The sequence below is a fragment of the Protopterus annectens genome, chromosome 10.part0, assembly GCF_019279795.1.
Source record: "Protopterus annectens isolate FY-2018-M chromosome 10.part0, PAN1.0, whole genome shotgun sequence".
Taxonomy (NCBI): domain Eukaryota; kingdom Metazoa; phylum Chordata; order Ceratodontiformes; family Protopteridae; genus Protopterus; species Protopterus annectens.
Genome location: NC_056744.1, coordinates 84,715,207 through 84,787,295, shown reverse-complemented (window position 1 = coordinate 84,787,295; position 72,089 = coordinate 84,715,207). Strand labels below are relative to the sequence as shown.

The 72,089-nt window shown below is 39.3% G+C and overlaps 1 long non-coding RNA gene across 1 annotated transcript; it reads left to right on the top strand.

Moving 5' to 3' along the window:
- Positions 1-30,430: 30,430 nt before the first annotated feature.
- Positions 30,431-63,679, top strand: LOC122812777. Its single transcript, XR_006366555.1, has 3 exons — positions 30,431-30,783; positions 38,189-38,427; positions 63,611-63,679. It is a non-coding gene; the product is annotated as an uncharacterized LOC122812777 (long non-coding RNA).
- The last annotated feature ends 8,410 nt before the right edge of the window (positions 63,680-72,089 follow it).

Here is a 72,089-nt window from a genome sequence, read left to right as displayed (position 1 = left end):
GAATAAAAAGATGAATGAACAGGATGAGGTATATAAGTATATATAAATATAAATATATATGAATAAATATATATGAATAAATGTTGTTTATATGGACTAACTGTCCTACACCATCCTCATATGTGCCACTCACAGAATGACCCTACATATACTGGGCTGCTACACAGTCTGGTCTAATGGCTGTCTGTGGTATGGGACATGTGTGTGTGTGTGTGTGTGTGGCCCTACAAACATGTAAGGTAAAATGGTACCATACAGTGGGGCAGCATCTAACATCAGATAGAAGGGGAGCTAGAACAATGACATCTACCGCAGTCTGTACACAAGCCATAGTACATATTAACAATACACACACTGCCGACATTCACCATCACTACATAGACCTCAGTATTGTATAATCATCCACAGAATGTCCAGGTTATGGCATGAAATGTAAGCCCTACTGTACATGATGTGTAGCAATCTGATATATCACTGGCTTGTTATCAGATATGACCACTTCATGCATGACATATGTACAAAGGTTGACCGAGGTGTGGCTGACAGCACATACACTGGGCCAGTATAGACATGCTGCTGTGATACCCTCATAAATCTACCATTATAATGGGGTTTGTTGCAACATATGTCCAATGAGGGATATGTAGTCAGTAACTGTCACGGCTTTCACCATCAACAGACTGTTGATGTGTATTGTTAATCCTCACACTACCTTCTGCATTCCACAGATAGATGCATTGTGGCTAACACATGAAACCAAAGGCACAACACTGCCCAGTCTGCAGATGACCCTCCAGATGGGGATTCCTCATATACATGGAACTGACATGGCAGGTATTGCGACATGTACTACAGGCATATCCAGACAAACACTGTTAAACCAACATTACTCCATATACAGTATAGCAGCACTTACAGTCTGTAGTCAGGTCAGGCACACCCCCTCCTGTTTGTTGCCCTGTTTCCACAGTGTATGTTGTTAGAAGTAAATCCCCAACCCATTTGACATGCTGTTTGGCAAACGACAGTTCTAGCACCTGCTCACAGTGACAGACAAGGGCCAACACCACCAGGATGTTCCCAGGTACTGGAGTGCATTTCCATGCAATTGGCTATGGGAATGTTACCACAGCTTTTCCACATGCAATCAGCTAAAGGAGGGCTGCAATTCATGCAGAGGCCATCAGATGATCATGAGCATCACTTAAACTACACATGCTGCTGCTGAAGCAAAGCAGGTGTGGGCCTCCACATCTGCCAGAGAGGGAGTGGGGGAGGCAGACAGAGGTGAATACATGTCAGGGAGGAGTGGGAGGGTAAAACTGACACATGTGTGTCACACACCTACCAGCACAGGGTATCAAACCCCCGACAGCTATGTAGTGCTATCACAGTTTGATGCTGTTATTGGATGTGCCACATGGGTTATCTGGTAGGGAGCACTCAGAACATATATGTGATGGTGAGTGACATCTGCAACAGGGATACGGTAGATATACAGTAGGTGACGTACATGTGCCTGTCTGCATGAACAGGTGCCAGCGTCAACACAAGCACACTCACACAGGGACACACACACATTAACACACTTGTCAGGGCCAGGAGTGCAACCCACCACTAGTGGGATTGCCACAACACATCAATGTGCAGGGAACACATGCACCACATGGGTCATACGGAGGTCATATGGGCAGTGAGTATGAGGGGGTGTCAGATATCAGGCAGCATGCTTCACTGTGCCCTGGGGAGAGTAGTGCATGTGGATGTGGACATACACACCATACAACACACACACGAACACACAGGGTGCCAATTCGGACATGCATGGGTGCATGTCTGCACGGCTGTGTGGTGGCCAACAGTGCCAGCAGGCTATACAAGGGTAGGTGATGGGTATACCTTGGCATCAGGCCATGTGACAATGGTCTGCATTGTGGCACAGGCCTGTAGCTTCTGCATTGGCTCACACAGGTGGGTATTGCATCCCTCATCCAGTCACCTGGGTGACTATTGTGTGTGGCTAATGCTGTGCATCACTTGCCATGTATGTGTTCCCTATTCCATGACTTGGATGGTGTCTAGGATGTGCACACCTCCCACATGCATGTACAGTGACATGTGGAACTGTACCTGGGGTGTCTGGCTCATGCTGTGTACACAGATTATCATCAGATGTGACAGTCTTGCCCACCTGTGGCAGGGACTGGTAATGGTCAGCAGGTTTACCCTGCAGCTACATTGATAGCATGCTAACAGCATTCCCTGATGTCAGTGTCATTTGTCCATACAGGGAATGTTGTCACGCATGGTGTGTCCGTTGTGAGTCACATGTGAAGGCACAGTGGGGTTGCTAACTGTGATTGGCTGGCCGTGATGTCACATGTACGGGTATGACTTTGCACCCCAGCCTTTCAGCTATTTACATCTGTTATCCCTGTATTGGTGGGATTGTGATATATAGTAGGGCCACCATAAATGAAATTAGCAAAACCCCTCCACATTGCCCACAGGTGTCACACACTCACAACCAACTCTACACAGGATAAGAGTTACACACACACACACACACACACACACACACACACACACACACACACACACACACACACACACACACACACACACACGCACACACACACACACACACGCACACACACCTGTCATGTCTGGGAGTAGAACCCCTACCTAACTAGTTTACTACACTACAGCACTACGCAGTTACAGTACGCGCCACAGACATTACTGAAGTACATCTTCACTAAAGGTGTATTTCACAATTAATGACATCAGCAGGATTACTAATGTAGGGCATTTGTAATGTACTGCGACTGGGTAGCCTATAATGCATTGCTCAATACACAGACACTGAAACGCACACAAAACAACTGGAACTGCCATGGATGGAGGTGGAACACTACCACCATTCTAAATCACACAACAGCAGTACGCTGTTACAGAACGAGTTACGGTGATTACTGGGCTATCACTGCCCCAGAGGTGTATGTCTAGGTGAGTGACATCAGCAGCCTTGCCAAAGTAGAGTATTTGTATTGTACGGAGTGTGAGTAGCCTAAAAAACATCGCTCTCTACTCAGTCAGACAAACACAAATTCACACACAAACCCACACAGTTGCCAGGTCTGGGGTTCGAACACCTACCTAATTAGTTTAACACACTACAGCAGTACGCAGTTACAGAACATGCTATGGTGATTACTGGGCTATCACTTTCCCAGAGGTGTACTTCTAGTTGAGTGAGTAGCCTAATAAGCATGTCACTCTACACATTCAGAGATAGACAGGCATGCACACAAATACACAGTCACACAATTGACAGGTCCGGGGTTAGTACTACTACCTAACTACTCTGACACAAAAGCAGTATGCATCCCATAACTGCATATTGCTGTCACTACAGCAGTATGCAGCTATGGGATGCACCATGCATATTACTGAGCTATAGCTCTCCCAAAGGTGTAATTCACATTGGATGACCTCAGCAGGCTTGTCATACTACTGCTATGGGGAGGGCAATGTGTGCATGGGCCATACCCCATTTATGTAGGGGTTGACATGCCACATGTGGGCACACACAGGGTCATATGTCACAGGTGCATGTATACAGCTACTAGATGGCTACTTCCTTGTACAGTCTTGTTGCACAGCTGGCACGTGCACCACATAGTCTGACATGCTGACAGGTACTGGTGGCTAGTATCCGCAGTGGGTTACATCTGCACCTCATGTGTTGGGGGCCATTGGGCTGTGTGCTCGTTGGGACAGGCCCACATGGCTCCTTGTCACAGTCACCCTCTTCCACACATCTATGCCCGTGTACCTGTGGCTTATTATAGTGTGTTGCCCTTACATATTTGTCTGTATTCCTAGCCACTATGTGTGCAAGACAGGAGTGGTGCATACTGACATGTGTCTGCACTGAGGACTGCAACTTCCAGATATGTCTGGTCCACTGGTGTTTGCAGACATGGCCTTCATGTTTTTAAGTGTGTGAGCATGCCCAGTATGATCTCTCAGTATGTTGTTGACTGACATTGCCTTCATTCCTCTGTGTGTGTGCATGCCTAGTATGACCTCTCAGTATGTTGTTGACTGACATTGCCTTCATTCCTCTAAGTGTGTGTGCATGCCCAGTATGACCTCTCAGTATGTTGTTGACTAACATTGCCTTCATTCCTCTAAGTGTGTGAGCATGCCCAGTATGGCCATCTCTGTTGCATGTGTGGATCACGTCCAGGTAGTTTGTACTGCAGTGCTGACTTTTGTGTTGTACACCGACAAGTAGCATGCTGTGTCAGCAGGGTATCCATCAGTCATTTGCCATTGACTGTTGCTACATTTCTGCATAGCGGGGGGGGGGGGACACCTAACTGTTTCTACTGTTCTTCACAGGAGTGGGGGGGGCACACCCGACTGTTACTCTACTTGTACGTTGGATGGGGGGTGCACATGACACTTGTACACATTTGCTAGGACTGTACTGGTATGTCAGGTACTCCATTCCATTCTGTATCCTGCTGGCTAGAGGCTTACCAGTGTACTACAGAGCCTAGCTTTGTTTACCTACATATTAGTTTCTGACTTCCTAGCCTTCACAACTTACATCCGACTGCCTGGCCTGCTGTGGTCTGTCTTTGAAGGCCTGGGGGAGGGGTTACCCATAGTGCACATTCAGAGGCCATAGTACAGCATTTGTTTGTGTTAGTCTTCACCTGTCCTGCTGGCTGAGACTGTTATTGGGTATGTGAACCTTCCTGACTGGCTTGTGTGGCTCTTATGGACACCCATGTCGCTCAGGCCATTTCCTGCAGTGGGTTTTGTCACCCTGTGTAGTACTGGCTACTATGGTGACTCCAGTATGTGTTACAGATCTCATGATGCCACTATGGGTGTCTACTCTCTGCTGCCTTGACATCTGACCACCCAATTCCATTGCATGTTTACATCCATACCATAACTACAGGTAAAAACACATTCTACTCCATTTGGCAATTGGTAGGTTGAGTGACTTACCTTGAGGGTGTGCCGGACTTGAGGATGGTGCTGGAGGGCTGCCTATGTCAGATGCACATAGTACACTCTCTATACATGGTTGGGCACAGGTAGTGTCATTTTTGGCATCCCTTTTACTGTCTGTGTGAGTCAGAGAGAGGTGTCATTCCCTGGGCCCCTACTGTGTCAGTGCATATGCTATGTGTTGCCTCTTTGCCAAGGCCAGGGCATACTGGGCATGCCCCCTTCTGCCTACTGGGGCAGGCTCAGGTTGTTCCTCCTCTGAGTCACTCTGTGCCTGTATGGGCCTTGGCATTGGTGGAGGGCTGTGTGGCCCTGCCCCATGCTGTTCCTGCTGCAGCTGTTTCCGCAGGATCATATTGTGTAGCATAGCATATACCATAACAATTTGGGTACATGTAGCTGGTGATTACTGCAGGACTTCACCGGATGTGTCCAGACACCGGAACCGTGACCTGAGCATCCCAAACACACACTATTATATGCCTGGCCTGTGCATGTACCTCATTATGGCATTGTTGTTCAGGTGTGTGTGCATTTCTGATGGGTGTCATCAGCCATGGCTCCAGTGGGTACCCAGCATCCCCCACTAGGTGACCGTAGGGGATGTCCACATCGGCAAATCTGTGGTACAGCTGCATCAGTTGCCATATGTGTGAATCGTCATAGCTTCCAGGGCAGCCAGCACACACATTCTGTATAATGCCCTGGGCATCACATACGACCTGGCAGTTGATGGAGCGGATGCCCCTGTGGTTGATGTAGGTCCTACCCTGCTCACCGGGTGGTGCTTTGATGCATAAGTTAGTGCAGTCTATAGCACCCATTACCCCAGGGTAGTTTGCTAGTTGGTGGAAGAGACGCATATTGTTGGTCAACACCTCACATGTGTTGAGGAAATATACGTGCTCAATAGCATGTGCTGACATGGCATCCAGGAATTGGTGGAATACTCTGGATGCTGATGCCTGTGAGATGCCCATGTTATCCCCAGTTGTAGTTTGGGAGGTACCTGTGGCTAGTATACCTAGGCCTACACATACCTTGGTATCCACTGGGATGGGATCCCCTTGGCCAGTGTGGTGTGTCAGGTGTGGCCTGCACAGCTCAATGATTTGCTGTAGGAGGTCTCTGTCCACCCTATAGTGCTCCACTATCTCCAGCTCATGTAGCCCCTGGTAGGTTACCTTGGGTCTGTACACTCTTCTCTGTCTCCTCACTGTGTGTTGTTCGGCAGCATTGACATCCTCACCACCTTCAGCCTCTTACACATGTTGTTCTATGTTGTCTGCTGCTGCTCTTCTTATTTTGTAGGTTTGTTTTTTAAAATTTCCCCGCTTGTATACACACATGGTATAACGTGTGGAAAAAACAGGGGGGAAGGTGTTTCCTTGGTTTATAGTGGTGTTCTGGGCTGGGCTGGTCTGCTGCCTGTGTGATTAGCTGATTCTGATACATTTCATCTGGCAGCTCAGCTAGTTCTCCTTGATTACCTTCCTACTGCTGTTTTCCCTTCCCATTGCCTCCCTGTTTAAGCCTGTGTGTGCACCGCGCAAACAGAGTGCTCAAATGTGCCCAGAGCTGCTATTTCCTGGTTTAACTTCCTATTTCTTCCTGTGAAACCTGGTGTGTGGCGCGCACATACTTTGTAAGGAGTGCTAGGCAGTTTGGGCACACCTCTAGCTTAGCTGTGCTAAGCTAGGAGCAATCCCGAGCCACAGGGCTCCAATCCACTTACAGTATGCCTGACACACACCCCCATGATGTCACCTATATCCTAGTCTTGCACCCAGCTATTTATACTCTTACACTCTTGGGACCTGCCTTACAGTCTGGGGAAATCTGGGATTCACTATCCTTCCCCTCATTTGCATAGGATTGCCTGCTAATGCATAGTTACATGTCCCACAATGGGCCTCCCCCCTTAGCAACCATTACTCACTGGCCAGGTTGTCTTATGCCTGCCATTGACTTGCATGGCTGAATACTGCTTTTAGTTAGAATGCTTATTTTAGGTTTATTTTATTATTTTCCCCCCAATCCCATTTGCACGACACTGCCCTATGCTTAAACAGGCAAGATCGGTGAAAGGAATTTAAAAGTTGTTTTTTTTTTTTATTTTTTGCTCATTTTACAATGACAGTGGCCTTCTACTTGACCATTGCCATGCTTCATCAATGATATGCAGCCTTTATTTGGAGCTGTCATAGCTCCGTTTTGTAGTTGCTGCCTCCTTCCTGGATTGCAAATTACCCTCATTTGCATGTTTTTCATCTGCAAATGAGGGTAATTTGCATACAGGTGCTCGGTCCGTGCAGGATTAGCCTAAGAGCTCATGTGCATGTCCCATGAGCTCATTTCTGGATCGCACATTGGCCATATTGCCGAAAATAACTCTTAAACTATTCCTGCACGCTATAACAGGCTTCATAAATCCGGGGGTATGTTTTTACTTCTTCCACATCTTATATATATATATATATATAAATCTATAAAATGATTTACTATTATACTCAATATCTTTATATAAAATTTCTTAAAATTTTTCTTGATCTTGTCTCACACAATGCTTAATTTGTTTGTCCAGCTTGTTTATTTCAGTTTTCAAAGTTGTAATTCGACCTCTTGTCCATTTCTTATATTTTTTGTCTCTCAACTTTATCAGTTATCTTTTTCTTATGGAAATATACCCCCCTGATGTTGTATGCTTAGATCCTGATGATAAACATTTTTTTTTTATTTTTTGCATTCAAACAAATTCTCATTCAAAATTTTTCATGTTCCTTCTGCAATATTTGCACTGAGGGCATCACTCTAATTAGTTTTACAAAGTGACTGTTTTGCTTCCATATAATCTGTAATTAATCTTTTGGGCATTGGTTTAGATTTCAGTTTGGTAGAGTTATCTAGCAACAAATTAACCTTTATAACCCCATGGTCACTGCACATCAATGGTGGTAAAACTTGACATGAAGTAACAGTAATTTCTTTAGGAACTCAAACAATGTCTAGTATGTTTCTTTCCCTGTTATTTATTTATTTTTTTTTACAATCTGAATCAAATCAAATGCTGCTCATGAACATACGTAGTGAATAATTTCCTTACTAATGCTGTTGAATCAATGTTATTCCATTCTGTTTCTGGTAAATTTAAGTCCCCAGCTAATATTATTCTTCCCTCCTGTGTTTCATGCAAGAAATGCATTAATTCCTCTAGGTCACCTGCCCTTGACTTTGGTTGTCTATGCACTCCAACAATTGTTATATGTTCTGGGGTTATATTGTCACGGTTACACAGTCTATAGTGTTATCATTGAACTTGTAATAATTATAGGTCGCATAACTAACTTTAATTCCTATCATAACGCCTCCACTTAATTTTTTGTTAGAACATTTGGTACAGTAAAAACATTTATACCCTGACAGAACTGGTTTCCAGTCATTTGTTTTTTTAATGATGTTTCACAAACAATAACAACATACTGTCTAAGAGGACTGTAAATTCCCTACTAACAGTCAGAGAGTCCTTGCAGATGAGATCATTTGTACAGACATGAATAAAAAAACAGTCCATACTTCTTTGCATTAAGGTGCTCCAAGGCTTGTCTCACATCCTCTATTTTTGCTCCTGGCAAACATAACACAATTTGATGTTCATTTATCTTCTCTGCAAATGTAAGTATCAGTTCCTCTTACTAATTGAATTTCCAATTACAAGAATATCTTTGCTGACCAGCTCTGAAGAATATTCATCTTCTATTTGAGTAATATCTGCTCTGTCAACAGATACAAAGGAATGATCTTCATCACCATTAGTCTTATTAACCCCACTGTTTTCATTGTGTATTACATTTGCAAGCATATAATTCTCATCCAGCTGGCTTTATACATCCACAGTTTGAGCCATGTTGTCAATGTCTGTCTTTCTCCTCTTTTTTTTCTTTTCTTACAGTAATGTTTTTCAATCCATCCACATTCACTTTTAATTTCTTCTTTTTCACCTGCCCCCTGCCTCTTTTTTCTACCTTCTCGTTTTGAAAAATGATGCCTTTTTCTGTAAACTGAAGGTTTTCTGATAGAAAAATGTTATCATTCCCTGTAATCTGTGTGTTACATAACAAACCAGTGTCCTTTTTGTAAGTATTCTCTTTACTTTACAGACATTTATCAGTTTCTATTTCTTCCTTGTTATTTGTTGTAAACTTCTTCCTTTCTTTCTTTTTTTATTTCCTTCTAAACACTGAACCCTCAGATTGCTGAATACTTGTATGCAGAATTCCAGAAGTTGCCAGGTGCATTGTCTTGTTTCATAGGGCTGGAGTTATCTTTACAGACAATAGACACCTCCTTTCCTAAATGTGTTCTATTTGCTCTTTGTCTAACATTATTTATCTCGCTAGCCCAGTTAATAATATTTGTAACAACAGTTCTCCAAGCCATGCCAATTGCACAAGTTAATTCTCATCAGTAAGTCTAGATTTACTACTAATAATGGTAAGAAATCTTTCAACTTTATCAGGTGTTACCTTTAAATATACATAGCGTTTTTTACACTGTACAAGATATTTCAGCTTTAGCAAATCATTAATGGCATATTCATTTAAGGAATCCATGTTCAGTTTCAAATGAATAAAAAATGATAAAAGAAAAGAATAAACAAAATCAGTTACCGCAGAATTCAAAGAGAACTTAAATGAACCTCTGTGAGGAAAAATCACACAGGAAGTATAAAACTAAATATTAAAGTAAATACAATAAAGTTGTTGCTCTGACTGTTCAAGTTCTGAAAGTCAGACAAAAGCTGGAATTTGTGTCACACGAGAATGTGCCCAGTAGCTTCTGCTAATCTGCTTGCTGTAACTCGCAGTCTCTCCTCTTTTTAAGAGTAAAGATCAATTACAAACCAAACAGGACTGTTTAGATAAGCTCTGGATAGTCCTTTCTGCAGTCTGTGTAACTTTATAGCTGACTAGGTCCCTTAGCTTGTCTTAAGTTTGTCTGTCTGGAACCTATACCTTTCTAACAGCAAACAGTGAAAATTAAAGTAAACCAACAAAATATAAATCAAAGTAAATCTTCATGTCTACAAGCTGTTCCTTCCTTCCTTCACAAACCAAGACAGGCTCATTTTGATAAGCTCTGCCCCTTGTGTGACTTGGGATGAGAAGGTGGCTGTGTTAATAGATTGTTTACCTTTTTACGCAAAAAATGTTCTGTCAGTCTGCACTTTCAAAGGCCCCACAGATGTTAGCAAAGCTAGCCCCAATCAACCACCCTTTTTACATAGATGTCAATATTCCATCGGTTATAGTGTATATTGCAGTAAATGTGCTGGGCCTACTATGAAAAACATGTTATGAGTCAGTTAGGAGACAGTATATTTGCTAAGATGTTCATAGATCTGCTCCTAAATGATTTTTTTCTAAATGTTTTTGTGATTGGGCAGAGGATGGAAACAGGTCATCATTCTCAAGGGGAGCTGAAATTATAAGGGAATAGTTGAACTGGGAAGATATGTGTCCTATAATGACAGAAAGGTTAATGATGTATGCTACAGGTTTGGAAAGCTATTAGTACAAATTTTCAAGAATGCAGGAGGAATACTATTGGGGCTAGGGCTGTATTTTTGTCCAGTTTTAAGTGTTTTGTGACTGATTGTGCAGAAATCTCCCTGAAGTAGAATGGAGGGGACAAACTATTTGTGCTGGATGAGCTAGTAGTGATGGTAGTGTGTGGGGATGAGAAGTGCGATACTGAGAATTTTATATTTTTCTGATATCATGCAGTAATAACAGGTGGCATGACAAAAGAACAGATTATTATGACAATCGATTAGTGCATGAGCCTTTATGCAGATATGTCAGATTCACATCTCAAACACTCTCGCACACAATATGGAATCACTCCCCTGTCAATTCAGCATGGCCCATCATTTTGTGCCTTCAAGAAAGATCTGGATAATTAAATGCATATGCATAAATTCTAACACAGGATGAGGCATCAAGATCTTCAATGACGAACAATAGACCTGTGGATCTATAAAAAAGAAATAAATCAAAATACACAGATCTCCTACACTGCACACCACTGCATAATTAAATTAATTTAATTTACTTACTGATTAACTAGGGAAGTTAATCACTGCTTTCCAGACCCTTTTCAGCCAAATCCCAGTTCACAAGAGCATGGACAAATGCAATGTATATAAAGAGTTTTACATTTGCCAGTCAACCAACATATTTTGAAGGTTCAAAAAAATAAGCAAAGTACTCAGAGAAACCCATGGAAACAGAAAAAACATTAAAAAAATCCACACAGACAAGGAATGGAGGTCTGGACTGAATTCACAATTCTGGAGCTGTAAAGAAAAAACTTAAGCCCTGACCTTTACTGGTTAACTTCACTATGCAAGGAATTCAAAGAAGGCTGCCGACTAGACTGCTTCCCATTCATTGAGCTCCTCACTGCTATGTAATTACCGGCTACTTTTAACTACTTTTAAGTGAAATTTTTCCACGTTTTTTTTTACAGAAATTATCTCTGATACAAGTCCTTCACTTTGAGATTGTTTATTTTTGGAAAAAGGTAAACGTTTGGATTATTTTACCTCAGAATACTTTTGGCTTCAACAGTCTTTGGACAAGTGCACTCCAGATGCTTATCTCTGTGTCAGTTTCTCTGTTTTCACACCTCTAACCTGGGCATGGCTGGCAACTCAGATTCCATGGATGCACAGACAACTAAGGCCAAATTCTCTTCTATGCTTTCTCCAGAGAAGGACACTGGCTCCAAGAGACTTAAAACCTCTAAATCATCTACTGAAATCATAAAAGTAAGTGCAAAAGAAAAAAATTATTCTAATTTTCATTTAGAAGACTTAAAAATGGCATTACAACCCATTCAGAGTGCTATACAGAATTTTTCTGACCAATTTACTGATTTTGGTAAAACTTTAAAACAGATTAATGAAAGAATGGACATTCTTGAAAATAAGTATTTAGCCATAGAAATAAGAGCAGAATCTATTGAAAATGACTTAAAATCTAAAGATAATCTAATTGCTGATTTATAAGCTAAAGTTCTGGATTTGGAGGCAAGGAGCCGGAGAAATAACATAATAATTAGAGGATTGCCTGAATCTTATGAAAATCAAAACTTAATTTCAGTGACTAAACAAATATTTGAGGCTTTACTTAATTGTGACACAAATACAAAAACTTTAACTGTAGAAAGTGCACACAGAGCCCTGCGTGTTAGACAAGACTCTACTTCACCTCGGATTATATACACAAGGTTATTAAACTTTCAGGATACCCAGCAATCTTAGAAGCAGCCAAAAGTAAAAAATATCTCATCTGGAATAAACATAAATTGACTTTTTCACAGGATTTACCAGCTCAAATAAAATTAAACAGACAAAAACTGTTTCCATTCTGTGCAGACCTGATTAAAAGGGGAATAAAATTTAGGATGTGTTATCCTAATACTCTTTCTTTCAACTATAATGGCAGGACTTGTGTGTTCACAGACCCACAAGAAGCAAAAGACATATTCTTAAAAGTATTCAAGGCTCTTCCTGCTAATGACACACAAAAATAAAACTCATAATTATTGTAAGTGCATTTGATGTTTTAAGTTTGTGAGATAACCTTTAATACTATGTCTTTTTTTCATAATATTGATTATATGACATAGCTCTGACAGGTGAAAAAATAATTCAGCTTTTTTGTATATCAAACGTGTTTTAATGTTTCTTGGAGTTGTCGCAAACTCACATATTAATATTCCAGTATGTTACGCCTTTACAATATACCAACATCAACTTGGCATTGTTTACATGAAAAAGTAATGTTTCTTCATCTAAGAATACATCAGCAGAATGGAGGGAATAATATCTGGTCTCTTGTGCTACGTAGAGTCACTAATCTTCACTGAATGCCTTGGTTTTGTCTCTGGAATTGTTCACAAGCCTTTTACCTTGGTGTATACTCTCTGGATGTCACTAGTGACGCTAGGGTAATGCAATTATTTTTATCTGATCAGAATTGTGTTGCTCGTGCTGCATACTCTGTGGTCTGATGACAAGTCTTCGGAAAGAAAGCTGAAAAGAATGTAAACATTTGTTTGCGATTGTCTGCTTGCACAGAATATGGTTTTCTTGTTCCACTAATATCCCGCATTTGAAGAACTGCTGATTTCATCCTTGAAACTGTGTTTTGACTTCAGTAGCACTGTTTCTCGCAAGTAAGTGTCTTTCTTTCTTGTAGGTTGTGACAGTGCGCTTTACGTGATTCAGGAAGTCTTTTTCTTGTACTGGACTGGTTCTACATATGTGCGGAAGCATTTAAGCCTTTATAACTAACTTTTAAGATAAAACACTGTGTAATATAGATTGAAAACTTGTTTTTAGCTATAACTTTTACATGTAGTTGGCGCATAACAAATATAATATTCAGGAGATAATTTATTTTACACATCTACTATCTACTAAGCGCTGACAACTTTAAATGCCATCTACAAGAACACTTATTGTGATTAATATGCTGCTGTTGGTATATTGGGCCAATTGCAAAAAATGTGGAATATTTTATTTTTATAATTTAGGTATATATTTTCTGTTAAAAATATATTTTCACTTGTATACTTTTAATGACAATACTGGAAGTGTTAGGGTGTAATATTACCCTATAGGGTTAGTTGAAGCCCTTGGTAATTATCACAGTACACATTAATGCATTTTCTCATATTATACTTACATTTATGATAATTATTAAAATATCATCCTACATATTATATTTATGTTATGTTAAAGAATATGAGACTCAGGTGATTTCAACGATATTGATTGACCTTTTACTAGACTTACTGATGTTCTCATTACTAATTGGATTTTCATATACCTGTGTCATACAATTTGTTTTTAAAGATAGTAAAGATGATTAATCAGAGATACTCTGTCTAAAGGATTTAGTAATACAAAGCAATATAGTGTATATTTGAATGTGAAGATTTTAAATTCTTAAATTACATTAAACCTTTTTGATTATAGACATATTCGTATATTGCTACACATACATGTATGATCTTTACATGTATAAATATATTAATGTTGCACCAATTAAATCTTTATCCTACTAACATTTTACATCATAGATATATACTGTAGTACAAGATTAACTACATATATATTCTGGTCACAATTATATTTAAATTTACAGGAGTTTTTTGAGTACATTTTTGAATGGGAAATGTATATGTCGGGCATCTTGTTTTTGGATAGCTGTGTAAATATGTTTAGTTTTGTTAACCTGGTTATAGTCCTTTTTAGGACTTTACTTAAATTTTCTTCACATATGTATGTGATTTTGGTAACCAAGTTTTTAAATTGTATATGTAGTTATTTTCATCTTCCCTTGGTAGATAGATTTAGGTGGGTAGGCACTGGGGTAGGGAAGAGCAAAACTTATGAGGTTAGAGTTAACTTTGCATTGAAACATACACCTATAGGTATTATTTGTTATAATGAGACTAAATTTGGTTTAATTTCCACATTTATACTTTACTTAATCACAAACAATCTATATTTTAATATCTTCTTTAACAGACCTTTAATAATTATATGACTAATTTATTAATAATTGATTCCTGGAACGTAAGGGGGATCCAAAATAAAGATAAGAAATCCTTATTATATCATTTAATGTATAAATCACAAGCAAATATATGTTTTTTGCAAGAAACACATATTCCTAGGGACGACTGGGACAAAGTAAGAAATAAAAAATGGATTAAGAAAATAATAGCTTCAGGGGACACTTCTAATTCTAGGGGGGTGGGTATTATAGTTAAGCAAAAATTCCAAGGAACTATTATTGAAGAAAAATATGATGATAAAGGTAGATGGTGCTATTTTACAGCTTTCATACATAATTTGGACAAACCACTACTGATACTAAATCTTTATGGCCATTGTAGTGATCAACATACTTTTATATTTCAGATTTACAACATACTTTCATCATACAAAGATCACTTTGTTATTTTGGGAGGGGATTGGAATGCTGTAATTAACCCAGTCATAGATCGTACAAGTTATTCCTCTTCATATAATCAGCAAGCATCCTTTGCTTTGGAGGACTTAATATTAGAATATAATCTTATAGACCCTCTACAACTCACTAAATACTCAAATAAAATTGATACTTATACATGTTATTCTAAATGTTATCATTCATGGTCTAGATTGGATTTTTTTCTTATTTCAAATTCCCTTTCACAATTATTAATAGATTTCACTACTGAACCTAGATTTCTATCTGATCACTCTAGAATCTTAGTAAAATTAAATCTAAATTTTAACCTGAGTCATAAATTCAAAAGAAATAACTGGACATTAAACAATAACTTGCTCTCTAACGAAGAAATTAGTAAAATGTGTATAGAAATAATTCAGGAAATGGAAAATGAGTTAGATTCAACAGATATTCCCTATGATGTGCAGTGGGAGGCATGCAAAGCTAGGTTAAGGGGAATGTTTATTGGTAAGGCTGCATATCTTAAAAAACAACTTAATAATAAAGAAAGATGTTTAAAACTGAATATTCAATCTCTTGAAAATCAATATTGGCTAAATCCGGACCCCTCATATGAAAAGCAGATTATAGACTTACAAAAGGAACTTATTTTACTACATCAAAACAATCTTTCAATATTGGAGCAAAGATTATTAGCCACTTACTCAGAATGGGCCCAAATTCCTTCCAAAACCTTGGCAAGAATAATTAAGAAAAATTTTGAGAGATCTAAAATATCGCCCATACAATATAAAGATCAAATATATAGTACGGACAAGGAAGTTTTGCATCTTTTCTCATCACTTTATACAGAATTATATTCTAAATCTTCTAATACTATAAATAATAGTCATATAAATAGTTTTTTAAGTTCCATAATATTTCCCACGTTAAATGAAAAACAGCAAAATACTCTTTCATCTCCTCTTACTCTTTTAGAAATTACAGAGTCAATTGATAGGCTAAAGATTGGCAAATCCCCGGGCCCTGATGGTTTTACACCTAACTTTTTTAAATCCTTTAAAACAGTAATTGCTCCCTTTCTCCTTAAAGTATATAACTATATAATTATAAATGACATATCTGATCTCCACTGGAACACTTCAAAAACTATACTAATTCTGAAAAATAGTAAAGATAAGACTGACCCCCGCAACTATAGACCGATTTCATTAATCAATGTAGATATTAAGATTCTGTCTTCGATTCTTGCTAAGAGATTGGAAAATGTCCTTTCATCAATAATTTCGCCAGACCAGACAGGTTTTATGTCCCATAGACGCATTTAGGAAAACACCTTGACCTTGGAATCTATTATACATCTTACAAAACATGATAATAACCCATTGTATGCACTGATCTTGGATGCATCAAATGTATTTGATAGAGTGTGTTGGATTTTTTTCTTTCAGACTATGTCATGTTTTAATTTCCCCATTACATTTATAAATTTTATCAAAACTCTGTACAAAAATCCTTTACTAGACTATATATTAACGGAATCACTTCAAGTCCTATAAAGCTGACTAATGGTACGAGACAGGGTTGTCCTTTATCTCCTTTTCTTTTAACATATATTTCGAACCTTTACTTTTGTACATATCACAAAATACATTTCACAAAGTTCCTAGGATTCTTAACAATAATTTATTTTTCTCTGCCTTTGCGGATGACTTAGTTATATTCTTTCAAACTCCTCTCTCAGATTTTAAAAAGATTATGAATTCTATTGAGAAATTTTCTCTTGCATCGGACTATCACATTAATCCTCAAAAGACTCATATTTTTCCTTTGAATCATTTAGCTCATAAATCTTACTTATTCCCTGATTCTCATTTCCATATTACATACGGGGTTAAATATCTGGGTATTCATATGGAGCATAATAGCCTATCTTCATTTCAAAATAACGTATATAAATTATGGTCAACAATAATGCTAGATATGCGTAGATGGGAACTTTTGAATCTTTCACTTCTATCAAAAGCTGCCATAATCAAAATGAATATCCTTCCTAAATTTTTGTACCAATTTAGTTCTTCAGATCAAATAATCCCGAAATCTTTTTTTGACAAAGTTAATAAAGAATTGGCTAAATGTTTGTGGTTCCCTAAGGCAGTTAGAATATCTTATTCTAAATTATCATCTTCCAAAGATAGGGGGGGTTTGGGTTTGCCAAATTTTTATCTTTATTACTTAATTGTTTTGGCAAATAAATTTTGTCCATTTCTAAAATGAATAACATTCACAATAATAATACATCTAATTGGGTTAGGATTTGGAATCAATATATTATATCCAAGAACATAAACCCTGATGCCTTTCCTTTCATATCTACTGATATCTTGAACACCCTCAAAGTCTCGATTTTCCTAAAACATAAGATCAATGCATTCCAGGAATTATTAAAACTAATCAAAATGGATAAGATTTCATATATACTTCAAGCAATTCACCTGAACCCAAATTTTAAGCTGGATAATACATCATTTAACCTTTCAAATTATCCCCTTATAAAAAATATTAAGGTTTGGACATTTCTGAAATATAAAGACATGTCCCTGGCTGAACTATGTAAGATTCTGAATGTCAACTGTACTTATACTACAATACTACGCCAAATAAGGGATGTGGTTATAAATAATCGCAATCTTATGATGCCAAGAGAACAAGATCTCAATAATTTGGAATTGATAATTAAAACATTATTACTACCTGAGAAAATGTTGTCAAAATCTTATAATTTATTAACTAAATTAATACAAGATTTGTCATGTCTTTTCTCGAACTTTTGGGTTATTCATAACCCTCATTTAACAGACAACCAAAAACCTTTGGCCATTAGAAATACTCTGGAATACTCTCCTTTCAAGAATTTGGTTTATACCCAACTGATGATTAATGACAATGCTTATTATACTCCTTCCAAACTTAACAAATTTGACGTGAACAAGTCTCCATCATGCCCTTGTTGCTCTTTTCCCAAAGCCGACCTTTTACACATGTTTTGGTATTGCCACTTTTCACATAAACTTTGGACTTCCTTGAAAGTAAGGTTACAGAAAATGGGGTACCATAAATCCACTTTATCATGGGAAATTGCAATCTTACACATTCCCATGATTCATCTCTAAATTGGATACTCATGTGCTGGTATTCATTTGTTCTCTTATTAAACTGTACATTACCAAAAACTGGCTTGATTGCACTAAATTAAATTGGAATGCCTTTAGAACAATGGCATATTTGTATATTTATGCACACAAAACTATTTGGAAGAGTCCTAAGAAAAGGGTTTTAAATAATAAAGTTTTAGAGAAGGTCCTCTTCATTATTAATAGTGATTAATAGTTATCATATTCATTGTCACAATACATTATGTGGATTTATTTACTCTCATACTTCACTTTCTCATTTTGGCTATAGTCTCATTTCATATTTTGATTCTTGGTTATCAATTGTATATATTGTATATATTGTTAGATATTGTTTTGCTCTCACCTTCATGAGCTGAAATGCATTATTACAAGGTGTATAAATTCAATCAACTCATATATAAGATTTATAATGTTTTGATGTTTTGTTTTGTTATGTCATACTTTATAAATCAATAAAAAGATTTTTGAGAGAAAAAAACTTCACTATGCAACATACTGCAACGTAAATACTGCCTGATTCCAAAATCTACAGCAAATTGTTACAAAGAACTTTATAATTTTCTGCTGTTATACAGTAATAATGTGTGGCATGACAAAAGAACTGATCACTGTTAGAACCTATTAATGCCTCACACAATCATGCAGATGTGTCATGTCTGTTCACACTTAGCCTGGGTCTCAACAGTTATCAAGTCTTAGGGTTCAAATTGCCACAAACTAGAAGAACAGAAGGGGGAAAAATCACAGCATGCTTGTCGTAGAACCTACCTACAACCTGACTGAAGATCACTACATGGCACATGGGATTATGGGACTGCTGCTACTGTAGTTTTGATGGTGCATGTAGCACTAGTTCCCTGGAAGAGCTTGCTCATCTTTCTGCTCCATGGCACCCCTTCTGGTGAGTCATAGATGTGGTTCTCCTCCCCCACAAGCGGATGGGCTATCAGTGAGGGAAACCCAGTCACTATATAAGTAGAGACAGGATATCCCCAAAACAAAAATGAGTTCAGCAGCACCTGCAGGAAAGGAAGCAGTATGAACCCATAATTCTTCAGGCTTTAGCTGTAGCCATGTAGTGTTTGTCCTGTCAACCTGATTATGGGAGTGGAGGGAGCTAAGAAAGATGGCAATGTACTGATGTCAGGGAACAATCTTTATAAAAACTGACTGCGGTATAACTATGCAAAGGAATTTACATTTGATCCTAAGCTAAAACATATGTAGCACTGAATATGATTTACAATGGACTAAGTCTTTAAAATGCATTAGAATTTTTAAAAGAGCAAACATATCAGGTGGAATAATAAACAAATGACATTAAAGCATACCATTTTGGGGTAGACTTCCCTGGGATAACTATATGAGCCTTCAATGGGCAGGCTATCAATTTAACTTCACACAGGGCACTCATTAGAACAAACATGCTAGTATAGATTTTTGAGTTGTTAAATTGTCAAGTTTTCCAAGGGGTGATTCAGACTGTCACATGCAATTTATGTAAAAAATAGGTAGGTACAATCTTGGGTTAAAAATATTAATACTAGGAAGTTATTTAGGGTGAAGCCTTCCTGGTAGGATAGGGTTTACCACTTTGACAATGGTAGATAGTGGTTGTTTTATTGTTTTTTTACACATTAATTATACAATGGGCACATGTTGGCATTATCAAATTTAGTGAAAATGCTTGCTTTGACTGCAGTTGAAACAGCCTGCTTATCACCAGTCAGTAAAGTTGCAGGGAAAAGGCCTGGACACTGTTCCTATTACAGGATCATGGATCAGTGAAAATGATGTATTTTGTTCCAGTATGGTACATTCTAGTGATTTCATGTACTGATCTCCAAAGTGTGAAACCTGGGTTTGAATCCAGTTTGCTAGTGACTTATATACTGTGAGACCATTAACAAGTTGCTAAACTTTCTTGTGTTCCCAACTTGAACTTTTAGTTATGTACTCACCATAACTTCAGATGTTTGGGATCCATCTCGCCTACATTCTGACTGATGGGTTCGGAGCCGATCCCTCGGCTCCGACTCGGCACGCTTATGCCAAAGAGCGAAGTCTCTTATTGGCTGAGCTTATTATATCCCAGGATGCACCACTACCATTCCCCCAGATCTAGTTTGTCCGCATACATGCACACATGCATACCCTGCTTATATAACATCGTCAGATGAAACAAGATAAAACAGTAGAACTCAAAACCGTTCAATCTCTTCTGATCTCCAAGGCAGGGGGAAGGAGGGTGGGTATTAGGAATGTGGCGAGATGGATCCCAAACATCTGAAGTTATGGTGAGTACATAACTAAAAGATGTTATGTGATCCTATCTCGCCTACATTCTGACTGATGGGACAGCGTCCCTAGCACCTGAATCCTGGGTGGCTCACTGGAAAACACTCCTGAGTACCGTGGAACCAAATGATGCTCATCCTTTAGATGCCACATCCAATTTGTAGTGGGAAATGAAAGTGTGCGGATTGGACCAAGTAGCCGCAGCACAGATTTCCGAAATAGCGAGCTTGGAATGAAAAGCTATAGAAGTAGCCATAGCTCTGGTAGAATGAGCTTTGAAAGATGTTGTAAGTTGCTTATTCGAAGAAGAATAAGCCTGAGTTATGCAATCTCTGATCCATTTTGAGATAGTAGCTTTTGTGATGGTTTGGCCCCGTTTATTATCTGAGAAGGACACAAACAACTGGTCTGACTTACGAAGTTGCTGAGTCCTGTCTAAATAGAAGCGTAATTGCCTGTGAACATCCAATTTATGAAGAGTGTATTCTGCTTCATTGGAGAATTTTGGGAAGAAAACTGGTAGCTCTAGAGATTGTTGTAGGCAGAAACTAGAACAGATCTTTGGGACAAAGGATGGATTAGGCCTAAGTGATACTCTATCCTTGTGGAAAATCAAGCACGGTGGCTTAATAGACAGAGCTTGAAGCTCTGAAACTCTTCTTGCAGAAGTAATTGCAACTAAGAAGGCAGTTTTCCAAGACAGATATTTTAACTCGCATGTAGCAGCCGGTTCGAAGGGGAGATGTTAATGCAAGCACCAAATCAAGATCCCACGGAGGTGCAGGATGAAAAACTGGGGTCTTAATAGGCTCGCACCTTTAATGAAAGTTTTGCATAGTCTGCAGCTCATCAAAGGAGGATCCATGGATTCGTGGAATTTAGAGATAGCTGCTAGTTGGACTTTAATAGTTGAGACAGAAGATCCCTGATTAAATAGGGATGTTAAGAATTTCAAGACCTCTGGGACAGGAGCAGTGATAGGGTCTAAGCCCTTGAGTTGAGCCCAGATAGCAAACCTCTTCCACTTACTAAGGTACAATTTGTTAGTGGTGGGTTTGTGGGCCGAAGATAAAATGTGAACAACTTCCGGTCTAGTTTGTGCCTTCTGACTAAAGTCGGAAGTGGAGGAGCCAAGCTGTCAAATTCAAAGATTGAAGGGACTGATGCCGATGTCCCGACTGATGGATTAACAAGTCCGGAATTAGGTCTAAAGTCCACGGATCGTCCACTGCATGCTTCTTCAGGTAGGGAAACCATACCTGACGAGGCCAGTATGGGGCAATCAGTATCATTGAAGACCCCAGTTGAGAAGCTTTTTGAATAACTCTGGGAAGAAGCGGAATTGGAGGAAAGGCATAAAGTAGCCCTGTTGGCCAAGGTTGTGCTAGAGCATCCATGGCTGGTACTCCCTGATGTGGGATCAAGGAGAAAAACCTTTGGCACTTGGTGTTCAGTGGAGTTGCAAACAGGTCGCAGCACGGCGTCCCCCATCTCCTGAAAACCTGAGCTGCTACTGTGTGGTTTAGAGACCACTCGTGAGGAGAGAGAATTGTCCTGCTCAATTTGTCTGCCAATATATTTGACTTTCCTGGGATGTGGGTCGCTACCAAGAAGCGGTTGGTAGCTATAGCCCATTCCCACACTCTCATGGCCTCTCTGCAAAGGGGGTATGATCTGGTCCCTCCTTGTTTGTTCAGGTACCAAACCACCGACATGTTGTCTGTGTGGATGGCGATGATGCCCTGAGGAAGAAACTTGTGTAAGGCTTGTAGGGATAGAAGTACAGCCCTCATCTCCAACACGTTGATGTGGAGAAGAGCTTCGTCTGGAAGCCAGGAGCCCTGAACTAGCCTGCCCAGACAATGCCCCCCCCCACCCTATGTGGGAGGCATCTGTCGTCAGGGTAACCACTGGGGAGGGGAGAACAAAGGGTTTTCCTTGATCCAAGTTGGATGTCTGAAGCCACCAGCGAAGGTCCCTTTGCATATTTCCGTAATCATGATGTGATGATTGAGGGAAGATCCTGAAAGGACCATTGAGTTGACAAGAGCCACTGAAGAATCCTCATGTGTAATCTTGCTAGAGGAACTAAAAGAACCGTGGCAGACATCGAGCCTAAAACCTGTAGAACCATCCTGGCTGGGGCTTTGGATCTCGAGATCAGAGCTTGAACTTGGCCCTGTAAAGTTCGGATCCTTTAGGCAGGAAGAAAGACGCATCAATCTTGAGTCTATCTCTGCTCCTATAAACTTTATGCGTTGAGAGGGCAGCAAGACAGACTTTGACCAATTGAATGTAATCCCCAGGGAAACACCCAGGGATATGGTGGCTTTGAGGTTGTCCATTAGTAGATGCCTGGTGGTGGCAGTTAGGAGCCAGTCGTCGAGATAGGGAAACACTTGGAATCCAAGACTTCTCAGGTGAGCCGTCACTACTGCCAAACACTTGGTGAACACCCTGGGGGCTGTGGTGAGACCAAAGGGCAGAGCGCAAAATTGGTAATGACTGACTCACAGGCTGAAGCGCAGATACCTCCTGGACGCCTGATGTATCCGTATGTGATAATAGGCGTCCTTGAGGTCTATGGAGCACATCCAAACATCCTTCTCCAACAATGGGAGAATGGATTGTAACGTGACCATTCGGAATTTGGATTTCGTGACGGATTGGTTCAGTCTGCTGAGATCCAATATTGGCCTCAGGTCCCCTGTCTTTTTTGGCACTAAAAAGAACCTTGAGTAATTTCCTGATCCGATCTGGTCTGTGGGGACCGGTTGGATGACTCCTTTTTCTAGCAGCTTTAAAGCTTCTGCGGCTGCTATTTCCCTTTGACTGGGTGGTGGGTCCGGGATTCGTTTGGACGGTGGGGGTGAGTATGTGAATGGGATGGTGTAACCTCCGGCAATGATCCGTAGCACCCATCTGTCCTGAGTGATTGACTCCCAGGCTTTTAGGTGCTTGGCTAAACGACACCCGACTGGCTCCGGAGCAGCACAGCCGGGCAATCCCTCATGACGTGTGGGAGGCTGAAGAGCCACGAAAGGACTCGCGGTCTCCAGAATTGCGGGGCCCTCTGCCGCCTCTGGGACGGCGTCTCCCTGAAAAATTTCCCCGTCCTCTGCCTCTGGACGGGGAATCTTCCTGCTGTTGGGAGAAAAACTTGCGAGATTTGCGGAACCACATTTTTCCCCCTCCTTTAGCCTTGGGGTAAGGCCGAAAGGGAGTGGAATAACGGGCTCCTACGGCAGATAAAGTTTTTCCCTCTTGCTCACAGCGAGTAAGGGTGTCTTTCACCTTGGGTCCAAACAATGAGGACCCATCAAAGGGAGCGTCGGCGAAGGAAGACTTAAAGGCCTCCGCAAACTGACACAAGCGGAGCCAGGCTTGTCTACGTAGAGCCACGCCTGTGCCTGCCGCTCTACCCCCTTCGGCCGCATAGGAAATGAGCCTCATGGACGAGTTAGAAATTGACGTAAGGATAGCCAACTGAGAGCTAACCGACTGGGCTAGCTGCTCAGGTAGGTTACCCGAGAGGGAATCTGACAACTCCTTGACCAGATCCCTCTGAAGCCTGGTAAAATGTGCCAAATAATTCAGAGACCTTAAAGTAAAGGCCGCTGAAGTCAGGGTGCGCTTCCCGTACCTGTACATACTCCTAGACTCCTTATTAGGAGGATGGACGGACGTTGAAGCCTCTGCCACGTCCTGTTGTGTAGCAGAAGCCACCACCATGGCATCTACAGCCACGCCTTTAGTAAGGAACTCCTTCTCGGGGGGGGCAGACAAAAATTTATTTGGACGAGAAGGAACTGGTTCCACGGTATCTGGATGTTCCCACGCCCTTCGACAAACTAAATCCAGAAGCTCGTCGAAGGGCGGAGACACCCAGGAGGCGGAGGGCTGAGCCCCAAAGGCCTTGAGGAGCACTGACTCGTCCGCAGAGGGGGGTTTGGATATCCAGCCGCCTCGTTGTTTGAGGATCTCTAAGATGTCTGCAAATGAGACATCATCCGAGGACGACTGGGACCCTCTGCATCATCCATATCAGTGTCTGATGTAATAGACTCGGGAGTCCACGTGCTTCCTCTTGCACGATCTCTTCCTTGGGGGTTCCTCCGAAGACAACTCGAAGAACCCTCAGGAGGAGGGAACCCCACTGGGGTAACCACAGGCCTCGGGGCTCCGCTGGCTACGGACAGGGGAACTGCCAAAGACCCAGTCTCCACGCCCAGGGAAGGTGCCGGTAAAGCCGGAGAGATGGCAAGAGGACTTGGCCAAGGCACTCCTCATGGCCCTGAAAGCCGGACCCCAGAATCCTGGGAGTGTCCGGTCTCCGAGCCGTGATAGCCGACGGAAGTCCCGCAGCCAAGCACCGAGGGGAGGCTCGGAACCGAAAGCATAGGTCCCAAACATCACCCCCGGGTCCAGCCGAAGAAGTCCGCGTACCAAACTCGGACCCGAAGGCCGGGTTGGAGTAAGAGTCGGAGCCGACTCTGAGATCTCCACCGGCTCCAACAGCACCTGCTCCGCCGGAGCCGAAGCAGTCGGAGGAGGAATGGCAATGGGGTGGGCCAAGGTCATCGGCTCCGAAGCCAACTGGGTCGGAACCGAAACAAATTTTTGGAAGACTGGTGACTGGAACAGTCTTTGGAGCACCCTGTCTATATCAGAATCTGACATTCTCGAAGACCGAGAGGAAACAGAACGGGTTCGAGACGGCCTCTCCATCGGCCCCAAAGGGCTAGGGGACCGGCTCCGAGGCGACTCGATGAGTATCGGCGCCGAGGGAATACACACACCAGATTCCATCGGTGCCGAGGTGGACTTCGCGCCGAGGAGGAAGTGTCTGGCGGGCGACCCTTGTCGGCTCCGAGAGCAGCGGAGCCGAAGGTGACCCGCCTCGATGCCCCAACCATCGGCTCCGAAGCCAGAGGAGTCGATACTGGTGGCATCGAGGCAGACCGTTCCGACCTCGGCTCCAAGTCTTTGGAGCCAAGGAGAGGCCTGCCTATGTCTCTTGGCGGTCGGATCCGACGGACTGGTCGGAACCGACGCCCTTTTCTTTTTAGCCGGAGAAGGAGAGGATGCCAAGGCTTCTTCAAAGGAAGGTTTAACTAACCCCTTAAGAATCAATTTATTTTTCCTCTCCTGGAGGACCCTTGAGGAAAAAGCGTGACATACGCTGCATGACTCCTGCAAGTGTTTTGCCCCTAAACAATATACACAGAGCGAATGATCGTCTGTGATAGACATTTTGAAACCACATTTCGAACATTTTTTAAAACCCGAAGGCCTAGTGGTTTGAGACATTATATTAAACAATTCCAGTAACTTTGACAGGAAAGTAAACAGCTAGAGATTTACTGATGACAAACCTGATAGGCTTACAGTTATAGTTAACGCAAACACCTCTTGTAAATGACAGGGAACTCTGAAACCCTGTAAAGTTTTAAAAGGGTTGATAGACCGGGAAGGCCCTGGATGAAGGGGGGGCCGAAATCAAACCAACCCAATCACACACAACAAGTTTTCACAATCCAAACACACACAATAAGATCGTTAGCTGTTAAAACAGCTTTTGTGGCTAAAACAGCAAAAAAAAACTGACAGAAAAGTTAGTTAATAATAACTACTCAGCCCAGCCAGCTCGAGACCACGTCTTCGCAGGGAAGCGGCAAACGAGATCTGGGGGAATGGTAGTGGTGCATCCTGGGATATAATAAGCTCAGCCAATAAGAGACTTCGCTCTTTGGCATAAGCGTGCCGAGTTGGAGCCGAGGGATCGGCTCCGAACCCATCAGTCAGAATGTAGGCGAGATAGGATCACATAACATCCTACCATTAAAAATGACACGTGTGTGTACTGTCATAATTCTTGCTTAAAAATAACTTGACTAGAGATTATCACTCCAAACCAAAGTGCATTCAGGAAAAAAGTGAGAATAAATAGAACAAAGCAGGTTGTTGTATGCGGAACAGTACAAAAACAGACATGAAATAAAAAGAATTAAAAGGAAAATGCAGATCATGGCACTATATATTTAGTGGACTGCAAAAATACATACATACTTATTTTGTTATTTATTTCATTCATGTATTTATATAGTTGTTAATTGATGGGAGGGCTGGTTTATTGAATCTTTTCACCAATAGCCTAGGCCAAGCGCAGTTCAAACACATGAAGAATGTATGCAGAATTGCAAACACTGATGCATTTCTAGATGCAGTCTTCAATGGATTAAGTTATCAAAGTTGTAATATTTACAGATAGCTCACTATCACATTCCTAATACAGTAATCCTAATATAAACAAGTAATATCTATCTGGAATACTCAGAAGAATTACGGAAGGTTTGTGCCACAAACGAGTTTTAGGTTGACCCTAGTAACTGAGCAGGGGTAATGATCGCTCAGCAGAAGTCTGGTGAAATAATTTGTATATAGCGGAAATACACTGCTATTATACTTAAAATATGGAAAAAGGATAAGTAAGTGAAACAGGAAGGTGCAAGCTTGGAGGGAGGGGTACTGTAAGGTACATAACAGTGAGGATGGGGTACCAGAAAGTATATAACGGTGAGGATGGGGTACTGGAAGGTGTATAACAGTGAGGATGGGGTACCAGAAATAAATAATGGTGAGGATGGGGTACCAAATGGTATATAATGGTGAGGATAAGGTACTGGAAGATATAGAGCAGTGAGGGTGGTATATCGGAAAGTCTATAATGGTGAGGATGAAGTGCAGGAAATTATGTCATGGTAAGGATGAGGTACCAGAAAGTATGCAACAGTGAGGATGAGGTACCAGAAGGCATGCAATGGTGAGGACGGGGTACTGGAAGGTATACAATGGTGAGGATGGGCTACCTGAAGGTATATAATGGTGAGAATGGGGTACCGGAAGGTATGTAACAGTGAGGATGAGGTACCGGAAGGTCTGTAACAGTGAGGATGAGATACCACGAAGTATATAATTTTGAGGATGAGGTACCAGAAGGTATGTGATGGTGAGGATGATGTACCACAAAGGAATGTAATGGTGAGGATGAGGCATCCCTGTGCGGCTAGGCAAGGTACAACAGAGGCTGTCCAAGTATGGCACGTTTTGTGATTTAGATGCATGAAACCACCAGTCATTAATTTTACTGATGGTATTCCTTGTTGCTATGCAGTGTTTTAACAGATATGCACAAAAATCCTGTATCTTATATATAAAGCACAGCAAATGTTTGGAAATGCTCCCTGTGGAAGTGGTGCAATATGAAGTGGTAATAAAATGCAAAACAAGAACTATAGCATTGAGTCTGTGGTAACACTGTACGTATGGAAAGCAGGCAGCCTGTGAGGGAGGGGATATAGTAGTACAATGCATAAGCAAAGCAGACAGCCTGTGAGGGAGGGGATATAGTAGTACAATGCATAAGCAAAGCAGGCAGCCTGTGAGAGAGGGGATAGTAGTACAATGCATAAGTATAGCAGGCAGCCTGTGTGGAGGATCTGTAATAATAGTACACATAAGGAAAGTAAGTAACCTATGTAGCAAGACTATGTCAAGAGCAGTCAGCTTGCATGGCAGGGTCTGAGGTAACACTATGCATAAGAAAAGTAGTTAGTCTACATGGGAGTGTTTGCTGTAATACTAGACATAAAGAAAGTATGCAGTCTATGTGGGAGGGTATGTGGTAATACAATGCATAAGGAAAACAGGCAGCTTATATGCAAGGGTCTGTGGTTATACAAAACATAAGGAAAACAAGCAGTCATTGTGGAGGAGTTTATTGTATTACTATTCATAAGGACATCAAGAAGCCTGTGTGAGTTTGCAGTATTATTAATTATAAAGGAAACAAGTAGTCTGTGTTTGTGGGTCAGTGGTACTGTTATACATAAGCAAAACATGCATCCTACATGGGAATGTCTGTTGTAATGCAATATATATATATATATATATATATATATATATATATATATATATATATATATATATATATATATATATATATATATATATAAAAATAGAATAGGAACTGCAAAATACTCCAAACCATAAAAACACAGCAGATAACAACAAGAACAGATCGCCATCACGAAGACCAGTCCAAGAACCTTTATTGTAATCCACATGCCAGAAAAAAAAGCACATCAAAGAATATATGAACGCCTTAGTACACAGACACCCTGCGTTTTCGTCAACTTCCTTGACTTCATCAGAACAACCAGTACATCAATTAAACCACCTTTTATATGTTCACACATATATATATATAGGTATATATATATATATATATATATATATATATATATATATATATATATATATATATACACACACACACACACACACACACACACACACACACACACACACACACACACACACACAAGGAAAATAGGTAGATATGTGAGTCTGGTAATACATTTCATGGGTAAAACAAATGGCATGTGGGTCTGTGGTAATACAGTACATAATTAAAGAAAGCACACAACCTATCTATAGTCTTGAAAAGAGACATGATGTGTATTTATTATTTTTTTTCATCAGAAAACCGTTATGCTTGCTTGTTGTGCCCCAATAGACTATAGCGGCAAACTTGTTGTGATTTCTAAAGCAAAACCTTATAAGGAAAGTGACATAGTAAATGCCTTAGTTGATGGGGAGAAACTAACAGATTAAGTGGTAAGGCAGATGTACCTGCAATCAGGTTTCAAGTTTCCAGTTATTTCTGACAAAACATTATAAAAAAAATTCTACTAGTACTTTTTGTTTGTCTTGCTTAATCCTTTGTAATGCTTGGGCAGTCAGCTGGAAGTCTGGAAATCCCTGTGAAGTCCGATGCTTTTGTATTCCTTTATACTGCAACTATGATTATCATTCTGATGCCGTGTAATAAGTATTAATATAAGGTTGTACCTGACGGAAGATAAAATCTGATTCTTATGAAAGAAAAACTCATATCAACACTGTCTGTTCATGCTCTATGATTAAAATGCTCAGATGTGTCTTGTCCGTACCTTTGGATGATAGGAACTGAAGGATTCAAAGATAAAATGCCCCCCACCCCCGTATGCACCTCTGCTATCTTTACGGAATTGTAGTGGTTTCATTATTTGCTGTACTAGAGAACTGAGCAATCGTACAATAGCTGTATTGTTTCTGCTCTGAACAACAAACACATATAGTAGAGAAAATCATAAAAGGAAGATATTTTTGAACATGGTCTTTCATGCCATGTTTATTTAGTGTCAGTTGCTCTTGAGAAGGGCTTGACAATGATGCATATTTTCAAACTGGTTTTTAGAAAACTGAGATCCGGATACAAACCAATGGAAATTAAAACAAATGAATCCATTGGTGTTATTTTTAGTCTGTGAAGGAAAATGTTTGTTGAATTTCTGAGAATTTCCCCTACTCTTTTACACAGAAAGTGTGTGCTTTCATTTCAGAATTAAAGCAAAGTAAAGGATTCAGGAACAGAAAGTATTTCAGGGTTTCAGATTCACTGAAAAGTTTGCCAAACACAATGTTTAGTCTCTTTGTTAGGGTAGATAATCACAATAATGTTTCATTTAGCAGTGTAAGCCTTCTTTTTTGGTTCAGCAAAGGTGACAGCATGGTCAGTGTTGAATTCAAATGACCTAGAGAGGCTGCAGACCTGTAATTATGAGCAATCAAGATAGTATGAGATGGGAGAGCTGTCAAATAGGACTGCTCCACTATCCCACTCGTGTGTGTGTGTGTGTGTGTGTGTGTGTGTGTGTGTGTGTGTGTGTGTGTGTGTGTGTGTGTGTGTGTGTGTGTGTGTGTGTGCGCGTGTGTATATACAAAAGACGGTTGCACTGAAGGCATGCAAGACAGAACAGGAAGCAAAGCAGTTGCAGATTTCCTGTAAAAACATATATAGTTATACGAATGCTGCATTAATGTATCAACTTTGGGAGCAGTAGACTATCAGGAAATGGGCCTGGACTTTCTGGAAATATGTGTCAGATGATAGCAGTCCAGCTAGCTGTTTCAGGTACCAATGTATATGAACATCTGTGAAGTAATGCACATCTCTGTTAGAAGACAGAAGAAACAATCCGCAACTCATACCATCCTGTGAGTGAAGGACTGCGGTTTCACCAGCATGAACAAGGAGTGGCTATTAGAGTTACAGCCACAAAAATAATTTGTACCAAGCCAAAGATGACGAAATAGATGCCAAATCTACCATCAAAGGGGTATGTACTGACCTCCATATATGTTTCTTTTCCTTCTGCAGAACCAGCTTAATGCTGCACCTAATCAACTTATATGCTCTGTGGGGCACAGTATATCATCCCTAGGCTAGGCAAGAGTCCTAAGGTCCATTTGTTCCCCAACAGTGAGAGTTGGGTGATACTGAACAGGACAATTTGCTGGTCCTGCAGAGTGACCTACCCCCCCCCCCCCTCCATCGTAGAGCACTCCAACTCCCTTGCAGTAGCTCTCTGAACCTCATTGCATGCTGCCTGATAAATACATATTGTTCCATATCTAGCAGGAATATGCCCATAGCATTACTTTATTCAAGTATGTCTCACTCCATAATTTTACACAGAATACTGGTCAGGCAGACAGACCTAAAAATATCTGAATCTGATGCATTCACCTCACCATGTAAAATGGTATGAGTACAGCCTGTCACAACAGAACAGAAGTATGCCCACATATTAAAATTGTGTTTAATATAATTGACAGGGATTTGGTTAGGTTTTCCTTAAGCATGTATATTCAGCCACCAGATATGTTGTCTGGTTCCATGAAATTTGAGCTTTTGATTTTAACTGTGGTTGTAGTTATTACATCTGGATATATAAAGGATGCCCCCCACCGATATATAGCACCCTGACCTATGCCTTTACTTATCATAAAGTCTGCAAAAGTGTTTCTGCGACTATGTTTAGTATCATCTGTGACTGGATGAAAACCTCACTGTTCATAAATAATGTATTATTAACAAATGTTTTCATTCAGTTTTTCTAATTTAGTTAAACAACACAATATTTTAGCCTCCAAAACCAAGATGAGTTCATAAACAGGTATTGAAATTTGGTAAGGTGACTAATTAGTTTTTATACATCAGCAAGGATTCAGCAAGATGTACTTCAAGGCAACAAATATTTTGCAGTGCATGGAGACATTAATAACTAAGCATGGATATACTGCATGAGTTGGCAGATTGCTGCACTTTAAGGATATACAACATGAAGTGGGCTTCTGTATGGTTCTCACCCAAGCTTTACACATGCTCTTGCCCACCATTAACACTGTTCACCTTGCATAACACTGAGAAATGCCACTGTCCATACTAAATGTATAGCCTCCAGTACTTTAGTAGTCTTGTGCAACCCTGTCCTGCTGTGTATGGCCAAACCAAGCTACCTTGTCACATAGCTAGCCCACTTTAACCATGTTCACTGTTCTTCAACTATGCTCACTCTTCCTAGGTGTCCTGCAAGGGACAGATGGCAAAGGTTAGACAAGTTTAGGTCCTTGGGGAATAATGGGCTGTGACAGGCACTCAGGGGTGATGCCTGCAGGAGAGATGGGGAGGGGGGTGCTCACCAGTCCCAACAAGACTGCACGTGAAACACAGTGGTCAATAACATCAGTGCTTAGGGTTGTAAGAATTACACAACCCAACAATGTCAGAAGAAAGTCAATGACATGATACAATGAGCCTCACAGAAAGCATGCAGCATAACAGCTGACATGTCTGCAGTTAAGAGGAGGGTCACCTGGTGAATCTGGGAATCTTGAGGCAATGTTACAACTGCCTCATGTACACAGACAACCCTCTCCTCCTCCCAACAAATTCCAACACATGTGAGAGATGCAACCATATAGCCAAACTGGAGGCTAAGCTCTCTCAACTCAGTACTGGCGTAACCAGTCAGGAGGAGAAGAAAACCACACTCACTACAATTCCAGTCTCACATAGACCTACCACGACAGCAAATCAAACACATAAACACACAAAAACATACTCGGAGGCTCTAAATAAAAATCTGCCTAAGCAGCAGAGACCTCCAAAGCAGACACTCAAGCAACCGCTACCCCAAAACAAAACACGTGCAACACATAGCTCACAAAGCCAGTGTGACGAACAGTCACAGCCCTTAAGGCTAAACAACACACCTGATACACTTGTAATAGGTGACTCTATCGTCAGGCACACTGACGTCCCGCTCACCAGGCTGAACAAGGAGAAGGTCACGGTGAGCTGCCTGTTGGTTGCTAGGATCTGCCACATAACACAAGCACTCAAGTCACTCCAAGGCAAGTACAAATATGACTCAGTCATTGTCCATGCTGGTGTGAATGACCTGAGATGTACCTCCCTGGACTACATGAAAAGAGACATAGAGGCGCTCTCTGAGCATGTAGCCCAGGCCGGTATGACCCTGACCTTGAGTAGCATCTTACCCTCACAAAGAATGATGCCACAATATGAAGACAAGATGATCAATTTCAACAATTGGTTTAAGTATTGGTGTCACTCAAAGGGGATCCAATGCCTGTCAGCCTGGGATGACATGCTCGACAAGCCACGATGCTTCGCTAGGGATGGCTTGCACCTGTCACCCCTAGGCTTTTGGATATTGGCAAAGGCTCTTGCTACCCCCATAGTGCCTTTTTTAGGCAAGGCTCAAAAGACAAACCCACCTCCATAGGTATCACAAGGGATAAGAAACTAAGAGTAATGCTACTCAACGCCAGAAGTCTAAACCTCAAGATGCACGCATTTGAAACTCTCCTTAGCATGGAGAACATCGATATCTGTGCAGTAACAGAAGCCTGGTTCAAGGCTCCCGAGAGCACCCCAGCACTACCAAGTTATACCTCATACCATGCTTTTCGGCCCCAAAACTTGGACCGAACCACAAAAGGAGGGGGAGTATCAATATTCGTCAAAGATACCCACACCTCCAGGTTGGTGGCACAGCACGAAGCATCAGAGACTATCCATGTGCAACTAATAGTGGGTAAAACTGCCTTCCAGTGTATAGCCTGCTACAGACCACCCTCCCAAACCCAGGAACCCCACTCGGCCTTCCTGAGAACACTGGAAAATATGAAGGTCTCTCCAAACACCATTATATTGGGCGACTTCAACTACCTAAACATAGACTGGGAGCATTACTCTAGCTCCAACACCCTAGCCCAAAGGTTCCTAGAATTTATAAACTCAAATGCTATGGAACAACTTGTTATCACTCCCACAAGAGGGGAAAACATACTGGACCTGATCATCACCAACATGGGGACTCTATGCTCCAGACCAGAAGTGTATCCCTCACTGGTAAGATCAGACCATAAACTAATCTCACTGGATATTCACATCCCGACTCCACCCCCTGCCCAGAAAACCACAGTGAAAAACTTCTCTAAAGCAAATTTCACACTCCTCAAAACCTAGGTGGAATCCTTCAAAGCCCCCGGGCCTGCGGAAAATACAGCCCAGACCGCAGAATCCTTTATAAACGCATTCTATGAGCACCTTCAGGAATGCATGGATCATGCAATCCCAAATAAAACCAAGACCCAATCCTCCAAAGGCAGACATCCTGTCTGGTTAACCCCAGCCATAAACAAACTATACAATAGAAGGAGGAGGAAGCTACTACATGATAGAGCAAAATCCCAAAAAGGGAAGGCATCTCTGATCAGTATTAGCAAAAAAACTACGGGCATTCATAAAATCGTCTAAGGCCAGCTTCGAGAGAAAAATTGCACAGGACACTAAGGATAATCACAAGGCTTTCTTTAGTTATGTTAGGAACCTGGGTGGGAATTCCCAGATATGCTCAGAATTAGTCCAAAATGACAAAAAATACACCGAACCCACAGTCATTGCCAACATCCTAGCTGACAGGTTCAGCGCAAACTTCTCCCCCCCTCCCCACCAAAAGGGCAAATATCTATCCCAGCAGAGTGCTGCCCCCCTGACATCTCAGATGCTCAGGTAAGAGCCGCCTCTCCAAAGCAAAAACACAGCATCAATGGGACCAGATGGTGTCCTGGGCTGCGTCCTACATGAACTCCAAGAAGAGCTAAACCCAAACATAAAACTACTGTTCAATCTCAGCCTTACTACAGGATATGTACCCAAAGAGTGGTGTACAGCAACAGTGGTCCCTCTCCACAAAGGTGGTGTCTCAACGGATCCTGGAAACTATCTCCCCATAAGCCTGACTAGCTTGGTCTGCAAAGCTATGGAATGGATCATCATGGACCTCATAAATAAAGATATTGGGGACCTACAGACACTGGATCCTACCCAGTTCGGCTTTGTTAAGGGCAGATCCTGCCTCTTAAACCTGGTCGATTTCTTTGAAACAGTTACCAACGCCATTGACGAGGGGAAGGTGGTCCACACAGCCTACCTGGACCTCGCAAAAGCCTTTGATACAATACCCCACTCAGGCATTATAGATAAGCTCACCAGCTTAAATATAAACCCCTATGTCACTAGATGGGTTGCAAACTGGCTAAAGGACAGAACCCACATGGTTAGAATTGCTGGAGCCATGTCAGACTCCAAACCAGTTACAAGTGGAATCCCACAAGGCTCAGTCCTGGGACCTCTCTTGTTCGGTATATATTTCTCAGAGGTACAGGCCAACATGGAAGGACTGTGGCTGACCAAGTTCGCAGATGACTGCAAACTGGGCGCCATAATCGACTCTCCAGCCGACACAAGCATCCTCCAAAAGGGCCTCATAGAAACAGACAACTGGTGCCAGAGCCATGGCCTCAAACTAAATGCCAAAAAGTGTATAGTCATCCCCTTTGGCAAAAATAAAGTGCCCACAAATTACCACATAGGTGGTAATCCATTAAGTACAGAAGAAGTAATTAGGGACCTGGGGACCCAAGTTGATAGCAATCTCTCATTTGACAACCACGTGGCCAAAGTGGTTAGAAAAACATTTTATATAGCCCACCTAATCATGAAGGGATTCACATCTAGATCAGGGGAGGTCATCATGCCTCTTTACTCATCCCTCATCAGGCCCATAATTGAGTACAATGCCCCTTTTGGGATGTACCTTACCAGACACCTGCAGCAACTGGAAAGACCCCAAAAGTACCTCACCAAGAGGATCAAAGGGCTCAAACAGATGCCATATGCTGCCCGGTTAAAGAAACTCCAGCTCTACTCAGTGGCATACCGCCTGCTCAGAGGCGATCTGTGCCTGATGTATAAAGCCATGTCCAACCCGGAATTAATGGACATGCTGCACCTCAGAAAATCCTAATCCCATCGAGCTACATGCTCGAGAGACTTGAACCTCAGCACTGAAATAAATAGGACATGCTGGAGGGACAGATTCATAACCTAGAGGCTCCCTTCACTCTGGAATAAAATCCCAGTCCAGGTTAGGCAGAGTCCCTCATTGACTCTCTTCAAGAGGAATCTTGATGAGTGGATGGGAGATCGTAAGTTTACCCCGGATATCACTTCTGTGTCACTGTTAGACAGAGGCACAGTATACTAACCTCGAAAAAGGGCATAGCAAAATTAATTTAAAATGGGTGGCGAAAGCCAAACATACTCTGGCTAGGCTTATAAATGCCCTAGGGCAGATAGCCTAGTATGAACCTATGAACCTTCCAGTGCAAGGCTCATGGATGATGAGACATTCCCAACATCCCTGTAAGGAGATGATGATGATGGTGATGGCATGCTTATCATACTAGGTGACACGAACACCAGTCTGGGAGGGAGCAAACATTACAGTTTAGCAGCTATAACACATATAATATGTGGCAATTCTGCACAGGCTGATACTAGGGAGCACACAATGACCACTGTATATTTCGTCCCTAGGCACCTTGAGTGTTCAGACTCAGGGGACCACCAGCATAAGTATGTGCATTTTGTTTGTCTGCATCTGTCCAATTAACATTTGCATGCACACCACAGGACCTCACATGCTGTAGAGACAGTCATCATCACTCTGTTTTCTCTTGTACTGTGTACACACAGAACAGGCCATTACTATGATGACAACTGCAAAGGCTGAGGAAGGACAACAGGTTAATGTCAACACCTGCACAAGGTATGATAATGATGCCAACCTTCAGACGGAGTTACAGTCTCAAGCCAGATTGACAATGTCTGTCTCCTTCTTGGGTGGTCCTATAACCATTGCCCAGGGTGGTAGTATGGCCTCACTCACACGTCCTCTGCAGGAAGCACAGCATGGCATATACACCCCTATCAAAGGAGACACCCTGTGGCCAAGAGCACTACCATTACTTCCCCTGAGGCTATGTTGGTAGGTGAGTGCTCTATCTTGGGAATGTGCATATACACTATACAACAGCCTGGCAAGGATTCTTCACACTATCCAGTGTCACAGTCTGCTCCGGATATGTAGTCAACTCTTGGCATCAATCAGGGTACTGTCGTCCTGCTATATCTGGCCATTAAAGTGGCCACAACGCATGGGCATGTAGTAGCTCCATCAAGTGGTGCACAGAAGAAATTGTGTATGGCACTGATTTTGCCCTCCTTGTGACCTCCATCTCTTTCTCCATTGACTGCATTTCCCCCACCATTAGGATCTGTAGGCAGCCAGGCATCCCCAGGCACCTGTGCAAATGATGATGGTTGTGACCAACACTACCACTCCTTTTGTGTGAAGTGAATATGCCCGATGTATAGTGTGACTTAGCTGTCCACTGCCCAGAATAGGCTGTACATAACACTTCACACATCAGTTTATTCTGTGTGACACCATGCTTGAGGTGGACGAGATGTTGCCATTTCTCCTGTGCTAACATACACTGTGCCAACTGTCTGGTGATGTGGTTCAGCCCCTGCTGGTACTGCCGTCTGGGTTACTTCCTTCCTTATTATTATAGGGTGTAACATATAGCATGCTACAAAGATCTTGCAGACTGTGTCAAAGGCATACTGAATTCTCCTCCAGAAAAGTCATGGCAGCGAAAATAGGTTTTAACCAGGCCAAATATTTACTTCATTATATTCCTGGATTGCGCATTGGTGGTATTATACTGATCTTCAGCCACACTTTGCAGGTTTCACATGGACATCATCATCAAAGCTCTGGGTTATCCTGCATCATATGCAACACAGTTTGGATATACAAGGAGGTTGTAAGGTAGGTACGCATACTGCATGCAACTGTAGAAAAGTGAGTGCACCCGTGCGCCTCAACTTACCTACAAGGTAGCTCTATGGAATGTACCTGAGCAGGAAAGAGTGATATAGATGAACTGTATGCCATACATGGGAGTAATGGGTGTTATTAGGGTGCTGTGCATATTCACTGGTAAAGGGACCCTCTGCAATGCACCGTACCCAGTAGTTGATGGAATGATAACCCTTCCTTTTGATATAATGCTCTCTGTTGTCACCAGGTGGGGTCTTTTTTCCAAGTGTGCACAATTTATGGTTCCCAATACTTCTGAGAGGCAGATAGTATCATAAAAGCCATGCATAGTAGTGACTCTGTCTCCAATGCCTTGTGGAAAGAACAGATATGGTCAATATGTGCCAACAATTTATCAAGGAAAGTTTTGACTGTTTTACATAAAATACTCAGTGTCCCCCATCTTTGTCTGTTGTAGGTCCCTAAAGCAAGAATTGTAAGGGCTGCACATACCTTAATATCCAGTGACATGGGAAGACCACACAATCCTTCACATCCAGTTTATGGGCCATACAGTTCAACTAATATTTGATTGATGTCTTGATCCACATGGAACTGATCTTGGAGCTGCTGATCCATCATCTAATGTGGTACCAGCCTGCATTTGTATCACCACTGATAGCGCTGCATTCCACCATAAACAGACACTATTGACTGGTAATGACACTAATACTTAACAATTACTTCTGCACAAATAATGCTCCCACTCTCAGAATTATAGCCTGTGCAGCTCTGGCAATTTCAGTGTCTTTTTGCCTTTATAATCAAAGGTAATGGATTGCATACCTTTGTGGTTGATGACTGTTAATGGTGACCTGCTTTCAGCACTCTTTTATTTGCATCTCATTATGCATGCATTACACTGTGCTTCTTCATTTGCATGTCATTATATGATCATTTGCATGCCCCTCTTTTCATACCTTTTCACTCACTGCCTGCAGTGCTTCTGAGTCCTCTGAATTGTTGCCTAGCTGCTCATTCAGTGCAAGGCCACACTGCGAACTACACAAAATGAATACCAGCCATTAATTCATTTGAAATTGTTTTTCTGTCTGTGGTAATTCCTGAAAATAAATTAGTACCTATTTTTCTGTTTTATATCTTACTTATTTTCTGTTTCAATTAAAGGAGTTTTTCACTGACTTAACCTTTATATTTATGTCTTAATGGTATAGACTCATAAATACAGAAATCTGTAATATCAAAGAACTCACCAATAGTATCCTGACTGGATTTATATGGGTTACTGATGACAGTTATCACAGTCAGTTTTACTGCATCATAATTTCTACTAGCAAAGTATGGGAAATATGCTTTATTTATGACTATGATTTACTCAGGTTAAAGATGCTGAAATCGTGATCTGTGTTAATTACAGAAAGTATAATCATGGGTGGGGAGCAGAAAAAGCTTCAGTTTATCAATATGAAATCTAAGATACTGTCAGCATTACCTAGATTTTATGCTATTTGTCCCAAACTGTTAATACGAACGTAACCTATTAAAGAACAAGCATATTTATCAAATACTGAGTAGTTTACCTTGTCATTGTTTGGGGGTAAAATTCCCCCATGAGTTATATATTTTCAAATACTGTGATATTCTAGAATTTATTCAGGAAATCCTCATGTTCTGCAGGGGACACAAATGGTGTACTGTAGGTCTCAATATTATATTTAAAATATATATATATCTATTTTTGTTTAGCAATTTATAGCTCTGAGCTGTTCTCAGGCCTCCTGGCTTTTAGGAGTTCTGTTACAGCTACTGAGACAACAGCACCACCTACCCCATCAGATTTTGATAACAAAAGGAGTTAAAGTCTTGAATTTCTGACATGCATTTTGGATCTTTAAACTAGAATTCATTAAAATACAGATATCAACATCTTCCCAGCAGGGTTTACTATAAAAAGGGCGATCGGACTTTGTTCGATTTATGTTAGTCCAAATGCCCAATTCGATAGTATTGAAAGAACGAAAAAAATGTTGAAATGCACAACACCGAATGCACTACACATTTGCTGCTGTGCATTTCAACATTTTAATGCAGATCGGGAAATGTACCCTTTCCCTCACTGTAGTGCAATCTCTTAGTTTGTATATATATATATATATATATATATATATATATATATATATATATATATATATATATATATATATATATATATATATATATATATATATATATATATATATATATATATATATATATATATGTGTGTGTGTGTGTGTGTGTGTGTGTGTGTAGTAGGGGGTGTGGTGACACAGCCCCCCCACATGGGGGGGTGCAAGGGGGCTTGCCCCCCTGCAAAAACGTTCTTTACTGTGTTTTGCAGGACACTGCACCTTCTGGAAATGTGGAGAATATTCAAAAAATGTCAAATTCAAAATTCTCCATTTCCGCGTTCAACATTTTTTGTAGTCGTTCTTTTGTTTTTTCACTTCTTTAGTTTGGGAATATGATAACTCACACAAGGTCCGATTGCACAACTAAACCTCCCAGCAGAAAAGGATTCTTAATCACTGATTTCATTGCTGAGAGTTAGATCCTTTAGCAAAGTTGCCTTTATCTCTCACATTTTTATTTTGAAAATGTTAAAGCTTGCTGTTTTAGAATCTGAAAAAGTTGAAAGAAGAAACTCCAGGGATGTAAAATTTACTCTCCGGTGAATCAAGGGAAGCCATTTGGGTGCAAAGCAGTCTATCCTACTACATAACTCATTCGTACAATGTGATAAGAGGATTCAGCAAAGCATGTGTGTTTTCCCCATGTTTGCTAGAGTGTTTAATAGACCCACTATATTCTGATGTCTATTCAAAAAGAAGACCCTCTAACACAAATAACAGCCATATTATAATTATCCTTAATTCTTACAGCTTGGATGAAATGTCTCTGGTGCCTGCCAGATACAATGTTGTCACAACCTCCTTGCAAAGTCCAGTGAGGTATGTGATTTTAATGTTTTATACACGATGAGGTCAGCAGTGACAATTATAATATTTTTGTTTTTGCCAGGTAGTACTGTCTGCTCCACAAAATTTTAAGTCTGGCTGAATTTTAATGCCAGGAATTTTGATATTATGGCATGACTATGGATTTTTTTCTTCTTGCCATAAGCTCAATTAAACTGGAACCTCATATTACAGCAATGTTCTTTCCCTCTTTTTACAGCATAGCCTTGATGTGGAAGTATGCAGTGGTGGCTGGTGACTTCAAATCAAAGGGGGGGGGTCGCAGTAGACAGCTGAATGGGTGGGGCCAACAGGAGGGGTGTGGCCAACCAGAAAGGGGTGGGGCTATGCTCAAAACCACAAAAACTGGAACTTTAATTAAATACGCTGCCCTGGGTACCAAACCATTATTATGAGAGTCCAATCAAGACAAAATGAAGTGTAGAAGAAAAAATATTTCAATGTATTGGCTACATGACAGCTTACTTAATGTTTAGATAGAATCAAAAAGGTTGTGAGGCATGAAAAAATAAATTACTTTTTAAATACATTACTGGAATGCCAGTCGAAATCAAGTATAAAAAAACAAGCAGCACTCAACTCAAACCAGTTCTCATTGCACTGCAGTTCTATTTATAATTTATATTCAGCTTTATAAAATTACCAAGTAACATGCTAAAAATTGCAATCTCTGTGATACCCCCACTTGTAAAAATGTTTCTTTTCCAAAAAAGACCTGCTGTCTAACAACTATCTACTTGTTTCATGGGGGAAAACATGATCAAGGTAAAAAATGAACAGCAAACAAGAAACAAGCTCAAGATAAATTGATTAACGGATTACTGCACATGTTATGGACTACACATGATAGATTGCATTCTGTTTAGTTTATGGGTAAAGCCTGCAAAGATGACTGCAAGTCTCCAACAAATGTAATGAGCTTCTGAAAATACTGTAATCCTGTCCTTTATTACAAATCTGTCATATGCATTTCAATACCTAAGGCTTATACGTTATCCAGTTATGTAAATATTCTCTGCATGGCAACAACAAAAAAGCTTTCAGTGTTAGTAATTCTTTAACAGTATGCTTATTAAAGCTTACTTGCATCTTATAATCTCAGACAAGCTTACCTGATGGTCATTAAAGCATTGCTACTTAAACACAGAACAATAGGCACTGCAACAGCATGTGTTTTCTGAATAAGAAGCATAAATCAACAGTATAAGAATATGATAGAAAATCAGAACATTCTGCAAAATCAAGGACAGATGAAAAGCCACTATAATACTTGTGTCGACCTTGGATGGGAGGACACTCTGCACACTTACACTGCATAACTGCTCCTTTCCTTGCTTGAACACATCCAAAGTCACTGCATGGGGTGTGGGGTGTAACAAGTATGTCACAATTTGAAATGTCTCTGGCTGACAGTGATGGCCCTGACACATCTGTCATAGCTCTCAACCTCAGAGCAAGAAATTTGGACAAAGCCATACATAGAAGTGGGACAAAGACCCAAAAATAAGGAACATTTTTAAATATTGCTCTTAAAACTTGGAAAGATAATAGAATAGTAGGTTTTGCATTAATATGAATTTTCTGAAGGGTATAAAATCTGAAACTCAAATGTCTATCATTATTTTCTAACTTTAGTCTTTAATGATTTGCCACTAATTTGCCAGAAAACCACAATTTTATGAAAAATGAACCAAAATGAGATGCAAAAATATAACATAGCCACACAATACAGCTGGGAATCTGTCAAAGATGGGGCACTTTTTAATATTAGTACTGTTAACTTGAGCAGCTGACAAAATAAGAGAATCTACCTGCATTTCTGAAATAAAAGTAATCTATAACTCTGATCATTACAATTATTTATTAATTGTAAACCCTCAACATTTTCTTCCAAAATTGCCATTTTGAGGAGGGATTATAAGGGGGAGAGCAGCATTTTGAGCCAAAACCATGGACAGTTGAGAGGTTTGGATATGCCTAATTCTATAAAGTGATTTATTTGTGCGTGCTCTCAACCTCTTAATGCAGGAAATCTGGACAAGGCCATTGGGGGAACATGCAAACAGTACTAAAAATTGCTCTTGTATAAACTTAGCTAGTTGATAGAATAACAGATCTTGCTTTAGCATGCATTTTTCTGAAGGGTATGAAGTCTGAAACTCAATGTCTGTCATTATTTAGTGACGTCATTCCTAAATGATTTCCCTGTAAACTACAAATGATATGAGGAACAAACCAAAAATAAGAAGCAAAAATCTATTCATTCTGCAAAAATCTGGATAGTTCAGGGGTATAATTCGCCGGGGCTGTCTGAGTTTGCCGCCCTTCCCCCCCTCACAAAATCATGTTCAAATGGAGCCTCCCCTCTGCAACCATTCCAATGTCCCATTACTTAGCTATTTCGCCCCATTTACCATAAACACTGTAATGTGCATAATGCTTTACTTCTACGATGATTTGGATTTCATTTGAAAGTTTTATTTTACATTTTACAGCACAAACACTAATAGACATCTGCTAAACAAAACAATGCAGTCTCATAATGAAAGTAGACTTAGCATTAAAACTTCTCTGCCCTTGAAACTCACATTCATTGAAACAGCATTGAAACCCACATTCAAAGAAAATACATTTGGCCAGTGGCAGATAAAGATTAACTTTGGGCTGTTTTCAAATCATAGGCCCCTTGCACACGAAACATACATGTATTCTTTGATACACCTTCCTGATTGTATTAAATTATATCCCTTGTATAATACAGTACAGTTGTTGGACAGTGTTTTAAATTTGTTTTGACAATTTTTCCAGTAAACAATGAAACAAAATGAATGCACCAATAATGATAAAACTGCCCAATTCAGAACATTTCCATCATAAAAGTTTACTCAAACTTCTACAATCCACCAGTATCAGTAAGTATGCACAATCTCTGCAGAAGTAAAAGTCATCTAAATAATTCCACATTAAAGAGATCTGTAACTAATGAAGAGGTTGCTGCTAGCAAACAACTTTATATTTGATTGTTTCATTTACAAATAAAGTGCCTGGTGCCCTTGAGGAAAAAATTGCCTATGTTGCATTAAAAAAATGATAAGCTAGTAATATTGCAACTTATAATTTGAATGTGTTCAGGATCAGTGCACCGTTTCATCTTTGTCCAACTTTTGATATATTATGAGTATTTTACTGTGGCGGTTATTAAATCACTATGCAACATAACTATGCAAACAGAGTAGAAGATATATACAGATAGAATCAATCATATCTCTCAGGTGTCCCTGATTTTTAGGACATCCCTGATTATGCCAGCAAATGTTGGGAACCTCAAAAATTGTGTGATTTGGTGGTAAAATATGGGGTTTAAAGTCATTATATAATTCAAGGCATGAGAGTTACAATCGAAAATTAACACAAGTTTTCATGCATACTTAACTTTCTACAGTAAATGTTTAATTCACTCACAAGGTTTAACCATCTGATCTTCTTACCATTTGCGAAGAGATTACAGTAACTGTAAGATGCCCTTTGGAGTTCCAAAACTACAGTACACTTGACCAAGAAGGATCAAGTTTCTGTGTACCAGGAAAGGTGAAATATTGAAAAAGTAAAACTGCTACAACAAGCCGTCATGCTTCTATATGCAGCAGACATAATTGCATGGTTCATATATGTAGTTTCTTCTGTCATCATTCATCTCTGTATTGTGTACCTTCCTCTACTAAAATACACTTTGTTGTGTTTTTTCTGACTCTGCATTCAGCTCAGATAGCTTTCCATCTTTGCATTCTGCTCAGACCCTCAGTTCATTAGTACATTTCCAGCACACAGTGGTAGTTGTTAAGATGGTGTCCCAATGCCCTCATGAACAGCAGCCCTACCTTTTACCACTTCCCCATACCTAGACTCATATTACTTGTATTATTTAGAATCCCTCACAACCATAATTCCTTTATAAACTTCACTCCACAACTTAACTACAACCATCACAGACTACAGCTATGTACAGTATTATCAAAATATATAGTAATTTAGCCCCTTGCTATTTTTAGCATATCATTTAATGTCACATATTTAGTAAATATTGTATTGCACATACTACCAACAAAAGAATGTATTCTAGTGTAGTCACAATCTTTTTCAGCTGTGGCAGTCAATCACGTCTGGCGAACGAAGTTAGGAAGTCAGTCGTCAATTAATAAAATCCACAACCGCAAACGAGTTAATAAATTCACTTAACTGGCTGCAACTGTTTGCTTCTCGCTCTTTTCCCAGGACATAAAGCCCGGGAAGAGAGTGAGAACCATTCAGCAGCTATTCAGCCCATCCACATCACGTACGTGCCTGCGGACGTGGCAGTCCGAGCCCCTTCCAATTCTATGCGGTTACAAACCGCATAGACTGCTGGGCATCACATTGATGCTTTCACTCGTAAATCTGGACTGTTTTTACTGCAGGCTGGAGTGGATTTATTATTTTATTTAGTGAAACAAAACTTTTTTTTTTAAAACCCAGAACTCGAACTGCGCAAAATACGCATGTTCGCAGAAGAGTCAGTCAGAGGAAAGCAGCCGGCTGAGCTTAAGAAAGACAGTAAATAATAAACAAATTAATTATTTATTGTAGAAAGTTGTTTTTTCTTTTTTCTTGCTGGGGGGGGCTGCAGTCCTGCAGTTCGATGGAATGAGCCACCCCTGGAAGTATGTATCCTGCAACAATCGGGAAAAATTCCCTGAAATATCTCCATTTTAACATTCCTGTAAATATTACAGAAAACAATAATACCCCTTTGAAATGCCTTAATACCCTATAAAACCATAGAAAACAATAACAGTGTTACAAGACTGAAACTTTATTTTTATGTAATAAAGTAAAACTTAGTATTTTCAATTGGAAGATGGTATGATTTTTCCCACAAAATCAGTCTGTTCTGACAGTTGTATCTAGAAAGTCTTTATTTCCCCTGTATCCTTAAAGTAGCAGATTAGTTCCTTAAGCATTTCCTATTCCTGGCTCATTCACTAGTACCAGTGATTACTACAATGCCATATTGTGAAGGCCTATCCCTTGTACTAATTCAGCTTTAGTGTTCCTCCCACCTTATCTTCATATCCATTGGCTAGCCACACACTTCTATAACCCCCTTCCATTTCACTATTAAAAAATCTCCATTTACTGAGAGCACTTATTATTGTCCTACAGAGAGTCTATAAAAAACAAAAATAGAAATACAGGGTTTAATAACAAGGCTCTTATTATAAAACTTAAACATTTAGTGTCCCTTAGCTGGCCTTGACATGGAACACAGTGTCATCATTTCTCTTTTAAATAGAAAGACTCTAACTTCAGATTAGATTCAGAGACTTCATGAGCTAATGCTCACTGACAGAAGTTGGTTATCTCAGTTAGTGTAAGAACTGCCTCACGTATCTAGAAAATGCACGACACACTGACAAAGCCTTAGATATCTGTGAGACATGCTGTACTGACATTAAACACTCAACAGAAGTTCTGACTTGTGATCTTACACAAACTCATGCACATGCACACAATTTATTATATAGCAAGAGGTTGTGAAGAACGCAACTGCAAAAGTCTCAGCTGTACCTCAAAAAACATAACATATTACATATTACACATGATGAGGTACTTGATAAGAAAGTGCTCACCTTTTCTTTTAAGAAAATGTTTTATTTTTTTATTTTTTTTATTTATTTAACATTTGTTGACCGGGAATGTCCGACTAGGTTCCACAGAGCCTGTTTTCAGCGGAGGCCCGGGGAGAAATGCTCCAGATGCATGTCTTTGGAATGTGGGAGGAAACCAGAGTACCCGGAGGAAACCCACGCGAACACAGGGAGAACATGCAAACTCCACACAGAAGGCACCCCAGCCGAGAATCGAACCGGAGAACCTCTTGCTGTGAGGCGACAACGTTAACCGCTGCACCACTGTGCCGCCCATGTTATATTGAAGTTCACCAAGGTCAATTTATTAATTGCAGTTTACTTATGGGTCATGGTTAATTCTGTGCATTTAGGTAACCAGATGCGTTGCACAATAATTACAATTATAACAGAATAATTTGTTTGCAGCACCTTGTGATAATGTACATTACTAAAAAACATTTGTAAACTATAAATTATGTTTAAGAATGCTTAATTATTACAGAAGCTACAAACTACAAGATGGATGCACATAGATTATCCACAGGGTTCCTCAGAAACGTACTCCTACAATAATAATATTATTACAAGCGCCATACTCATCTATATTCAGGAAAAACTAATTGTAGAATTTGAACAGCAGTTAAAATGTCTTCCTTGTTGCTGTGTCCCGGGGTAAGAGGATTATTCTATATGTAAGATGTTCTTTAGAGGCCTGTACAGCAAATTGGTTCTAGACTTGTTGTAGGTAATGCCCAAATGTACTATCACCAAATCAATTTTCTGATTTCTAAACATCAGCCAGAAAAGTAGCATTGAAGAATGAGTTGCTGCTTGAGTTAGGACCCAAATAATTGACAGTTCAGGTGCACTGAAAGCAGTTTGCATGTGAGCATAAGTTGGGTCACTTCGAACCTGTAAATAAATTTGAAATAGCCAAACTTGCTCAATATAAGCAATAGCAGCCCCTAGTTTGCAAGAAAGAGTTGTCCAAAGATAAATTTTGTGAATCGGATAAAAGTGGATCCCCTACTGCACGTTTCTGGAATGATACAATATTCAATCCATTACAGCCTCCCTAATTCTTGTGATTATTATTATTATTGTTATTATTATTATTAATATTATTATTATTCTCAGCTAAAGCATCTTCTGTGTAGAGACATGCGTGAATGGGCGTACCTTTGTTGAAGGCTGTGCGTCAGGGATGGCAACCCAGTACGTAAAAATCTACTGCCAATCATTAGCAGACCGGAGTTCCGCTGTGGCGACCCCTAACCAGGAAAAGCCGAAAGATACAACAACATTATTATTATTATACTGTATGGACTGCTGCAATTAATTTTCAAAATCAGGAAAAACATGTTTGTTAAGCATTTTTCTAATGTCAGAAAGATGCTTAACAAAATTTTGTTAAACACTTCTAAGCACTGTTAAGTTTACTCTCAAGCTACAGTGTAACAATGGCCAGTGCCCAAGTAGAACAGTGGCAAAACCTAAAACAGTTTAAAAGCTGTTAAATACTTCAGTCTGCAATACTTTAAAAAAAGTGTGGCAGAACAAAGTGTCTAATAGCATTTAACGCTGCTAGTTCCTTAGATGGACACTTTGCGTCCACTGTCTATGCAGTATTATTGAGTGATTTAATTTTGGTCAGGTCTCTCTGATCATAACTTTTATTGTGTTCTTGGCATGGATGTCAAGATTCACTTCTTGAGCATTGATTTGCTCTGTTTTTAAGCTGAATTTTTTTATATGTATGTTTGTTTGAAATGCTTAATACAGAGGATTATGATCCAGTCGCTGATCATAACTGGCTTATTATGTGTTCAAGATATGGATGCCATGAAATTCACCACTAGAGCAATGCTCAGGAGGTGAGTCTCTGCATCCATGTTGAAAACACATAAAGGGTTATGATCAGAGACCGATCATAATTCTTAGTAATGCAGGGCGCTTTATCTGTCCCATGTTTTACTTGTTACAGAAATAAAAAAATGTGATGTGTTATGTTGACTTTCAAAGCCATAAAGCACTTAGCAAGTGCTGTTAGAAAGACAGTGTACGAAATTCTGTTATGTCAGAAAAAGTCAGGAGCACATAACCAGCACAGACAGCAGGCAGATTTAACTGCTTAGTGCGATACCCAGTCTTAACAAGTGAAGCACGGGTGCTTAACATTTGTTAAGATCTGGTCTCACACTATAGAAGCACTCAAATGATTTGTCTTTTTTCCAGCTACTGGAGCATAGTCACTGTCTCCATGCACTACAAGTTGATTAAGATCGGCAACCCTATCATAATCCTTTACATTATTATTATTTTTTTCATTTTTTGCACAGTAGTATTAATATGCTGATAAAATGCTGCTGAAACTACATGCAGATTTATATTTATTTTATTTTATATTTGATTACTGGGTTAGTCTGACTGGGCAATCAGGTGCCCGTTTTCAGCAGAGACCCAAGGAGAAAAGCTCCTCATACACGACAATCATAAAAAATGCAAAAGCTCCACATATATGATAAAAATAAAAAAGTCAGAGATGAGTACAAATTAATAGAGCAAACAATAGTATATCATAGCATAGCATAGTACAATTTGTTATGGTAGATTTTTCCTATGTGTTTGACCTTTGAGTATTGCCAGATGAAGATTTATCTGAATGGTGGTAGTAGGGCTAGCCATGGTCAGTACAGGTACCCTGCCAAATGAGACTGAGGTGGGCTTTTAACTGGGTTTTAAAGATGGGACTGATGCTTTGCAATCTAATATCTGGTGGAAGAGAATTCCAGATCTCAAGAAAACAAAGTAAAACAAGTAATGGCTTCAAAGTGGCAAGCAGAACTGAAGATGACACACATTGCTGGTTTTATAAAGTGCTTGACAAATCTACTGAACACTGGAGTAGAATGAGAAACAGCAGCAGGCATGCCCCTTGTGCTGAAGGGCCATCATCTGCTTCCTAAGACTTATAGGATGATGATTCATTTAGGTTAAATACTCCAAATAGAGTCTTCTACAGAGTAGTCCTAAAGTAAGCCTTTCTTTGGGACATATCACAAATGTGATCAATTATATCCTTTACATCCAGACCAACTTTTAATGGGATCCATAAGAACATTTTGCATTCACTTTGCAAAACTTATTTTCTAACACAATATGAACATTTTACTACCTCCGTCCTAGAAGCAAATTTACATAATGACTAAGCAATCTGATAAAAAAATAATGAAAACTACAAAACACACTATTTTTGTATTGCCCCCAACACATGCAATATACATATTCCTCACAGCATATTTCATTACTTTTCAGTGCTAGGCTAAAACACTCTTGTACCAAATGAGTACAAACGCTTGACACTCTTAATTATCTTATAAGTCTCTACTGCATCGCAGAATAAAAAGTAATTTGTTTGTGGTGTAGTAGTATTATATTGTTTTAATAGTCCTATACTATTTCATTATGAATTTTCATACTGTTCTACATTATGCGACAAACTCAAGCTCTGTGAATGAATCTATACTTTCAATAGAATAATAATATAAAATGATATTGTTACACATAGTATTGCAAACGTCTTTATATTATTAAAAGGATGTCATTTGATTAAGAATGTCTCCTGTATAAATTAAATAACATAAAGCACTCAAAAAGAAATAAATATCCTGTCTTTATGTTACATTTTGGTGACATGAAATATAATATCCTTGAAGCAAGCAACAGATATATGTTTAACAGTCTGGAAGATGTGTGCTGTTGAAGAAATACTGAAAGCAGAGTTTGCTTTCGCAGTTTTTATTTGAATATACTGCAGGTTAAGGTTGGCACTGAATAACAGTGAGATTCTAATAACATCCTGCAGACTTGGGTTTGATTCTCAGTTATGTTATGAATGATTGAGCAAGTTACTTAAATGGGTCAGAGCTCCACGGGCTACCAGAAAGGTGCTTACTTACCTTGTATAGTTACAACTAAATTAAATTAAATGTAACTTTACATAAAGAGCCAGGCAAATCACTTTGAAAAGCTTCCACAAACTGTAGATAGAACTAATGCAGACACTTAATGGCATCCTTCTCAAATCATACTAAGCAAATGCAAAATCCAAAAAGAAACCTGTTTACGTGAAATAATTGTTGCAGTCTGCCTTGGTCTCTTCCCTAGTTTGGAATCCAAAATGTTGGTGACTGAATTTCAAATTTTTTGTGTATTGTCACTGCTTTATCAGGCAAAGTCAAAAACAATAAAAATAAAGTATACTAGCTATGTACTGAAAACTATAAAATGTATATTAGGAAAAAAAATCTAAATTCCAAAGAAAATCAGATCTTTTTTCTACATATCAGAAAAATACCTCTAGACTAGTTTTGAAGAATATGAAAAGCTTATTGTTGTATTTCTGTAGTTTATAACATGAAGTAAACTGAATGATCTCAGTGAATATACATGCAATTGGCTAAGAAAATAAGAAAATACCACTTGGTAAAACAGCAATGTAATGATACTATACTAGGATTAAAAAATAAAATTATGATTAATGCCAGATTTCGAGTCCAACTAAAACAATATCCATTTAACCTCCCAAACCTTCTCAAGCTCTGCAGGATGGATGTTAAACTATAACAGTCACCATATGTAATCATTCTAAAGAAGGGTTTCTGTCAGACCTGCCTCCCTGGAATGAACTAGGCCTGTTTCAGAGGAGAGATAAACAAGTCGAAAAAATGTTATACTAAATGCCAAAGGATAACAGTCAATGATTATGCATTTTGATAGCAAATTAATTGTTAAACAGCAAAGTATTAAGCTGTTTCTTGACTATTTCAAGTGTGCATGCATCTGTATAGTGTAGTAAATGTTTTTGTATGAGGATTTATTTGATGCCAGGTGCTTTTCTAAGATATGAGGGAGGCTTATTGTGATAGTATTAGAACTTATGGTCTAATTTGATCTCACTGTTTAAAACTTGCACATTAAATATTTCTGTCAGAAGTGAGATATGTACAGCATGGGACAAAAAATTCATAAAAGGCAGCAGCGAATGAGCTAGAAGTAAGGCAGTGGAACAACAATTCAGAAAGTCTAGTTCTTCTCATAAAGCTGAAGCCTCTGAAAGCACTGTAGTGAGGGGTTGTGACATTGAAGGCAGACAACAGCACCATGGATAAATGTAGTTGATGGCCTGACCTGAATACTGTGAAATCAGCAAGTTAAAAAAACAGTCTAGTATTCTCATCATAAAGTAATGATTTTGGAGGAGTGTCAGACTATAAAGCCATGAACCTGAAATCCAAGATCTTAGCTTCACACCTCTCAGTTACTGACTGTGTAACTTGAAGCAAGTCATTTAAACTTTATGAGCAAGAAATGGTAAGAATGTTATTTACTTCCCTTCTTTTCTAAGTTACAATCACTTAAAGGTATATGAAAGATATTACATCAAGCTACTCTGTCATACCTCAAAACAGATGTATAAGAAATAAATCCTGTAAAGAGAAATATATATATATATATATATATATATATATATATATATATATATATATATATTTTTTTTTTTTTTTTTTTTTTTCTTCTAAGCAAAATTTATTTCAGTATAATTGACCCTATACTGGATACTGGATGTTTTGTTTTTTACACACACACATGTTTGTGTGGGGTGTGGGTCTATATACAGTATGTATATATATATATATATATATATATATATATATATATATATATATATATACACACACACACACACACACACACACACACACACACGTGCATGCAAATATTTCAGATATATTTGAGCAAATCACACCTGTGCAGGGCAGCCTGAAGGTTCTGAAGCTTTCTTTTTTTCATTTATAGTGACCATATTTCAGCCTGACTTGCACTAATCATAATTTAAGGCTGTATGCTGTGGTTAGCTCAGCTCTTCTGTGCAGTTGTTCAGTTTCACCATGGCATAAAAAGATGTGCGATCACAGTCCATTTATATAATGTCAGCCATCAGAATGGCAACTTCAGTTTAGTTGTACTTCCTATGCAGGGACTAAGCACATTAAAAGTAAATAATGCAAACACAAATAAAAATATTAATAAACTATGAAGTACTTATTCCTCAAAGTACTGAGTAAAGGATTAAGCCTTTAGCAGCAAAATGTTATTTTTTAGACATCATTGCATTGTTGAAGAGCAGATACCACTCTTCTAGAAGCAAAACTATGAGAGAAAGAAAAAAAAAGCTCACACTGAGAAATGAAGTGAAATGTAATATGAGCGTTCAGGGCATGTGTGCTATTGTAAATGGCATTACAGCTGTCTGTCAATGCTCTGCATGCCTAGAAGCTGGAGGCACTCCAAGCAGGGCAACCTGCCAGAGTAAATAAAAACCCTCAGACCCTGATCTGTCAGTTTCAAGTTTCAAGGCTCAATGAACAGAGCAAGAGAGAGCCATTACTATTAGAAGAGGAAAAGGAAAGCAAGGGAGAGAGAGAGAGAAAAAAATATGGTGGGAGAGAGAGGCAAATGATAGCTGTGCTGTTGGTGTGGCATAGATAATTGTATCACAAAGGATTACATTAGCTACCAGTTTAAGGCTTTTAAATATACGAGCATCTTGACTTAACAGATATGTAACTGCACAGTTTTCTGGATCCTGCTTTTAGCATCTGTATTCTTCCCTGTAGTGCTACTGATTTCTGAAGGGAGTATTTCACAGGTTTAAGTGATTGTGAGCAGGAAGTAGTGTTTTGCATTTTGGGACATAAGGAGCACAGATGCAAGGCTACAGCAACTGCAGGTGACTCTAGGAGTAGTACTACAGGAATATGGACTGTGTTACAGTGTAGAAGCACTTGGGGTCTGAAATGTATCAAATCAAATTATGATACTACCACCCCCCCACCAAATAATTATTGAGGGTGATCTGCATGCATAATTTGATATACTAATCTAAATATTCTGTGTAAACCAGCAAACATTATTCACCTGAGCACTTAAATGTATAATTGTGTGTTTGTGTGCATATTTGTGTGTTGTTTGTGTATGTGACTATATGACTGAGTGTGTCTATCAGTGTGATCAAGTTGGGGAGGCTTTATTGTTGAATACATGTGAGTGTGTATGAGGATGTGGGAATGTCTGGGAGAGTGTGTGTGTGTGTGTGTGTGTGTGTGTGTGTGTGTGTGTGTGTGTGTGTGTGTGTGTGTGTGTGTGCGCGTGTGTGTGTGTGTGTGTGTGTGTGTGTGTGTGTGTGTGTGTGTGTGTGTGTGTTTTGAGTGTACGTATAGAAGGTGCCTTAGCTAATGTGGTGATGCATTGGCAAATAAGAATACCATCACAGTCAGGGCTGACTGTGCTAGTGTTTTGTTGAGACACATGGCAATGAGGTGATAATGCAGTCTTTCTGATTGTGACCATACATATCACAGTCATTTTAACTGACCAACTCACACTGGACAGTTAGCATAATCTGCAAGGATTTTACTGAACTGCCTTTGTTATGTATTGTTATTTAATGTTTAATTTTAGTTGCTTTCCCCACTTGACACAAACCTGAAGAAGTTCTAAACAGACAAAAGCAATCTATGTTAAAATGTTTCTGAATGTCGGTAGAAAATATTTCTATGGAATTTTGAAGACTTATGTTAACTTTTCCTTTTTTGATATGACAATGAAATGCTTTCAGGAAGTTTTAGCAATTATTAATGTGTATTTTTTTAGTTTAACTTTTAGTTTAGTTTACTTTAGTTTAACATATCCTGGAATCACACAGCTTGAAGGAGGGCAGCACTGTGTAAAATATCACACCGGGGTATGGGGAAGTGGTATTTATCAAGTAAACATGCTAATTGTTTTTTACAATACAGATACCATCCCCATGCTTTTAAACTGGTATATAAATGGAATGGAGAATTTTTACACTTTTTTCTGTTTTTCAGCTACAATTTGGATGGCTTGTTTGTGTGTTTTTAAGAGGATCTGAATTGAACCAGCTTGCGCTTCCCTACATTCATTAATGGATCTATACTTTGGAAAGTTTTAAAGAAAGTATTTCTACCACCTGTTATTAGGTGGGATATTCACAGTATGGTTTATATTATGTGGCTGAACTCTAGGGGAATCTTAGATCTTCCACACAAAGACGTTTCCTCATTATTGATTTATTTACTTTATTAGCTGCAATGCTGACCTTTTAGTCACTAGCAGAGGAATGCAAATAAAGGAGAAGTCTCCCATACACATGCCCCTAGAGCAAAGAACTGACCATCAGTCACTTAGTGCTTCCCTCCTGCAAGCCAGCCCTCTCTAGGATTACAGTAAAACCTGGATCATTAGAAAGTTGGGCCATTACCTTGACCATACATGCACCACATGGTGTAGGGCTGGTCAGTGTAGTTCCTGAATGCTCTAACTCTTGACCTGAGGAACATATTAATGGCGGATGCAATAGCAAGGAAAGTTTGGAGTTTTTAAGACATATTAATTTAAATTATATATATGACCATAAGAAGAGAAAATATTGTTTTAATTACTCTTGCCTTTAGGAAACATGTTTCAGAATATTTTTCTCCAGTCAATAATTCAGTACCTCACAAAGGACATTCATATTGTTCTTCTTTTCTAGCCTTATGTGTAGTATTATTAGAACCTGAACAGTTCTTATTTAAAGCAAAATGCATTATTATTAAAACATTAATTCCTTATTTTTGTATCTTCAGGCTTGGTTTGAATCACTTCAGTCTTAAAGTGAGAGATAATATAGTCATTTAATATGATTTTATATAAATCCCTGTGTGGTGACACTGTATAAGTGTATAACAATACAAAGGGAGTTGTAGGGGTATAGCAACTTTTCACAAAGGGTTAAATCATCTGCCTGCACCTTAATAGAGCACCAGTGGACAGGGTCAAATCCTCAAAAATCACACCCTGTCATCCCTTACTGCTTAACTTTAGTAAGCCATGACTGTATCTAATAGAGCCAGAACTGGTTTCTAGACTGCATATAAACATACCTCTCAACTCCCCCTGATTTTCAGGGGTGTCCCTAATTTTAACTCAGATTTTAGCTTTGTCCCACTTCCCTCCTAAAATTGATGACTTTTGGAGAAAAGGTGGTGAATTACATTTAATAAATAATGACAATAATTAGAGTTATAGACTCATTTTACTTCAGAAAATGCATAGTAATTCACAGTCTTATTCTGTCAATGTCTCAGGTTAATCATATCAATATTTTAAGTGTCCCTCACTGCCCATGATTATTTATGGATTTGTCCCCGATTCTGTTGAGATTTTTCCCTGATTCATTGAGAGCTATGTATATAAAGTTTACTGACTGAGGTATTTTTGCCATTTGAGTAGATTCTCTTGTTGGATCTATCAAGGATTAGTGTTTATTTCCTATCACTTTTCTGCCTTCCTGGCATACATGAATACCGATAACTTAATCATACCATTTATCGGAATGCTGTACAAGGAGTGAATATGAATAAAGATGAGAGGAGTTCTGTTATCTAGGCAGATCTGAACTTTTTTTTTATAAAGACCTAAGTGTTATATCCTTAAATGTTAAAAATGCGGTACACTACAGTTAAAAGCCCACATTTCTGTCCTGCATTATTATATGAACAGGAAGATGCAACAAAACACTAAATCCAATCACTTAAAAAGCAAACACATTCGTCTCTGCTTGGACCAATAATGTAATGTATGGCATTTCATTATTTATCACTGATACACAAAGTCCTACTCAAGGTCAGGCAAGACTATGCTCAAATGATACCTGTGGCTGCAAAATGGCTAAAAGAGGTATGGCTGACCTACTGCTGGATGCGTCAGCTCAGCCTCCAATATAAATATCAATATTCAAAACTCTTCTGGCACAGTATTTAGCACACAGTCCCAAGTTACATAACTTATGTGTTCATATCTCCTTTCTCTATGAAATCTGATAGCCCATCACAGTCACTTCCGGCCATGACGTACTGAAATATTCCAGAAATCTGGCAAAAGGAAATGTTTATAAGATCAAACACAGCAGGTTTACTGTTTTGGGCAGAAAATATCAGAGTACATCTCCGACGTTTCCATTAAACATAAGATGATTAGTTAGTTCTCTGATCATAATCAACTTAATATGTGCACAAGTTATAGATGGTAAGAATTTCACCTTGAGAGAGGAGCGAAGTGAAGCTGGAGAGGTGAATCTTGACATCCATGTCAAGAACACATAAAAAGAGTTATGATCAGAGAGAACCAATCAAAATTCTTTGTAATGCATCATGGAGCTTTATCTACTCCATTTACTACCAGTTACAGAAAAAGAAAGGTGTAGGAACTCTGTGTTTTACAGCTTTGATAGTCATAAAACATTTAGAGTTGCCACTGAGACAGTGAGCAGAAGCAAAGCATCCCACTGAGTAATTAATAGCTTTAAAAGACAACACTTCTCTCCACCACACTTTTTGTTTAAAAGTGTAACAGAGAGAATCATCTAGGAGCTCACTTTTTAACCTCTGCTCACTATTTTGTTGTGACTGGTACTGGTGGCTGTTTCATTCAGGAACAAGACTAGAGGTTAACAGCACTTAGCGGTGCTTAACAAAAGCTGGTTAAGCATCTTTCTGATGTCAGAAAGATGTTAAAAGCCTTTTTCCTGATTTTGGAATGTAAATATGACACTCCATACACTACCACATACATTTTTAAGACTACCTGTTCCCTCTCTTTTCAATCAAACCTAGCTTATTCATCCAATAAAGTGCATTTGTCTGCCATCTCACCCTGCATATTATCAGAACCTCATTTTTCAACAAACTTGGCTGTCTGGATTTATTAAGGTAGTCTGCATTACAGACCCCCTAAAATGTACTCTTTTTTTCCAGTCTGGGACATGAAGTTGTGTAGAATAACTGAGTTGCTGGTGCCCAAGATTCAATGTGCAGCTTAAGACAGATTTTTAGAGTTGCATGTCACAAAGCCATGTGACAAAGCTATAGCCACTGTCATGAAACATAACTGATCAGACCATACAAATCACTAAATACTTGTTAGAAGGAATTGTCATGAGATGTGAAAGGCAGAAATCAGAATTTAAATTTGGTGATAAAGGATGACTTAGCCTAGCTAACTTTACAATTTTCTTGAGGTTCATAGATGATTATTAGGCTAACAACCCTAGAGGGCCTTTTTATGCCTAGCCATGCTTCCCAATGCATTGGATAGGTTCTGATACCATAGTTTTGTTATGACTTGTCGAGCATTTACTAGATTCTTCTTCATAACAAAGTCATAGGAACCAGACTAGGAAGTAAATTTATGATTTGCCATCCACTGGTCCAGTTTACACTTGAATAAGAGTAGAGAAGAAATCGGCTTCAAATGGATGAGAAGCCTGGTCCAGGCAATGGGCAGTTGCTGAGCCATATATACTTATCCCTCCAGCATGTATTATTTATGCTGCAAATGAGATTTAGGTCCCTACATTGGGTATTTCTGATGCTTTTTGTTTTGCAGGATGTGCAACAGGGCTAGATCAGAGGATGCTTTGGAGGCCAACTCTAAATCACCACTCAGCAGTCTGTAGAAAACTGAGTATAAGGCTAGGGCTTTGAGGCAGTCCACATATGACATGTTGTCTATACCATGTATTCTTCCTATGAGAAACCTCTGTGGATGCTCCAGTTGTTGCATATGCCTGGTAAGATACATGCTGAAGGGGGCGTTATACTCAATGATTAGTCTAATGAGGGCCCGGTATAATAGAACAATAACATCTTTGGACCTGGGTGCCACACCTATGCTTTAAGTTGCAAAACAAAGAATGATTTCCTTAATAAAGCAGACACATGATGGTCAAAGATCAAATCACTGTTTACATGCATTCCCAAATCTCTAACCACTGGGTCTGCTCTTAGGGGTGTATTATCAAGCTAGTACTTTCCAGGGCTGTCTGCCTTTCCAAAATATATTATTATACATTTCTTGGCATTGAGTTTTAGACCATGACTGTGCCACCAGTTAGTCTGTGTCAGGCCTTCTTGGTGGGTATTTGTGACTTTGGGGGATTATATGACTACACCTACTTTGCAATTGTCTGCAAACTTAGCCTGTCAAAGGCCTTTGATGTTAGTCTTGACTTCAGATAAGTAAGTGCCAAAAAGGAGTAGCCCCAGCATTGAGCTCTAAAGGATTGAATAGTGACTGGACTTTTTAGGTAAACTCCCCTATCCTGACTTTTATGGCCCTATCTGTGAGCCAGATAGCTATCCAGAGGGTCATCTAGGGGTTTATACCTAATTTCTTGAGCTTGTCTACAATGCTCAAGTGGGGTATTGTGTTGAATGCTTTGATCAGGTCAGGGTAGGCAGTGTTCACTGTTTTTCCCTCTCCTGTTGCCTTGGTGGCCTCCTCAAAGAAATCCACCAAGTTGTATAGGCATGACCTGACCTTGACAAAACCAAACTGTATTGGATCCAGTGTATGAAGGTTTTGTTTGTCATTATTTATCATATCAATGATGATTCTTTCCATGGCTTTATATATGAGAATATTCAGGCTTATGGGTTGGTAGTTTTCTGGGTCTAGGGATGGCCACAGCTTGTCAGAGTGAAAACAGTTGCAGTCCTCCATTTGCTTGACATGAAGCCTGTTTGGAGGCTATAGTTAAATAGTGATTCTAGAGGGCCTGATAGGTCATGTTTCATGCTATCAAGGAGGCATCCCAAGATATTACTGGGGCCATCAATACAGTGTTTTGCTCTTGGCAACTGCATTGAGGACCTGTTCTCTAGTGACAGGGGAGTTACAATTGCGGGTATTTATTGAGAAATGTCTGGAGGAGAAAGTGGAGTAAAACTGGAGATGAGCTTATCAGCCAGTAGATTTGCTACATCCTTTGACTCTGTATAATTCAGCACATTGTTGTGTGGTGGCTTTGAGACTGCAGACATAGCTGAAGAATGCCTTGTGATTGTCCTTAACCTGGGAAGTTACTTTTACCTCAAATTTGGCTTTGGTAAGCTTAATTAGTCCCCTGAGTTGTTGTTGTTGCTGCTATTATTATTATTATTATTATTATTATTATTATTATTATTATTATTTACATTGATGAGGGAGTTCTTACCTTGCTGGGCATTGTACATCCTATTTTGGCCATGATTTTCTTCATGTTATGCAACCTATTTATGTTGGAATACCACCAGGGTGGTTTGCTTCTTGAGATAGACCTGTGCTTATTATGGGTAGGTATTTCTGCCTCTATGCAGATGAATACATGATTGTAAAGGGTTTTTGTAAACAAGTTTACGATGGTAGTTATGTTCCCTAGGTTTGAGTGAGCTTGAAATTTTGTCAGCGTGTTACTTTGTCACTTAGTAGGAAGTTTACCTTGGAATTATTCCTAAAATTTCTAGAGTTAACTAGTGTCCCGGGTTTTATTTTTATTTCGAAGAAGACAGTCTGACCAGTGAGGATGTTACACTGGGGAAGGGGGGGGGGGGGTTGCAACGTTCCTCTATATTATTGAGAACTAGGTCAAGGATGTTGGCATCCCTAGTGGGCATATGGAGTAGCTGTTCCAGGACATTAGTACTGGCAAAGTCCAAGATTCTTTGGGCTTGCATGTTTGGGGTTGTGTATAATTGCCAGTTTATAGTGGTGTAGTTGAAGTCATCCATGAGTATAGTTTTGAGCTGAATGGAAAGTGACTCCAGTTCATTTACATAAGTGGTGTGGGTTTCCAAGGTCATAGAGGGTGACATAACTCACAAGCATATGTTATGGGACTTTGCTTGTGGTGAGTTTTACGTGAGAAGTTCAAGGGCATCATACTGTTTGACCAGCCTTAAGATGTGTTTGTTTTTGATGTACACTAAGACACTTCCAACCAGTAGTATAGCTGGGCCAGGGCAAGAGGGGTAACTGCCCCAGGCACAAAGTGTTGGGGGTGCGATCACTGGTTCTGGATCTCTTTTATGCAATAATGGCTTTTAAAAGCTGGTATTGCATTTGTAGTCAACCTGAGTACTGAAACACTCCATGTGTGGTCCAACTGTAGCAACAACTTCCTACATTGTAGCAATAAAACCTGTAGTGCTCCATGCAAACAGGGTATAAACTGCAGCAATTGTTTGCTACATTTGGCATCTGGCCTCCTTTTTTTTTTACTCAATGGAAGAGCTTGGAGAGTTGAATAAGGTAAGTGCTTTTTCTTTCACTCTTCACTTGAAGAACTGAGGTGGTAGGGCGCAGGTTCATGGAATTGACACAGGGCACTGGTTGACCCAGCTATGTTTCTGCCTCCAGCTATTGTCCCAGCCTGTGCAGTACTCATCTACTGTAAATGTCGGGATGACATTACAGACCTGCACTGCTGGAGTGCTCTCCATGACTTTAATGATAATTTTTATTTTATATATATATATATATATATATATATATATATATATATATATATATATATATATATATATATATATATGTGTGTGTGTGTGTGTTATGGCTCGGACCATTACCTTAATATGTCCAAGATTTTGTTACAAAAAGAAGCATGGTTGATGTTTGGTTATAATACATTGCAACTGAGAGTCCTTAATAACGAACTGCTTGTGAAATATTTAATATAAGTTAAAAATGTATTTAATATAAATTTAAAAAATGCATTTATTTATTATTTCTAATATTTATAGGAAGGTATGGAGTTGATATAGGATGATTGTCCTATTCTGCTGCAATATGTTTACTAATATCTTTATTTTTTCATTATTTAAGTATCTAATTTATTAATTTATTTAATTAATTGAATGGTTGTATTAAAGTGTGAATATATGTGATTTGAACAATATACCATTAAAAATCTGGAAGGCATTTGCTGAGGCTCCAATTCTTTAGTTAAACAAATAGTTTGTTTTCCCTGTTGCCAAAGCTGTAGTGTTTTAAGCTGTGCACTGCCTTGTTACACTGAACTGCTTCCACACACCCATAAGGCCCAGCTGGAGTGAATACAATCTGTAGCCAGGCTCACGACCTGAGTCCTGGGACTTATTCCAGGTTTGAATCCTGTAACAAGAATCACACTAATCCAGTCCTCTGGGATCAAGATTTTTACCTTGGACACTTATTCCCATATCTCCCCAGCCAGTTATCCCAGTCGATAGGCCACTAACAGAATCTAGTCATCTGTGTCACAGTGAGTGTTTCATCCATCTATGCCATACAACCAGTGATTCACTATGAAATCAATTTCACTATTTTATCTAAATCATTAATTTCTTTTCATATAAATTAACCCTAATAAGTGATATTTGCTGTTTTCTTTGCAGCAAAGGTAACAACACATTAGCTAGAATTGTAAGAGAAAAGAAATACTTTAACAGTAAATAACAAGCAGTTCTCTAAGGCAACTAAATGCCATCAACATTGAAATAACTGAGAGCAGGTGAGCTGTTTGGGTGCTATTTAGTTTTAACCTGGTATGAGGATGGAAAAGGGCAATGTTTCTACCTCAGAGCACTTGGTTGTCAAGTTTATTTCTTGGCTTGCATGCCTTCAGCATCAAGTCTGCATGTCTTCCCTGTGTCCACATGGATTTTTGCCTGGTGTTCTGGTTGCCTCGCACATCCCAAAGAAATGTCATATGTAACTTGGCAATCCTCCAAAGTACCCATGTAAGTGGTGTGTGTGTGTGTGTGTGTGTGTGTGTGTGTGTGTGTGTGTGTGTGTGTGGTGTGTGCATGAGTGTCTGTCTCTGTGTATGAATATGTGTATCTTGTGATGGACTGATGTCCCATTCAGTACTCGTTTCACTGCCTTGTACCCCCTGAATGCTGGGACAGACTGCAATTCTTTTATGACCCTGAAATGGATTAAGTGGATTATCAAACATGAATGAATGAGGAAGGAACACTTGCAGTTAGATTTCTTATGAAGCATAACTTGATATTACACACTGTCTTCTTTATAATCTACTTGTACTGCATGAGGCACGGTGATTAAGTGCTTCTATTGCACAAGGCCTGATATTAGCGATTGTTAAGCACCCTCTACTTCATTTGTTAAGATAGGGTATTGTGCTAGGCAGTTAAACTTGCCAGTACTGAGCAGCAAATGACAGCAGCGGAATAAAAAAAAACACAGATTTGTTTCTGCTTGCAGTCTGTGCTGATAATGTGTCCCTGACTTTTTCTAACAAAACAGAATCTTTTCTATTGTCTTTTCTGGCAGTGCTCACTAAGTGCTTTACAGCTTTGAAAGCCAGCAAAATACATAGCACTTTTTTTTTGTTTTGTAACTAGTAGTACATGGAGCAGATAAAACTCCATACACTACAAAGAATTATGATCGTGTCGCCGATCATTCTCCTTAACTATATCTTCTCCGTATGGATGCAAAGATTCGGCTCTCGTGGTAAATTTCTTGGCATCCATGTCTCAAACACATGACCTGATCATAATCCTTTATATTACACAGTGTCATCTCTGATATGTACACAGGCACAGTCTGCATTTTAAAATGTTGATAAATTGGGCTTCCAGTAGGGTTAATCTTCTGACCAATGTGGAAACCAGATGCTACTAGCATAGTCAAATCTCTGCTATCTTTTGTTTGCATTTGTATATACTACCAGATGTTATTTTTGATTTATGCAACTTTATGCATTTTTTATTTATTTATTTATTTTTAATTCTTCACTGAAATCTTTAATCTGTTCATTCAGGGTTATTTAACATCTAACTGTACCTGGCTCCTATACAGAAACAGTATAATTTAACAGTGGTCCCAGAATTGGCCATATTAGTGGGTTTAGAAATGCCAGGCACCCTCACTATGTATGGTGAGACAAGGAAGAATCTGAGCAAACTACATTCCATGCTTTCAGACATAGTTGGAGCACTCATTTTTTGCGTCTTTCGACTTTTCTCTTTGTAGACAATACTGTTATTTAGTTCTCTGGTTAACTTCTCACCAAGTATTATTATGAGAACTAATTACTTTGTACTGACACTATCATATTTATTTAAGTCAGTGATAACCTAGTATATTAATATTGATATATCACCATTTTAGTTGCTGTTAATATTATTTGATATCAGTATCTTTATTATTGTTAGTTAATGTCTTGTGTTTTTGTTGCTGTTTGCTTTAGCTTAGGATAAGTCATGTGACTTGAATAAATGACTATGTTTTATTTTACACTAGGTATTTACAAGATACATGTTGTTGCCTTTCGTCTAATTCATGGCTGAAAAGTCTCCTGGAATAGCTGGCTCATCTGGTTAATAAATGAATAAATAAAATATATGTGTCTGTTTATTTTCCTGCAGCTATCCCACCAGCATTCCAAACTTTGTCAAGGTGCGCTATATAATCATGTGTTCCACGGGAGGGCATTCAGCTATCGAAAAAACTAAGGAGTCTCTCCTCTCAAGGAAGTAATGATAAAAACTGGTTTCAAAAATCTTCCTTCCTGGCAAGCTTCCAGTAGTCTAGTGTAACACCTAAAACCAGGTCACAGCAGTGCAGATATATGCATTGCCACTGTGCCAGTAGATCAGCCATAATCTTCCTTAACAGAAATATGGGGAATTTACTGCCAAAGGAAAAATGCCATGTTTCTAGAATGCAGCTGTTATCAAAAGGTAATATTAGGTTTCCCAAACCACTACTAATCAGAAGATAATACCACGTGTATTAGTACAATGTGGTAACAGCAGAGGCAATGAAAAGGGCATCTCTTTTTGACTGTCATTTTTCTACATATTGAAGATTCATAATATTTTAGTGGTTACAAATGAGCTTTGCAACAGTTTGCATGCTCAGACTATTAAGAACCATACAGACTGAATCCTTAGTTGGTCCTCTTAAACCTGTAACACACTGGTCTTTCAGGCTTGCTGCTGGGGTAACACATAACTGCACCTCAGTGCCATTATTTGGCTAGCTAAATAATTCATATACAGAAAATAAAAGTCTGCCTTGCTTTTCTGCACTTGCTTAATGGCTGAAACAGCTATACGTGGCTTTAGAGTTCCCTTTGGATATAATGGGCTGAGTGGAACAAGTAGTTCTTACGTTTCACTTTAACTTTATCCTTTGTAGTTAGAATGGCTTCATGATGCATTTTAACTGAGATGTGGCTAGAGATTTAAATCAAGCAAAATGTTGTTACGGTTTGCTATGCAGTGCACAAAAGGGAATAAGTAGTAAACTATGAAATCTGCATCTTGTTTCACAAAGTGAAACAGACATGTCACCCATGGGGAGCCATAGAGCACAGCAATACCCTTCCTGTATTATTACAGTGCATTAGTGGAGCACACACAAATTATTGATAGAATGTGCTTCTAAATGCAAGCTGCTCCTGCTGTGAGCTTTCGCAACAGGAAGCCAAAAGAAATGAGGTTAACAGTCCGCCTGCAGCTTCTTATACCTGACTGAAGACAGCATATTTTCTTATCTTCCATCAGTATGCACTGGGCACAAAGCTGACAGTGCTAGTCAGTTCTGAAGGTAAACTACTATCCCTGTTGTTCTAATGTAAGACAACTGTCTGGGGGGATGTGCCAATATATTAAAAAAAAAAAAAAAACAAGCAAACAGAAGGGCAATGATAGCAGTGTTATCAGGGCAGTCATTTCTATGGGACTGCTATGCGTTATGCGAATTATTAAATAAGTAGTATGTGCAAATGAAAATATAGAACCATAAAGCTTTTTCTTTTTATTATGTGCCTCAGAGAAATTCTGTAGATGACACACTTATGCGTGATGCTTATTAATCTGAATTGCTATGACAAACCTGAGAAATGCAGTGTGGTTCTTCTCCCTTATATCGGAAATATGATTTTTTTTAAATAAGTGTCACTTCCAAAGAGCATTATATACTTCTGCATATAACTTCTGTCTGAGGTATAATGATGTATTCACTCTTCATCTGAGTTTTTGGTTGCAGTAAAGAAAACAGACACATTTTTTTTCCAGACCATTTCTAAAGAAAATGTGCTTTTTCTCCATACAAGTCAAACTAGATTCAAACAAGAGCTGCAAATGTCTCCAGTCTTCAGCAGAATTACATTTACTACAACTAAATATAGAAGTGAAACAGCTCTGGCCAGAACCAATATGGAACAAAGTGAATGCACTGAAAGGTGTGGTACAATATTATTTATTTATTTTCGTTCAGTAGCAGGTTAATCTGACTGTTCACAACCCACTTACAGCAAGAGACACAGGGAGAACCCATAATCAATAAACAATATGTTATATTAGTTCTTAAGTATCCTGGTATTTTGGGCATCCCATTTTTTGCTGTAAATTTGAAAACAAGCCTCTTTTCCATAGCTGTGATGCATTTTCCTCAGTTTAACATTTAATTGTGTTCTATGCACAATTACTACTAAATCAGTGTACTTCTTTCCTACACTGTGCCCTTACATGCTGTAGTAAGTTGAATAGCCCTCTTGCCCCCACTTCCCCCAGTCTCTGCAATGATTGCACTGTTAGACAATATGACATTCCTGGAATGCCTGTGCGTGTATCCTCACTCTTCTACAGCTGGGCAGAGGTAAATAAGGTTCACTTTGTTACTTCTAAAATCTAACTCAGAAGGTTTACAACTGTAGATTTATTTATTTGACGTTTGTTTACCAGGGAGGTCCGACTTAAGTAGCAGTCTGTTTTCAGCAGAAGCCCAGGGAAAAAAGCTCCAAGTACAGTTAAACAAGTGACATTAATTTACAATGTCACATTAATAACAGAGAAACAGCAAAATATTGATCCAGGTAAAACAGAGCAGTACTTTTCAGTCCATTAAAGTAGGCATGGGTTGGCAGAATGGAGGCCCAGTCGAAAAGAAAAGAAAAATCTCGAGTAAACAATTTTTTTACACATATAACATAGTAGAGTAAGCAACTGTTCGTTACATACAGAAATAATATGTATACACACACACACACACACACACACACACACACACACACACACACACACACACACACACACCAATGTGTAGATTTGCCCAAACTGTTTTATAATTAGTAAGATGAGGAAGACTCAGGAATAAAGGTGTGATTATTTTAAGTTAGCACATCCTCTTTGATGTTTTCTTTGCATGACTTTATCCTGTGACTGTTATGGAATATTGGCAAGGAAGTTGTGCACTATATGACAAGTTAATAAGTTGTGGACTGGTACTCAAGCACATTTGTATAACATTTTAGAATTAAATTTCTTGTTCTTTTCTGCTAGTATAATATACAGATTTTGCCTTTTCTGTTGAATGGTCTTGTACTATTTATGCTGTTAACGTGAACAGGAAAAAGCTGAAACACAGGTGATCAAAAGGCAACATCTTTGTTCTCAGATGAAATGAAAAGAAAATCTGTACAATTTATCATGTTATGATTAATGGAAAGTTACCAAATACTATATTATTTATACTATTTGTTTGATAGTTGGTAAGATAACAATATCACACTGCAGCTATACTTTTGATAACAGAAAAATAGATGGTAAAAATCTAAGGAAATACATTCCACCACACTAAAATGAAATAAAAGTATTTATTTATTTTAACATTTGTTAACTGGAAAAGTCCGACTTGGAATGAACCAACTTTCAGCGGAGGCCTGGGGAAAAATGCTCCAGATGCATGTCTTTGTAATGTGGGAGGAAACTTGAGCACCCGGAGGAAACCCAAATGAACGCAGGGAGGACATGCAGACACCACACAGGAAGCACCCTAGCTGAGAATTAAACCAGAAAACCTCTTGCTGTGAGGCAACAATGCAAATCACACAACCCTTTTGTAAGAAGACCTGTGGTGATTTGTTATGCAATATTTATTAATTAGGGGGCACCTGATTTTGCACAGATGTCCTGATTTTCAAGAGCATTCCCCGTGATTTCTGGATCTGGAGTTTAAGAGATATGCACTCATTTGACAATGACAGAAAAATACAGTATAAATGTATATGTTGAGTCTTTTGGCTTTTCCCGGTTAGGGGTCACCACAGCGGAACTCCGGTCCGCTAATGACTGGTAGTTGATTTTTACGTGCCGAGTAACCAGCCCTGACACACAACCTTCAATGAAGGTACGCCCATTCATGCATGTCTCCACACAGAAGACACTCTAGCTGAGAATCGAACCGGATGGCGTCTTACTGTGAGGCGACAACGCTACCGCAGCACCACCACCATGACAGTATAAATGTATATACTAAACATTAATCAATGCAGAGATCTTTCTCAATTGTCATAAATACAGATTGTGATGGATAAGTGAAAGAACCACTCTAGGAGCAGTACCCAGAAGGCTAATGTGCATGCTGGGCACCATTGCAGTCCTTTCTTATTCAAAACTTGCTGTCATGCTAGTAAATGGCACAGAAGCACACAGACTGGTTTGGTGTGCCTTTATCATTACAGCTGTTGCTTAGCTTTACTCAGATTACTTCTCTCCACCTCTTACAGCTACTTTGCTTCCCAATGTTTTGTACCTTCTCACTCCTCCTCATATGCACTAGCTTCCTAAACTCTTACTCTTCTTCTTTCTATCACATTCCTCCATGAACTACAATTCCTCCTCAGCTCATTTTATCCTCCTCTGTCCACTTGCATAATGTATCCTTTCATATCTCTCATCATCACTTTTAAGCTGCGTTACTACATGTCTGCCCGTAAATTATTACTAACCTCAAAAATGCCCAGTTTGATCTTTTTCCTGCAGCCATCATGTTATAAATAAATTAACTATTATTGTATTTTATTTTTCTATTCAGTAATTAGCCAATATAGTTCTCTCTTTTTGTGTGTTAAAATATTTAAAAATAATGTAAATAAGCTCATGTACAGATGTTTTACCCTGAAAGAAAACTGCTCACAAAACTAACCCTTGCATCTTCTCCCAACCCCCTCTTTAGGGTTGCCACCTTTCATTGTGGCTAAAACCGGAGTAAAGCCACGCCCCTCATGTCATCAGCAACTCTGCCCACCCCACCCCTCCTCACCCACTTTCTACCCATTTTGTGATGTCACAATGACATCACTCGGCGAGGAACGCCCTCTTTTTCTATTCCTGCTGCCTGCTTTCGGCTGATTTACTATGCTTTTCTGTAAAAAAAAGCATAATAAATCAGCTGATTTACAAACTCCGATATTCTGTTTCCTTTTTGAAACAGAATACCGGAGTTTGTACAGTGTTTTCCGGGCTATCGGAGAATCAGTTTGATTTCCAGATAGTCCGGAAAAAAAACGGAGGGGTGGCAACCCTACCCCTCTTATTCACATTTGTCTCAATCAATGTTATTACTGGAAACCAGTACATTCTAAGTACTACTTTACTCTAACTTATAAACTATGGAATTTTGTTAAAACTTGCGACTACCAATGAATATTGTACTTTGTAACTTTAAAACTATGGAATCTTTTTAAATCATGTGTTTTCCCATGAATACTTGCTTGCTATATAAAAATCTTGGCGATATTGAAGTGTATTAACCACCAGTTAGTTTGCGCATGAATGGTTATGGTCGCCGTGATTGACATGCCGGAGGGTGGCGATTAAGAACGGTAATTTGCTGTGATTGATTTATTCCAGTACTGCCTAAGCAAAATTGTAAATCTGGTATCTCGACTATTTGTACAGTCTGAATATTCCTTTTGTTAAAATTTAGTATTTGATTTCTGCCTTAAGGAGTTTTTCTCTCCGGACCTTTACTGAAAAGGGTTACTTCTAGTGCCCAGTCAGACAGTCATGGTAAATAAATGCTCATAAATACATAAATAAATAATAAATCTGTAAAGCAACTTTGTTGATCTGTTTCCTATGAGCTGTTTGCTGATACAGTCTTTAATAGCATGAACAGGAATAGGCTCAGTCTGGGACACTGATGCACACCCACCTCCACTGGTATCCCCTCTTTGACCAGTTGTACACCACAGTTTGTAGTAATTTGATATTACCGTTTTTTTGTATCGTTGCCATTATTTCAAAGATATTATAATCATACCTCTCAACCTCCTAGAGCAAAAAATTGGACAAAGCCTAAAATGATGGGGGGGGGGGACAAATAGGGACAGATTTTAAATATTGCTCTTACAAACTTAGATAGTTGATAGAATAACAGGTTTTGCATTAGCATGAATTTTCTGAAGGATTTGGAGTCTTAAACACAAATGTTTGTCATTATTTAATGACTTCAATCCTCAGGTATTTGCAGAAAGGTGCAGATTTTAGGAGGGTCACACCAAAATTATGAGGCAAAAATCTGGACATTCTGCGAAAATCTGCACAGTTGAGAGGTATGATTATAATATGTTTTTTTTTTGTTTTACTTTAGTTATACTTGGTAGAAGATGATTTTGCATTGTCCTTTTGTGGAGTTTACTCATTATTTTTTGAAAAGATTTCTAATCAGCTCAGTGATTTTTTAGGCATTCCATTTGTAAAGCATCTTTGTAAGTGTTGTGGTTGTTTTTGGTGTGATGTTAGATTGACCTTTCGTGGGTGTAGAACTGAGTCATGCTGAATCACTTGCTTCATTGGATTCTGTTTTTGTCGGTCATATAAATTAGCACATCATGTCTTGTATTTCATCTGGATGGCATTCCACTGGAGTAGTTTATTTAAATTATGTAGTTTGAGGAGTATATTCTTTGACGAATATCTATATTTATTGTTTGATCTTGTCAAAGGCACTAGAAAATCATCAAACTTGGCAGCTTTCAATCAAAAGGTGGGTGGTGTACTGACATTGCTGTCACAGGCAGGGTTTAGGCATGACTTGCTACTGCACATCGAGTGGGTTAATACACTTCAATATTGCCAAAATCATACTTGTTTGTTCTTAGTCTGTGGAGCTTTTCTCCCCAGGCCTCTGCTGAAAATGGACATGTATCCAGTCAGACTGTCCCAGTCAACAAATGTAAAATAAATAAATAAATTATAAATGTGAATCGTGCAATTTAAAAGTGGAGCTTTGCTCCCCGGGCCTCTGCTGAAAATGGGTTTTACCCAGTCAAAGTTTTCCAGATCAACAAAGACAAATACATAAATAATACTCCTTTCAGATAGTAAGTCATGTTTGCATTACCACAATTTTTAAACAAAAGAAAGAAAAAAATGCACTGTCATTGAAAAGGCTACCACTGAACCACCAGGTACAATTTGAAAGTTAAAACGTGAACACCCCCTTGATCAGATGAGTTAAAAAAATAGCAAAAATGAAGGGGAAAAATCACCAACAAAAGTATCAGTGCCAATCCTGTAACAATGCACAAAACACCTAATTTAAAAGTACATTGCAACAAATTAGCTGTAAGCTGCATCACAATAAAATGATGCAGAAGAGAAATCTTCCAGAAGATTAAGTCACTTACCTTTCCGATTCAGCAGCAAATTGAGGAACTTTGTAGCAAACAAACTTCCGCTACTATTTTTCAATCTACTACAGAGGTATTCTCTTCGTGGCATTGATTGTCCCACTTTCTTCTCCACATCCTGCCACCACCCCCCCATTAAGAAAACCACAGTAAAACATTTCTCCAAAGCCAACCTCATGCTTCTTAAGACAGAAGTGGTGAACTTCATGACACCCATGCAGATGGACAATACAGTTACGACTACTGAATCCTACACAATTGCACTTTATAAGCACTTACATGAATGCATGGATCATGCTATCCCAAACAGAACCAAGACGCTATCCTCCAAAAAAAGGAAGCCAATCTGGTGGTCCCATGCCATAAACAAACTGTAAAACAGAAGGAAGAAACTGTTGCAAAAGAGAGTAAAATCCCATGAGTGGAGGAGCTCCCTGGTCAGCCTCAGTAAGAAGCTGCGATCCCTCATAAAATCCTCCAAAGCTAGTTACGAAAACAAAATCACCACTGATTCTAAAGACAACCACAAAGCATTCTATAGTATGTCAAGAATCTCAATGGCAACACTCAGATCTGCTGCGAGTTACAGCACAATGGCACTAAATATACAGACCCAATTGATATTGCCAACATCCTTGCAGATAGGTTCAGTGCTAACTTTACCCCCCTCTCACCCCCTAAAGGGCCCATCTCTATACTGGAAAAATGCATGGTTCCTGTAATCATGGCTGCACAGGTAAAAACCACACTCTCCAAAGCCAAGAACACAGCATCCATGGGACCAGACAACATCCCAGGCTGTGTTCTACACAAACTGCAGAACGAACTGGCACCTCACCTAAGTACCATGTTCAATCATAACCTCACCTCAGGCTTTGTGCCCACTGAATGGCGCACAGCAATGGTTATTCCACTCCACAAAGGGGGAGCCACCACGGCCCCCGGGAACTACCACCCCATTAGCCTGACGAGCCTAGTCTGCAAGGCCATGGAATGTATCATCATGGAACTAATAAACAAAGACATTGGTAATCTCCAAACTCTGGACCCCACCCAGTTCGGGTTTGTAAAAGGCAGATTATGTCTCCTAAACCTGATAGACTTCTTTGAAGCAGTCACCAAAGCCGTAAACGAGGGTAAGGTGGTTCACACAGCCTATCTAGATCTTGCCAAGGCTTTCGACACCATCCCCCACTCTGGAATTATAGATAAACTCACTAAATTAGGTATAAATTCCTATGTCACAAGATGGGTTGCCAACTGGCTCACTGACAGAGCCCACACTGTGAAAGTAGC